At 56.5% G+C, this 69,059-nt stretch overlaps 1 protein-coding gene across 5 annotated transcripts; it reads right to left on the bottom strand.

The window, feature by feature from the left end:
• Positions 1-8,784: 8,784 nt before the first annotated feature.
• On the bottom strand, positions 8,785-62,379 carry FOXP4 (forkhead box P4). 5 transcript variants are annotated; one of them, XM_044387225.3, is made up of 17 exons: positions 61,899-62,379; positions 43,529-43,757; positions 31,564-31,659; positions 25,494-25,616; positions 24,818-24,904; positions 23,094-23,241; positions 22,757-22,970; positions 22,374-22,478; positions 21,511-21,598; positions 20,368-20,451; positions 20,069-20,276; positions 19,911-19,987; positions 18,845-18,946; positions 15,297-15,418; positions 14,301-14,367; positions 13,596-13,765; positions 8,785-10,061 (listed from the first exon to the last, which is right to left on the bottom strand). In XM_044387225.3, the coding sequence occupies exons 2-17, from the start codon at positions 43,739-43,741 to the stop codon at positions 9,926-9,928; spliced, it is 2,040 nt and encodes a 679-aa protein (XP_044243160.2). In that variant the 5' UTR covers positions 43,742-43,757; positions 61,899-62,379; the 3' UTR covers positions 8,785-9,925. The 5 variants fall into 5 exon arrangements, with proteins under 5 accessions (XP_044243160.2, XP_026363261.2, XP_026363263.1 ...); XM_026507476.4 differs by lacking the exon at positions 8,785-10,061 and adding an exon at positions 11,197-13,143; XM_026507478.4 differs by lacking the exon at positions 8,785-10,061 and adding an exon at positions 11,197-13,143 and having other exon boundaries at positions 20,069-20,240.
• Between the last annotated feature and the right edge of the window lie 6,680 nt (positions 62,380-69,059).

Below are 69,059 nucleotides of genomic sequence, written 5' to 3'. Positions count from 1 at the left end.
ACAGGCCTCTCCCCTCCCACGGTGGCAAGAGGTGAACCAGAGTTGTGGCTTTTGGATCATTTGCACGTCTCGACACGTTTTTATCCTATGCTTAATTAGTAGTCCAGAAGGGTATGGAATTTTAGGTTGGAAATAATTTTCTCTTAGAACTTCAAAGGCGACGAACGCTCCATTATTTTCTACAACAGTGTTGTTGAACACCCAGTGCTATTTTGAGTCTTGGTCCTCTAACATAACTTGTTTTTCTCTCTAGAAGTTTGTAGGATCCTCTCTTTGTCTCTGGTGTTCTGACATTCCATGAGGATGTGCTCTGGGGAGGGCACATTTTTATGCACTCTTTGGCTGATTCTGTTTGAAACTCATGTCATTCAATCCTGGGAAATGGTCTCTTCACTTCCCTTTTCAGGGATTTTGTCTCCTCTGGCTTCTCTCTTTCCGGATTTCCTTTTAGTTGGACGTTGGTCTGCCTGAACTGGTCCTCTAATTTCATCTTCTTTTCTGTTTTCCTTTGCTGTGTTTTTTGCTGTAGTTTGGGGAGGATATCTTTAACTTCCAGCTTTCCGGTTTGTTTTCATTTATGTTATATTTTTAATTTCTAACACCTCATTTTGTTCTCCAAATGTTTCCTTTTATATGTTTTCTTTTCTTTTTTTTAACCTTCCTTCCTTCCTCACTCTCTTTTTTCCTTCCTTCCTTTCTTTCTTTTCTTTTCTTTCTTTTCTTTTCAAAAGTAATCTCTGTGCCTGACATCAGGCTCAAACTCATGACCTTGAGATCAAGAGTCGCATGCTCTATGGACAGAGCCAGCCAGGTGCCCCTAGCATGTTTTCTTATTCCACGGATATCATATTTCTCTTTGGATAAATGACTTACAAATTGTTTTCCTCTCTTTGTACAGCAAAGTTCTCCAAGTTGCTTTTGTCCATTTGTTTTGATCTCTCTCTTTTTTTTTTCATATTACTTTCCTCATATGTCTACTGATCCTTCGATTTCTATTAAAGAATAGGACTCTCAAAACTCTGTGCAGGTGGGTGGGCATTTGCTGCCCCCTGGTCTTTAGAAATCCCCGATGTCAGAGTCTTACACTTAATCCCCCTGTGGTGTCCCTCCCTTAACTACATCAGTGTCCCCGAACCCCAAGAACCTCTGTGTTACTGTCTCCAGAATATGCATCTCCCATGGTCTTTGATGGGACTGGGCGGGGAAGGGACCTGCCTGCTCAGGGTGGGGGAGGGGGTCTGGAGGACTAACCATCCCTTAAACTGACTTTCTATGGGTTCACTTTGTTGTTTGCTCGCTTGTTTTATTGTTGTTGTTTTGGTTTTTAATAACAGATTTTAGTTTTTAGAAAAGTTTTAAGTTCACAGCAAAACTGAGGGAAAGTACAGAGAGTACCCATATACCCCCTGATCTCCCCATACACACAACCTCCCCACCATCAACATCCCCACGAGAGCAGTACATTTGTTACAATCAGTGAACCTACGTGGTCATATCATAGTCACCCCAAATCCGTAGTTTACATTAGGGCTCTCTCTTGGTGTACAGTCTGTGGGTTTGGACAAATGTATAAAGATATGTATCTACCTCTATCGTCTCATACAAGCTTGTGTTACAGGATTTTTTTCTCCATTGGTGCCCTTGATTCTTGGTCATGCTGTTTCGAAGAATGAAGAGGTAGACCAGACAGAGGGGTGGGCAGCGAAGCAAGGTGTATGGGGCGATAGCAAAGTGATAGTACCAAGCTCCCAAGGAAGGAGGGGACCTGAGATGGTTACCACCAGAGTTTCTACATCTCGGGGATTTTATGGGCTTGTTGGCCGGCTGTTTTCATCTGATGAACCTTCCCTGCTCCTGTCACCGAATCAGGTTTAAGTCACCTATCTCTCACATGGGAAAGGGTGAAGGGCTCCTTCCAGGGTGGTTTAAAATCCTTTTAAGGGTGGTTTCCTCTTAGGCTGGCGGGGGGGGGGGGGGGCTTGTCCCTGGCTGCCTGTCTTCCAACTCTCCTTCATCAGTAGTTTCATTGCTTTAAAAATCCTCTGAGCTCTGCCTGTTCATCTTGTCTTCCTCCTACCCCCCGGGAGCCACTTACTTGTGTACTGTTTAAAACTTTGCTCCTACCCCTACTTCTAGAAGTAACTGTGCCCACCACGGATCCCTGGGCCTGAGTGGAGAGGCCCATCATGTGGGCTGGGTGCCTCTCAGCTGTCCTTGTCATCACTGGCTCAGCACTCAGCTTCTTCCGCTACCCTCTCTCCGACCTCCAGAACTTGCTGTCCTCTTCCGCCTTGTTCGATATCTTTCTAAAAGTTCACACCTTAAAAAAAAAAAGTTCCTCTACTGTAGTTTAGCAGGGCTTCAGGTGGGCTCAAAGGGAAATGCATGAGCTCCACCTACCATCTTTAATGACAAGTCACTCCCACTGGATTTTCGGCTGTTGCCTCAAATTCAACCCAACCCCGACCAGTCCATCACCTTCTACCTGGAGAAACTGTTTGTCCATCTCTCCTGACTTCTGCCCCTGCTTCTGCGACCCTCTCTTCCCTAAGGGGGAAATCACAGGGCCCCCTTCGCACCTTTGTCTCCTGGCTCCTGTCTGTGGAGCATCTCACCATCTTCCTACTTCCTTTCTGGCGGCCTTCCCCTTTCCTTCCCTCTCTCTTCCTGGCCACCACCGAGATCGGCCTTCTCACACCCAGGCCTGAATGAATGAGCAAAACAAAAGAATCTGCCATGGTCTTGTCACTCTTGGCTCAAACTTATTTTGTCTAGAGTCAAAAGTCCAAATTTCCGAGTTGGGCAGGAAAGTTTCCATAATATGACTCCAGTCTGCCTCTCCGGGCCTAATTCTCCTGCCACTTCTGTGGGGGGTGGTCACTCTGAACACACTGAGCCCCTCCTTTGACTCTCTTCACTCTGGCCTGTGAGCCTCTCAAGACCCAGCTCAAATGGCGGCCTCCGACACACAGCTCCCCATTACCCCAGAGAAGTCATGCACACCCTTTCCGGACTCCCAAACTCCAAAAGAATGTTGTATCTGCTTACATATCGGCCTCTCTGGGTTCTCTGAGGGGAGGGACTCTGTCTGGTCATCTTGAACTTCCAGGGCCTCGCTCGGTGCCTTGTGAGTGGTAGGTGCTCACCAAACGTGCAGCGTCTGAATGACTGGCCGTAGCGAGGCTTCATTATCTGTCTGCGCTGCTGGCCTTCTTGCCACCACGGTAATCACATTTTATAAGATCTCTGTATTTTTATTTTATTATTTTTAAAGATTCCATTTATCCATTTGAGAGAGAGAGAGAGCACAAGCAGGGGGTAGTGGCAGAGGGCGAGGGAGAAGCAGGCTCCCCGCTGAGCAGGGAGCCCGAGGTGGGGCTCCATCCCAGGACCCCAGGATCATGACCTGAACCGAAGGCAGACGCTTAACCCGCTGAGCCACCCGGGTGCCCCAAGAAGGTCTTTTTAATTATTGAACTCCTTCAAAGTGTCGTAAGAAGGGCCTTCTCTGTGTCAGTGTTCTGTCACCCCCTGAGGGCAGGGTCTGTTCCTCGCTATTGCTCTCAGCACCCAGCACTGGGCACTGAGGTGCTCAGTAAAGATTTGTTGCTGGACTGTGTGGGCTCCGGTAACGGGAAGATAAGTGGGCCACTTTGGGGTAACTCTCTGTATGGAGGCAAAGTCAGGAAGCCCAGCTGGGCCTGGGTCAGGCTTGGGGGGGGTGGGCGTGTGACAGCGAGGACCAGAGTAGCTGGTGGGAGAGGGCCTCTGGGAACAACTAACCACAGCCAAGTGTTCTTTGGGAAGCCGAAGCAAGGGGAGGATGAGGAAGGTGTTAGATGGTGAGGGAAGAGAAAGGGGGGTGAGTGGCAGTTGGGGGGTTGGCCAGCGCAATGGGGGGACAGCTGAAGTAGGTGGGAAGACCTCACTCCAATGGCTGCCCAGCCCCAGTCTTTCCTCCCACTCCCCTCCTTCAGTTCATCTGAGGACTTCCACCTTGGAGAGTGTGTGTGAGAGCCACCCTGGTCCTCGGTGTGCCCAGTCTTTCCTTCTGCCCCTGAGTGTCACTGGGGCCGGGACCACCCCAGGCCTGTGCTCCAGGATGGGATAGGATGGGATTCCCGCCCCCTCCTCCTCCCCCCACATAAGTCCCATGACTGTTTCCAGACTCCCCTCTTCCTGAGCAGCTGGGCTGAGTCCTGGGGGAGCTAATGAGTAATGAGGAAGAAGGAGAGTGAGGATCTCCAGGTCTGATGGAGGAGAGAGGGTGACCCTCCTCTGCCCTCTTCCCCACTTAAAAATACTCAGCAATATGCAAAATCATTACGGTTGAGAAAATCAATAAGAAAACCTTTTCTTGGGGTGCCTGGGTGGCTCAGTCGGTTAAGCATCTGTCTTTGGCTCAGGTCACGATCCCGGAGTCCTGGTATTGAGCCCTGCATCGGGCTCCCTGCTCCGTGGGGAGCCTGCTTCTCCCTCTCCCTCTGCCTGCCGCTCTGCCCACCTATGCTCTCTCTGTCAATAAATAGATAAAATCTTTAAAAAAAGAAAAAAAAGAAAAGCTTTTCTTGGTATCCCATGCTGTGTCCCCCTCCCCTCCGCCTCTGGGGGTCCCCTCGCCCCTTGCTGCTAAGCTCATTGAGAGACCACACCTCTGCCTCCATCTCCGCTCCACACACTGACTCCTGAGCTCATCCCTATCCTTGGAAACTGCTGTCTTCGGGTGCCGGAGGCCTCCCGCTGTCGAGTCCCAGGGTGGTGGTGGTGGTGCTGGTGGTAGTGGTGGTAGGGGGTCTCCCGGCCCTGCAGCCCATGGAGCCTGCAGCCCCGTCACTGCCTCGGGACTGCCCTCCCTCCTGGCTCTTCCTCCTCCTTGCCCGCTGACCTCATCTGCTTTCCTTCACAGCTGCGCCTCTTGCCCTAGTGCCAGATGTGAGCCCAGGTGTGCCCCATCACGACGCTCTCTCTCCAGCCCCTCTGCATGGGGGCAGCACGATGTCCTGCCCACCCCGGCAAGCCCCGCTGAACATCTGACCTCTTCCTTGGCCCTATCTTAAGCCCAGAGGGGTTGCGAGGATGGGAGTTCTGTGGCACAAGACCCAAACCTTGGAATCGTTCTTTTTCTTTTTTTGTTTTTATTTTTTAATTTATTTTTTAATTTTATTTATTTATTTGACACAGAGAGAGACAGCCAGCGAGAGGGGGAACACAAGCAGGGGGAGTGGGAGAGGAAGAAGCAGGCTCCCAGCGGAAGAGCCTGATGTGGGGCTCGATCCCAGAACGCCGGGATCACGCCCTGAGCTGAAGGCAGACGCTTAACGACAGAGCCACCCACGTGCCCCTCTTTTTTGTTTTTAAATGAAATCTTCCAGCTGGATAAAAGATACAGGGTACAAGAGGATGAACTCCTGTGTCCCTACCGCTAGCTCAAGAATGAATTATTAGCAGTATACTTGAAGCCCCTTGAGTCCCCCGCCCCCCTGCATTCCCCACCTGCCCCAGAAAGGCAGTGACCTGAGTTTGTGCTCTCTTGGTCCTACAGATTTAAATGTTCACTACACGCAGATGTGCCCTTACAGGATATATGGCCTTATTATGTCTATTTACAAGCATTACATAAACGGCAATTCTCTATATCTTTCCTCCATTTACTTATTTTAAAAAGATTTTTTATTTATTTGACAGAAAGAGAGAGAGAGAACACATGCAGGGGGAGTGAAAGAGGGAGAAGCAGGCTCCCCACTGAGCAGGGAGCCCGATGCGGGACTCAACCCCAGGACCCTGGGATCATGACCTGAGCCGAAGGCAGATGCTTAACCCACTGAGCCACCCAGGCACCCCTTCCACTTGTTTTTTATCCCTCAAATGTATCCTGCAGATACAAGCAGCTCCTATAGATTCCCTTTCTGTGCAGTATAATGTTCCAATGTGAAAATGTGCCATGCTTGGAGCAGACCTTTAGATACACCCAGTGGAGGCCATTCTGGACCTCTCTTCTCTCGCGCAGCCACACATCTTCCTCTCTGCTGTTGCTCAGTGAGCCTCCTGACATCATTCTCCAAAGCACCCTCCCTATCTGGGACTTGGTCACCTGCCTCCTGACAACGCAGGCAGCCACCTGGCTGACCCCCACCGCCCCAGCATTTCACCCAGCTGTTCTCCCCACACCTGCTTTCCCCCCAAACCTGACATCCATCCGTCACTGCCTTGCTCTTAGCAAGTTCCGGGCTCGCTGCCCCACACCCCAGCTTGGACCCTGCGTGCTTGGCCTGTGCCCCCCCCCCCAGCCTGTCTCCCACCTCTCCAGTGTCACCTTCCAGGACCTCGGCCCCTTGGGGTCCCAGCCCTGCTTCCACTTCCTCACTGCCCCACTTGGCAAGCCCTCCTGCTGTCTGCTCTTCCCTTCCAGGCTCCTCATCAGCCTCACCGTCTCCACGAGGCCTGCTCTGAACACCTCCGAGGGCTAAGCGTGTGGTGTTGGCACCACTTGGAGGCCAACCCCGATGTGTTTATCTGAATACAAGACTGTCGGCCTCTGATGGGAACTCCGCAAGGACATGGGCTGTGCCTGGGAGCCTCTCCGGCAGCCTCCGGAGCACGGCCCTTATGGGGTCCCAGGGGGCGCCAGCCTGGTGTCCATGCTTCCTTCCTGCTGTTCCTGACTCTCCCCTTCATCTCCTGCGCGGTCAGGGCTCCTCATCGCCACATTAGAGATAAGGAAACCCACTGCAGTTCCCTTGCCTGAGCCCTCGCGGTGCTGAAGGATGTGAATGCGCTTTGGCAATGACAGTGGCGGGTGGGGCTCCCAGCAGCCCGCCGGCCGGACTCCCTGCTCCTGCCTCTCCCGCCCTGATTCAGCCCTCCGTCTCCTGCCACAGGGACCTTCACGGAGCTCCACTGAGGCTCTTCTACAGGCCTAAAATGTCTCTCTTCTCCGCCAACATTTCCCCTCCCTAGCGCCAGTCTCTCCTCCACAGAGTCCTCCGGGAGCGCTCTGGCCCCCCACACCCGCTCTGGTCGTTGGTCTTGTACACCCAAGACTATATTTCATTAACAGCTATTACGTGTTGTGGGCCTCATATGCGCCACTTTTTAATATATCATTATTCTTCTCCGCAAGCCAGAGAGGGTCATCCCACCCCAGTCTACAGATGAGGAAATGGAAGCCCAGAGACGTCAAGAAATTTCCCAAAGCCCCAGAGCTAGCAAGTAGCAGAGGGAGGACTTGCATCCTCGCTGGGCTGCCTCCCGCAGGGCCCAAGTTTTCTTCCTCGTAGCACCGGGCACTCCGCCCATCTCCATCAGTTTCTCAGCCAGAAAACCAGCTCTCTGTGAGCAGAGACATGTCCTGTAGTTCTCTGGTGTCTGCCCGCCCCTACCCACCCTGTGCTTGGCTCATTCCTAAGCCCAGGCAGTGCCTGCCTGATGTAGACGGTCTGGGCTCCAGGTTCGGGAGCAGGCGGGGCGCTGACCCCTAGTGGGGGTAGAAGCCTCCTAGTCTGGCCAGAAGCTCCAGGGTGCCCATCCCCCACTGCACCCCCCACCTCCCCTTAATTTGGCCCATCATCCCCTGCACTCTGCCCCCCCCCCTCTCCGGCCCCTCCTGGCTAAGACAGAGCGCCTTTCAGGCCAGGCTGCCACCATGACCACCTTCTCGGGAGGGGCTGTTTTTCTGAACTTTTGATCCTGAGGCGGAGGCTGGCTGCCGGCGTGGAGAAGTCGTGGGCCCGCGGGACGGCTCGTCTCTGTGACCACCGTGCGCTCTGTGCGCTCTGTGTGCCTGCCCTGGGTGTCCACGGGCTAACTGCAGGCTTCCAAGACGGAAGAGACCTCTGGGTGTAAACAGAGCCTGAGTAGCGGCAGCACGTGTGCGTGCCCGTGTGCGTCTGCGCACGCGCTCAGGTGTGCGCTCGTGTGTGGTCGGTGTGAATTCCCCACTCAGACAAGGGCCTCTTTGTCTTCGCTGCTCTGATGCTTGGCTGCAGAGAAGGCCCCCGATTGCTTATTTTTATAGGGTATTCCAGCCTTCTCTCTCCAGTTCCCTCTGTCCCACAGTGACTATCCCAAGCCCCGACTTACCTCAGTCTGCCGAGAGGAGGACGGCCACTGGGGAACTCTGAAGCCAGGGCCTAGCCCCTGGCTCTGAGGCGCTCTTACCTCAGTTTCCCCATTGGGACTCTCCAAGAAGGGGTGGGGGGAAAAGCCAAAGTAAAGAATGTGGCTACAATGCTGAGACCGAGCCAATGGGCCTCCCTCTTCCCTCACCGCACCGTAAACCACAGGTTCCTCATTTTTAATGCTTTATCTGTTAACCTCTTCGATTCCTGTGCCTCATTTTCCTCTTCTGTAAAATGGGGATAATGATGGCATCTGACTCAGAGTTGTTGGGAGGAGGACATGAAAGATAAAGTACCTAGAATTGTGTCTGGTACACAAGAAGAGCTCATTACATGTTAGCAATGGTTACCATCGAACATCTTTATTGAGCCCGGCTGCCCCGTGTACTCATCTTCAGAGACCACATCCTTCCAGATCATTCTCTGCGTTTCCCCTGCCTGCTCCCATTTCTGTTCAGGAGACTTCATAGGTCACCGAGTTGGAGAGGGCTAGGAAGCCCCCTGACAGCAGAAGGAACCCTTTTGTGCCCTGGGCCAGAGCGGTTGAAGGGTTGTAGTTCTCCCCCTCCTCCCCACACCCTCCTCCCCACGCCCCACCTCTCCTCCTCCTCACGCCCCACCTCCCCTCCTCCCCACGCCCCACCTCCCCTCCTCCTCTGACCAGCAACTGTGCCCAAAGGAGGAGCCCAAGGTCCGCTTTGTCTAAAGCGCCCTCTGCTGGCCGTTGGCAAAAGACCTTGGGCAGGGGTGACCAGTTAACAGTGGAGGGAAGAACTTTACGAATGTGAGGGGAAGGGGGTCTTCTGTCCGTGCAGAGCCGAGTGCTACCTTCTCATCCCCAAAATATCCGACTTGGAGTAACCCTCTTTTTTGCCAGCCTGAGAACAGGTTCAGCAGAGAGCCTCCCTCTCGCTGTCAGGGCAGAAAGGCTAAGACCAGGGTAAGCCGCCGCCAGCACGAACCACCTGCCCCCTATTGCGGGGAACAGCAGTAGGAAGGAGAGATGAGCAGTAGGCAGTACTTCCCGGCAGCAAAACACGACAGGGGTCTTAGGGGGGGTGGTTCTTATTTAGAAGAAGGTCATGGGAGGGGGCCCCCTCCATTGAAGCTGAGATCAGTAAGAAAATGAGTTATGGAGGGGTGCCTGGGTAGCTCAGGTGGTTGGGTGTCTGCCTTTGGCTCGGGTCATGATCCCAGGATGCTGGGATGGAGTCCCACATTGGGCTCCTTGCTCAGTGGGGAGTCTGCTTCTCCCTCTGCCTGCTGTTCCCCCTGCTTGTGCGCACGCGCACGCGCTCTCTCTCTCTCTCTCTAATAATAAATAAAATCTTTTAAAAAATGAGTTCTGGCGTTGTAAGCGTGGTGCATATGCAAAAGGTGGTAGCTCACAGCAGTCTCCTGTTGCTCACATTACAAGACCCTCTCCTCCGTCAAAGCCTGAGACAGAGCCTCACTCCATGTCCAAGTGCACTGACGAGACATTTGCTTTATCTCTGGGGAAGGAATTAAAAACCAAAACCAAAACTCTAGTTGAAGCAGAGGAAACTGAAGTTAGACTGCTGGAAGGACTGTTGTGAGAGTGAGGCTGGGTGTCATCTCTGGTGCAGGAAGGATGTCCATGGGGCTTGTCTGTAGACCAGAGAACTTCTCCCAGAGTAGAGTAAGGGAGCTGGGAGCTTGGCAGCAGACACCTCTGGATTCTCTGGGGCTTTGGAGGGGCTGGTGGATCTCCCAGGGGAAGTGGTGGCGATGAAATCGTGGGTAATCCACTGCAGGGGAGGCTGCCGTCCACACGTCTGACAGAGCAGCTAGTTCTCCAGAAAGGGCCGGCAGCCTTCACAGAGGGCAGGGAGGGCCAAACCATGGGTGGAGGCTTGGGGGGTACTCAGACTCCAGGCCGAGCTCCTCTGGCCTGACCTCAGAGGCCGGGCCCTCTGAGATGCCCTGAGGAGGAACGGGGAATTCACCCCAGGCTCTCAGCAAGTGTCCGGAAGATTAGGGCGGGTGTGTGTGTGTGTGTGTGTGTGTGTGTGTGTGTCCAGAGGTGAGGCATTGAAATGGGAGAGACGCAGAAGATAACAGATCATGGTGGAAAGCAGCAGGAAAGGACAAGACAGTTCTGAGACAGAAGCCAGTGAAGACTCCCATTTCCAGATCCTGCCCCCTTTCCTATCCCACTTCCCCATCCCACCCCCAAGTTTGGTTTTTGGAAAGTTCCAGCAGTTTGGTGATTTGGGGGAAGGTTTCCAACTGGATTGCTTTCTCCAGACCCACCCTACCTCCCCGCTTTCCCCCCAGGACACACATTCTTTCTGGGGGCCCCCGTCCCAGGATAGAGGTCTGGGGGCCCTGCCCTTGAGGAGGAAGTGTTGGGAAGGTGCTCAAGGTGCTGGAAGAAGGGAACTGGTAGATGAGACTGGTGGGTGCTGGGCACTGGACACTGAGGTGGGCGGGGCTCCCCTGCTTGGGAGGAGCCAAGAATTGCTGTGGGATGCAAGGCTGAGGGAGGTGTCAGGACACTAGACTTCCTCTGTTCCTTCCCTCCCCTAACTGTCCAGGGTGCCCCTGCCCGTGCATTAGAGTAACCCCTTTCCTGACCCTGAGCCCACCAGCAGGACACTGACCCCACACTAGGCGGCAGGCACGCGCCCACTGACAGCCCCATCCCCACACACATGCATTCCCTCCCGCCCCCCCAAGACAGGGTGATAGGCCCAGAAGAGCATCTTCAGGGCCCTGTGGCAGCAACCCTCTCCAGCCCTGAAGGAAATCTCTGGGCTGAACACACCCTTGGAGGAAGGGGCAGGGACGGGCAAGAAGGAATTGTGACTTAGGGAGAAAGCAGAATGACCCAGAGACCTGCTTTGAAAGAAAATACCAGAGAATGTGGATGACAGTGGAAGAAGTGGGCAGGAGGAGTAGAGAGAGGGGGCCCCTCTGGTCCTGGCCCATGCATGCACTCCCAGAAAGCACCCCCACAGAGCCCCCACTGTCCGTGGCGGCCTGCTGCCCTCAGCCCCCCAGAGCAATCTTTCCACTTTCGTGTCCTTCCCCCCTCACCTTGGTGACACACGCAGGGCCCGGTGAATAGAGGACGTTTAATATTTCTGTGCTGGTCAAACAGAACACAGGTGGGGAGTACATAGGGGAGGGGGCGGAGGGCCCCCTCCCTCTCAGGAGGGGTGGCTTGTGAAGGGGTGTATGTGGGGGTGGGGGGGTCTTGGGAAATAGTCCAAGGAGTCTTCTCAGCAAAGGGGCCTGGCCTGGGGTATCGTGAGGATCCAATACACCCAGTCCTTGGCCTAAGTTGGGGTCCCCCATAGGGGGTCTGTGGAGTCTCACTTTTTTTTTTTTCCAGCTCCTTTGCTGGAATCCACACTCCCAGCGTGATGGGGGACTTGGTCCTAGTGAGGGGTCTGGAGAGCCCCCAGGAAGCAGCCCAGGGTTGGGACTAGGGCTCGAGGCCCACCACCGAAGGAGAGGAGAACCCCTTGGGGTGCTGAGGGCAGTGCGCCTCCTTCCCTCACCCTCTTTCTTCCTCCAGGCTGGCCAAGAGCAGAGTGGGGGTGAGCAGGGCCCCTAGCCTCTGCTGAGTCCCAGGGTCCTCGGGGTGGGTGGAGGAAGGGTGGAGAGAGGGTCTGGGCCACCAACAGACACTGTAAACTTTGGTTTAAAACAATAACTTAAGTGGAGGGAGGGCTTCCAGCCTGGGGCCAGGGTCGGAAGGAGGAGCAGGGGTGTGGGAGGCGACAAAGGAAAAAGCCAACAGAAAGTTTTGGTTTTTGCTTCCGGCATAAGAAAGGTCTTTGGTCATTGGTTTAACTGGGGGAGGTGGGGGAGTGGAGAGGGGTCAGGGAGGGGTGCTAAGGGTGAGGCAGGACTGTAAGGGGGGACCTGTAGGCTGGGGCGAACCTGTCGGGGTCACAGCAGCCACCTGCCCCTCAGGCCTGATTTCAGCCTGGCCTTTCCTGTGACCGAGGCAGGACGCTTGCTGGTGGCACGGGCATGACCCCAGCTCCAGCCTCAAGGGCAGCTCGGCTCCCTTCAGTGGCCCCCCTCCTTTAGCCCACCTGGCACAGACCTCTGTGAGAGGGCAGGCACTGGGCCTCTTCCTCTGCTCCCGGGGGGTGGGGGCAGCTGAGAGCACCCAGTGAGGGGGGTAGAGGCCCAGTTCAGCCTGGGTTCTGTCTCGGGTCAAGGGCAGGGGCTGGAGCCAGGCAGCCTGGCTCCCACCGACCCCCACGGAGCATACAACTTGTCCCGCCCCAGCTGTGGCTTTTGAGTGGGCACAGCTGAGGGGGCCTGGTTTCTTCTGGGGATGGTCTGAAACTTCAGCTCCCCCGCCCTAGGCGGGGGCAGGGGCGCGAGTTGGGGGCAGCGGGGAGATTTCTTCACAGTACGGAAAAGAAGGTGGAAGGGAGCACAAATTAGGAAAATGGGGGGCCTCTGGCCAGAAAACACTGCCAGAGCCAGGTGCGAGGGGCCCTGGGTTTGAGAGGGGTGGCTTAGCCCCGCCTGCGGGTCTCCATGGCGCTGAGGGGCCCTGTAAGGGAGAGCTGGTGGGGGAGGAGGGCCCTGCTGCTGCTGGTGGTTGGGGGGAGGTGGTATTCAGATGTAGGGGAGGGTCTGAGGAAGGGTCTGGGCCCTCCGTGTCCTCTGCCGGTCCCAGACCAGGGGTTCTGTGTCCCCTCAGGGGCGGGACCGTCCCTGTCCCCGAGCGTCTGTCAGTCAGGTCACGTTGGGAGTCGCTGGCCCAGCCCCCCCATCTGAGTCCTGGAAGTGCCTTGAGGTTTGGGCGGGGCTGAGGAGTGGGGGTAGGTGGGGCCTGGGTTCCAGAAGGAGGGGTCTCACCCCTGCCTAGCCTGCCCCTAGAGGCCCTTAGGACAGTTCCTCTCCTGGCAGCTCCTCCTCCAGGTCCCTGTCTTCTGGAGGCCCCGCGGTGCTGGGGTTGGGGGGGCCCAGGGGGGGGCCCGGCCGCCTGTCTTCCTCTGCCTCGGCTGGCTCCTCTTTCACCTGCACCTGGTGGCTGTGACAGAAGGGATCGTGTGGGCACCCCAGGGGCCTTCCCCTGTCCCCCAAACATCCAGAATTTGGGGATGCAGTGGGGGGTAGTCCCAGCTCGCCTCCCCAGGACTGCATCATCCCTGAGCCCCTGGGGCCAGCCGTCTGTCTTAGGTCTGATCTCCCCAGGAGCTCTCCTCTGAGGAAGGGGGAGGTTGGGACGGACAGAGGTTGCCTTGGGTAGGGCAGGAGACAGAACAGTGGGAGAGGAGGAAGCAGAAGAGGAAGAAAGCTGCAAGAAAGAGGGGAATAAGAAGGGAGAGGGGAGGGAAGGGTGCCATGAGAAGGGAGAGAGAGACAGAGGTCACTTGTTCTGAGAAGACACATGTATGTGTGTGGGGGGGTGATAAGATGGGGATCCCACCCGCAGGGGCGTTTGGAGGGCACTGGGGTGGGGGCTCCATGCCTCGTGCTCACCTGTACTGGGGCGGGGAGAGGCGAGGGGGGCTGCTGCTGCCATTGCTGGGCAGCGGCTCCACGGGGGCACCCACTTCGTCGTGGCTGAGGGGCAGGAGGCTGCTGGCAGAGCCTGGGTTCAGCATGCCAGGGCTGTTGAGGAGGGGGAAGCTGCTCTCGGCCAGGGCAGCCTGGAGGGCACAGGGTTGGCCCTGTGAGCCGGCTCCACGCAGCCAAGTGCGTCGCTGCCCCCCACCCCCACCCAGCGAGCCTCCAGGAGTCTCTGTGAGGACCCCGCCTGCGGATCTATCTGGGCAGCTCCCCGCCAGGCCTCCCTGACACAGCACACTCCTCCAAGGCCAGATCTTGACCCTGACCTGCTGCCTCCCAGCCTTCCTGGGAGCCTGGGCCTGACCTATCCCTTCCCAGGAGGCAGAGGACCCCCAGACTGACGAGCCAGGTAACGGGCCCCCACTGGTGATGCCAACCTCCCTCCTTGCTCTCTGCTCCGCCTGAAGCCAGCCTTGAAAGTAGAGGTGGGGGCTGAGCCCCGAGCTGGGCTAGGGCAGAGGGGCTGGGGTTTGGGCCACCCATAGTGGTTTTCACCCTCCTGCCTCTCCTCTGACTGACGGGCCCTCGGCAGGGGAGAGCGGGGGAAGGTCAGTGTGTGTGGGCAGGAAAGCAAGGGGCCAGGAGCGAAGGGGGCTCTGGTCAGGGGGCACTCACCTGGTAGCTGGCATTAAGTACTCCGTAACTGAGGCCCGAGACCATGCTTTTCACCAGCGTGGGGCTCCTGGAAGACAGAGAAGGCGCAGGTTGGTCTGTTCATTCACTTACCTCTCCTTCACACCCTGACCCTTACTAGGCCCTGCTCTGTGCCACGGTCCGCTCCATTCCTGATCCTAGGAGGCCGCAGCAGGGTCAGTGCCCTCTGCTGAGTTTTATTCAAGCCTCGTGCTGACAGGGCACGGCGCGGACGCACAGCCCCCATCACAGCTCCCGTGCTGAGGCTTTCAGGGGCTCTGGGGAGGGTACGGCGTCTCAGAGCTGGCAAGGGGGAACAGGGTTCCCTCCCCACGCCCGTTTTTGCATGACGCCACCCCAGCGGGTTTTCTCTGTTGTTTCCGGGGTTCGGCAGGTCCAAGCTAGAGCCCTGACAGTCCCATATCTGTAACGCCCACATGATCTTGCCATCCTGAATTCTGGGACATCTAATCGCCACGCGCTCAGCCGGTCCCCGTGCACTCCATGCCGAAGGCTTTTCTGCATGGGAATTGCAGTGTTCGGGAGCTGGGTCAGGTAAAGCAATGGTTCAAGGCTGTCCCTCTTCCATAAGGATTCATCCCTACCTGCCATTTACAGAGCATCTAAGAGAGGTTAAGGAGCTGGCCCCAGGTCACCCAGCCAGCGAGAAGCAGAGGTGCACTGGAACCCAGGTCTTCTAGCTGGCATCTGCCCATGTCCCAGCTCTGGCCAGGGCAACTTTGGTCTCTGTCTCTTTCTGGTCCCAGGCCCCAGGCTCCTTCCCTCAGTCAAGAACACGGATAGAAGAAGACATAAATGTCCTCTGTCTGCAATCACCTGTCCTTCCAGATCCCGGGCTCCCCTGGGTTCCTCCACCCCTTTCCTCCCCACCCCTGAAGTGGGAAGGACTGGGTACACAGAGGTATCCTGGAGAGAAATGGGGGGGGGGTGCCTCTGCTCAGGGCGGGGCCTACATACCCCGTCATCTTTGGCGGCCTCCGCTTCTGATACTCGCGTTCGTCCACAGTCCACACGGCGCCCTTGACGTTCTCCACGCGCACGAAGCACTTGTGCAGGCTGAGGTTGTGCCGCACAGCATTCTGGGGGTGCAGCGACAGGGCGCATGCTCAGAGGCCGCCTGCTCGGCCCCTTCCCCGCTCTGGCGAGCACACCCAGCAAAGTCCCTGTCCCACTGCGTCCCACCTCCCCAGGCCCAAGGCCATGCAGGCTGCCACGGGGAGGAGTCCCCCGGCCCCTCTCCTGCCCTTGACCCAGGGTCTGCCAGGGTCTTCGTTGCTGACAACCCATTTCATGCCCCACTCCGCTTCTCCCTGCCATGTTTTGGAAAAGCCCGTCTCCCAACTAAACACCAGCCGGTGGAAATCATTTGTTCCCCAGCAGCACCGACCAGACACAGGTAGCTGTTACCTGGGGCCCCTGGTCCCATGAGCCCGCATTCGGGCCCTGGCCCACCAGCAAGCCTGGAACCTGTTATCTCAGGCGGGTGCAGAGTTTCCATGCGGCTTTACAAGTTTTGGAAATAAATCAGGAACCCTCGCTGCAACCTTCTTTAGCCCCTGGGAGTGTGGGAGCCATGGCTTTGAGAAGAGACAGCCTAAGAGCATGAGGCACACAGCAGGCCTCTAATATACACTTGTTGAAATAAACTGGCAGGAAGGAGAGCATGGTTTAGTAGCTGTGAGGCAGGAAGAGGAGAGAAAAGAGGAAAAGTCACCTTGTCGCTCCCACCTCCTCCTGGCAGGGTGACTTCAGGAATTGAGGCCATCTGAATTGTAGGACACTTGGGTGGGGGGGGGTGGCCCCATCCCCCCCAGGGGGCCTAGATGAGGGCCCGAGCCCGCCCACTCCCTCCAGGTCCCTCAGTCCTGTCCCTGTACTTTCCTCTAGCAGCTTCACCCACCTCCCCCCCAGCCATCCCTGTCCCTGTTACCTGTCCTCCGTTAGCCTCCCCCGCCTCACCCCCATCCTTGTCTCCTCTTTACATTTCTAAACGGGGGAAGAAAGCCGGCAGGGCGGGCAGCCCGTGCCCCTGGAGATCCCCTCTCCCTCTCTCCCTTCCAACTCTTGCCACTTGCAACTGGCCCGATTTCATTACCAATTTTAATTTGCCTCTAATTAAATCCTGTGTATTTTTCCGACTCGCTTGCTAATCCACGAGGGAGGCGGGCGGCTGGAGTGGAATCTCTTGGAGCGATAATTACAAAGGGCCTAATCACGCCGGGGCTCCTGCCTCGGAATAAATTTGCCCGCATTACGGGGCTCCGATCCTCCGCTTTGCAAATGAGAATGACCCCAATTTCCGAGGATGGCCTCACCGGGGCTTTTTTCCCTCATTTCGAAGCCTGATTCGTGATGAGAGACTAATTCGTTACGCTGAAACATTAACGGCAATTTAAGGGGTCTGGCGGGGGCTGCGTAAACAAAAGGACGGGCCCACAACATGGGCCCTGGGAGAGGATGGACACAGGGGGAGGGCTGGTGAGGACCATCAGCTTGGCAGATGGCAGCTCTGTCCTCGGATGAATGGCAGCTGGCCGGCCCACGCTGGCTCCTGACCCTTCTGCCCTGGTCCGAAGTGGACAGCATCTCAGGGTGTGGGCCAGAGAGGGTGAAAGAGGGAGGACTGGAGGTGGAGGAGGAGTTGAGGAGAAGAGGGACCTCAAGGAGCAGATAAATGGGTGGATGGTGGAAGGCGAAGAGCTGGGTGTAGACACGGTACGTTTCCCAAGGAACATGAATGAAGCTTGGCTGCAAAAATCTTGAAGGTCAAAGTGGACCTCAAGCTGAGATAGATTCTGCTGTGCCACAGGGAGGGCGGGCACAGGTAGTGCCCGAAGTGGCAGAGGCCCCAGCAGAGTGCCGCTCACTAGGAAGGTAACCTGCTTGTTCACTAGCCTTGCACCGGGACCTACACAAGGTGAGGGGGCGTGGAGGTGGACACCTGGGGGCGAGAGACACACCACTGGGATGACCCTGGCTGGGCGACCGTGAAAAGTGGCATGGAAGGCCAAAGGGGCTTGGCTAAACGGGAAGGGCTTCAAGGTGGTCCTTGAGGGGTTTAAGGAAGTCACCCAAACCAGCTCCTCCTGACCTCAAGAAAGGAGGGTGGGTGGGTGAGGGACACCCTGTCCCCGAGGAGGAAGCTACTGGGGCTCTCTATTTTCATCCCGACAGGTTAACCTGCATTGTGAACAGAAACATTAGATAACAATTGTAATGATCCTTTATGTTTGTGTAGGACTCATCATTTTCTAAAACCCAGTATCCAAACTGGCCTGGAGGTTGGAGACTGGGCAGGGTGGTCCCAAAAAGGCCCTGCAGGCTCACGGAGTGGGCAGGATTGTGGGTGGCAGGAAATGACGTCACTCACAGCCAATCAGAGCAGCTGTCCCAGCCCCGAAGCCTCTCTTCCCAGCTTTGGGAATTGGGCTCGTGGGGATACGGAAGGTCATGAAGCAGTCTCTCCTGCTGCAGTTAGCACATTTCAGGGCAGAGGAGCCTGGGCCCTAGGCAGACCCTACCCAGTTTAGCACTGGTGGGGAGGGGGCCTCAGTGACACTTGTTGAAAGCTGGCTAGGTGGTGGGGAGGTAGTTCGTTTTGTTGCAGTTCCTGAGCTTGCCAGCAGGGGGACTCAAGAGCCAGGGATCCAATTAAGGTTCTGAGCTAAGGACTCCTTCCCTGGTGTCTAACCTTCCCCGCAGGGCGCCAACACTCCCTTCTCCTTCCCTCCACCCCCTTCCAATTTAGATATCACTTTCCACTCTGCTGCACAGACACTAATATTCTCACCCATCAGACAGACAGACGGACACACACACACACACCCTCCCATCTTGGCTATGGGAAAACAAATGGCTGTGCCCCAGTCCACATCTCTGTGTCCCATTTTTTTAAGGTCCCTCCCTTCCTTGCCTCCGGTCCCCTGAGAAAACTCTATGGCTGAAGGTGGTGAAATGACTAATTGGATGGAGACAATTATCTTCCTGCCTCCATGGCAGAGTTGGGGAGAGGGTGGGGGTGCCTGTGGTTGTGTTCCCGGGCACAGTCCACGGGTCTTGTCCAGCTGGTCCCTGTGTCCACGCCTGCACACTGCCCACCCCACCCCGGGCTTCAGAACATGCACCTTTAGCCAAAGTACCCAGACCCGTAGGGTCTCTTGAGAGTGTAACCCAGGCCTCCCTAACAGGCTCGGGCATTACTGACTCCCAGAGGCCCTACTTTGTGGGGCCTATGGGGGAGCACTCCACGGAAGAGGAGGATTTCTTCCCAGAAAGAAGGCAGCACAAGGCTGGAAAGAAGGGGCTACTGAGGGGCAGTTAGAGAACATTCCATAGCCCATGCTGAGGGTAGAGGGGCCCATGATGCAGCCCATGCCCTGCTGGGGCCATTTCTGCAGAACGCCCCTCTGAGGGGACTAAATGTGATGCAGCCTTGGTCTCAAGGGGAGGTGGAGATGTCTGAGGGTGACTGGGGCTCTTGGCCAGGAGGAAGGAGCATGCCTCACCTTCCAGGTGGCAGTGTTTCTCCGGAAATAGGCGAACATCCTGGTGAACCAGTTATAGATCTCATTCAGGGTCAGCTGCCTGTCGGGAGTTTCCAGAATGGCCTGTGGGCCAGAAAGAAACAGAGAGACCCTCAGTCTGGGCCTTGAACGGTCATAGGCCTGTGCTCTCTCCCTTCTGCCTGGCCCCTGCCTCTCACCCCAAGAACAGAAAACACCGACTACAGAGGCTTGTGGACAGGAGGACTGGTGGGTGTTGTCAATGCCCTGAGTGGGGCAGGCTGCTTAGAGCCCAGCCAGAGGCCAAAGGAAACATGAGCCTCGAGGCCCATGCATTTGTGCAAGGAGCACATGATTTCCTTCTGGAGGGAAACTGGCATCAAGGGCCCCCGCCCTGTAATGAAAATGAAGCAGCATTCTCAGAGAGAGAGATCCATGGGGTGGAGGCTGGTTGTAATTTATCCTGATTTTGGCAAAGGGCGCCCTAAGCATGAGATGGGGTATGTGTGCGTATATGAGGACATGTGTGCGGATGTGTGTGCCAGCGTGGGAGGTCAGAGCAAGAGGATGTCTGTGCAAATGTCCATTCAGATGAATATTACATGAGCATTAAGACTGAGGGAGAGAACTGAGGGGTGTGTGTGTGTGTGTGTGTGAGAGAGAGAGAGAGAGAGAGAGAGAGAGAGCTGGCAGGGAGGGGGGGGAAGAGGGAGAGAGAGAGGCAGGCAGGCAGCAAGCAACTGAGAGTGACCGTAAGTCTATCAGAAAAATAGTCTCCCAGAAGCATGTGTACAAGGGAATGAGAGAATGAATGACACAGTGGGTGTGAGTAGCAAAACCCAGGGCGCATGCCCCCAGAGAGACGCCGCAGAAGCAGTGCACGGACTCAGATGGAGCCTGTGCGAGAGGCCACAGCCGGGAAGGCTAGCCTGCATGCCACTGGGAGAGGACAGGTGCGGGAGGGGACGTCTCTCCTCCGGCCCCAGGACACTTGTGGAGGCTGGGACACTGAGGTGGGGGTGCAGCCTGTGTGCCCTCCCCACCCCCTCTGTCTACCTTCCGTGCTCACCTGGCGGATGAGGGAGGCGTAGGTGAAGGGGGGCCTGACGTCGGCGTTCTTGTAGAACTCGTGATTCTGGGCCAGCTCTGGGGGCAAGAGGCAGAGGGTGAGGTACCCGGATGGGGGTCCAGCTTGGGGGGGGAAACGACCCTCCTGGCAGTCCTTACCCGAGGAGATGGGGGAGCAGAACTTGTCACTGCTCCTCCGGCGGGCAGGGCCCCCGCTGTGCAGGGGGGCAGAGCTGAGGCCGGGTGGCCGTAGGGGGGTGACGGGGGCAGCGGCTGAGGTGGGGGGGTGCACAAGACCATCTGGGAACGAGTCTGCTGCAGAGACGGGCACCTTGGAGAATGAGGAGGAGCCGGGGACCGGGTTCAGCTGTGAGCAACGGGGAGGGTGCTGAGACCAGCGCCAAGGGTGGGGGTCCCGGGGGTCCTGGGAGGGCCGCAGGGAGGGGAGAGTCACTCACTGGCTGGCTGAAGGGCTTGGGCTCGGAGGGCCGCATGTGCAGGTGGGCCATCATGGCCTGCAGCCTCTCACTCTCCTTGGCGAGCTGTGGAGAGGCGGGAGGTGGGCAGGAGCTGAGCCCCCAAGGGTCCGGTCCTCTCCCTCCTCCACATCCCACCTCTCCCCCACCAGACACCCAAAAAAACCCCTCTTCCCACCATCCCTCTCCTGCATCTCCAGCATCTGGCTCCCTCTGTCCCCTGCTCCTAAGTGGCCTCGGCTCTGCTCTGCGCCCTTCTACCCTCAAGGCCAGGGCCTGGGGTTGCCAGCTCTGTGAAGCCCTCCTCACTTCCCCTCCAGACCGGGCATCCCAGGCTCGAGCTCAGCGAGCCGCTGAGCTACAGGCCAGGGGCCCCCTTGCTAACAACACATGCTTTTTCTCCCCATCGAAGGCAGAGGCTGTGGCTGAACAACACCCAAGTTCAGTGGCACTTGTGTGTGAGAGGGTCCTCGCCCAATGAATGGAAACACAGGAATGGATGAATGATTCATTCACCCCCATTCATAAATTCAATAGGTCTTTCACAACTACCCTCTCATGGCAGGGCACTCTGCTAGGTGCCAGACGGAAATGGGTACATGTCCACCATTCTGCCTGCTGGACTGTTGTGAGTGCTACGTGTTACAGGGTGTAGCGTCGGGAGCCGACTGCTGCGGTTCTGACCCTGTCTCTGCCACCCGCTAGGGTGAGTGACTGGAAGCAAGTCACTGCACTTCTCTGGGCCTCAGTTTTCCATACCTGTAAAGTGGGGATGAGAATAGTACCTGCCATATACGGTTGTTTAGAGGATTCCTGGAGTTCTACAGGTAAAGTATTTAAGTCAGCACCGAGTGACGCGCTCCATACGGTAGCTGTGCGTATTTTTATTGTTTTTGTACAGATGCTGCTCTTCTGGGCCTCCCAGCAGATACACCCCCACCTTGGTTTGCACCTGAGAATCTAACTGTAATCATCTCACGACCTTGGCACTTAGGAGCAAGAAAGCATAAGACGAGACGTCCTCAACACCCTCTAAAGCCCTCCTGGAAATTCAGTGCTGAGGGTGGGGCAGGGCCCAAAGAGGGATGGCGTTCCCGCACCCCGCCCGCGTCCTCAGAGCCGCACCTGGATCTCCAGCTGCTGGACCACCTGCATCTGCACCCGGCACTGGGCTGTGCTCCGGTCATCCAGGGCGTGCTCTGTGTTGAGGTGTCTTCGGGGTAGGAGGGGGCAGAGAAGACACAGTTGGCCCTGCTTTGCAGGCCTGCGGCCCCCACCCGCCCATCCCGTGCTCCCATCCCGCCCATGGCCTGGAAAGCAGACAGACCTAGAGATACAAAGGGAAAGAGGTGGGAAAAAAAGAAAAAAACAAAAAAAAACAAAAACCGGGGCAACGAAGGAAGCCGCCTTCTCGTCAGCCTCCTTTGATGTCTTTGCTAAAATCCCAGCTACAGAGAGATCTAATTGCAAATGAACTAATTAAGTAAACCTCTGACGAAGCGTGAAAACAATTTGTTTGACCCTGATGCTGCAAGGGTCTGGGAGACAGCGGAGTTAATCAGTCAGTGACAGAGCCTGGCACGGCTGTGGCAGCTGGCCGCCTCCCGCCCTGCCTGTCCACCGGCCTTCCGGCCTGTCACTAGGCCATCAGTCTCCCGGGCTGAGTCTGGGGGAAGCTGGGGAGGGCGGCGGGGGCATCCTCTCCTGCTCCTCACACCCCTACCCTGAGGGGCTCTGACAGCCTGGGGATGGGGCTTAAGGAGGCTGCAGGCCCCTGAAAATACAGATGGGGGAGGTGGGGATCAGGGAGCTGGTGGAAAGAAGCTAGGCTAGGTGCCCCAGGGGTGAGGACAGCAGGACAGCAGGACAGCTGGTGGCTGAAGGCCCAAGGAAGGGCAAGCTAGGTGGCCGGCGGGGGAGGTGAGGGGCCCTGTGGAAAGGCTGCTGGAGGGTGGGGGGACAGAACATGGTGGGGGGGCGACACCTACTTGATAAACTGGCCCAGGTCTTCACACAGGGTCTCACAGCCTGGCCACTTACACTCTCCGTGTCCGTAGAGGGGGTGGGAGCCTGGCGTCTCCTCGTGGGAGGAGCTAGGAGAGCAAGAGGGAGGCAGTGGTCAGGGACCCCGAAGACCCCAACAGCCCTGGGTCCAGCTTGGGCCGGCTCCCCTGCTGGTGATGTTTCTGTCCCTAATACGGGTTTCCCAGAGGCTGAGAACAATTCTGTGAGCCCTGGGAGAGGGGTCAATTTCCGGGTCCCCAAACTCCGCCTCCCCCCCATCCCTCACTGTGGGTGCCACCCCTCGGGGTCCAGGGGTGCCCCCCCCCCGGCAGGTGTACAGTGCCCTCTCCCAGCCTGGGCCCTGCACCTGTCTCTCCGAGGTGTGAGCACAGTGGGCTGTCCGTTGGGCAGGGTGTGGTGGGAGAGGGAGGGTGAGACTTTGGGGGGGGCGGCAAACGAGGTAGCGGTGGTGGCTGAGCCGGTGAGGTCCAGCCCCTCCTGCTTGACGCTGTCCTCGGCGGGCTGCCCAGGGGCACCCTCGCCCTTCCACAGCTGGGGCAGGTCCGTCGGGCACACGGCTGCTGCGGGAGAGAGAGAGGCGGGAGGCTGGCAGGGCCCCAGGAACCCACGGGGCCTCCAACCCGGCCCTGGGAGCGGGGAGGGAGGGGGAGCCGTGGGCCGGGTCCGGGCTGGGGGGCACTCACCTTGCGGGAGGGTCTGCAGGGGCCCCGAGGCTTGGCTGGGCTGCAGGCTGACCAGCCCCTGTCTCTGCAGGCTGAGCAGGTGCTGCTGCTGCAACTGTTGCATTTGCAGGAGCTGCTGCTGGAAGGCCAGCTGCTTGTTCCCCAGGGCCTGGTGGGGGGCCCGAGGGGGCGGGCAGAGAGGGGTGCCATCAGCCTCGGGCACGCCCTCTGGCCCCCACGCTGCGGCCACCCCCTCCCAGGGCCTGTCAGCCCCCGGAGCTGTCGTAGTGGCGTCCGCGGCTGCAGCCTCTCTGCTCCCGGCCCAGCTTCCATAGGGCTGCATGCCTCCTCGCAGTAAACACACGCATGCACGCACGCACGCACACGCGCAAACACACACAGCAGACCCAGACGCTCAGCACGACGCCCTCCCTGCTCCCGCCCCCCTCCTTCCGCTGCCTCAGCTCCCCGCACCGCAGCTGTGCTCGCCTGGAAAGGGGGGGGGGCTCTCATCACAATGATCGATGAGCCTGTCAGACTCCGCGGGCCACTCCCGCCTGGCGGGCACCCTTCCCACATGCCCAGGTGCCCCCCTTCCGCGCTGAGGAGGGGGCCTACCCCCTTCAGCTCCTCTCCTCTCCTGCTTCTTAGATACAGGGAATCAAAGAGTCTGACGGGACTTTAAAAGATCCACATCAGCTGGTCATTGGGACCCAGGCCTGGGGAAGAGTCACATCTCTACTGCTCAGGCACACACTTGCTCACTGGCTCGCTGGAGGTCTGGAGCTCTGCTCTCTCCCTCCCCCTCCTTCCCCCCCACATTCAGTTCTTCACACAGGCACTGACAAGTCAGCCCGTCAGCAAGTCTTTTCTGAGCCCCAGAAGCCAAGCCAGTCCTGGGTGCTCGGGAGGCAGGGACGTCTCTGCCTGCCTGCCTGCCCTGGGGGTGGGGTGGGGGGCTGGCTATTCAATAAAGCCAGCCTACAGATAATGCAGGGAACGCAACAGTGACAAGACCTTGCCGGGGAGGCTGAGGGCGTTGGGAAATGACTGGGCGTCAGCAAGGCAGCGTTCTGGGAAGAGGCAACTCAGGACCTGGCTGTGGTTTGGCCAGCAGGAGGGAGGCACGTGTCTGGGGCACGGAGGCGGAGCCCAGGGGCCTGGTGTGGAAGCTCTGGAGGCCCTGTGGCCCAGGAGAGGCCGGGGATGTAGGCTGGGGTGTTCTCTGGAGGGGAAGGGTAGGATGTGACAAGAAGTGGCAGAGGTTGGGGCACGGCTGAAGGGAGCATGGCAAGTGGTTTGCTGAGGGACTAGAAGGTGGGGGGGGGGCGCTGAGGTGCTAAAGTCACTAAGAGACAAGTGGGCAGGAAAGGGCCTGACAACAAGGCAGCTGGTCACGAAGCTGGTCATGAGCAAGGGCCACTGGATGCCCGTTTTCATTAATCCCACAACACGAGTCAAGGAGACAAGGACACGAGTCAAGGAGACAAGGAGACAAGGAGAAAGGACCGCGTGGGGCTGAGGGCAGCTGGAGAGCTGTGCGCCCTCCCCCCCACCGTTCGCATTCCCCCCTGCCCCATGATTCCCTCCCAGCACTTCCTGATATGTCTCCTGTTCCCGCAAGGCAATTCTCTCCAGGCCGCTGTGGGACGCCCAGCCTCTGGCCAGGGGAGGGCTGGGGCAGCAGTCCTTTGAGGGGCACACCGTCCTTTGAGGGGCACACCGGGCTTACCCAAGCCCCTTACCTCTTTGGGTTGCTGCTTCCCAGCCTGCTGTTGGGTGAGGAGCTGTAAGTGGAGCTGCTCTTGCTGCTTCTTATAGTATTCCTGCAGCTGGGGGGGAGGTGGGGGGGGGCAGGGGTGGGAGTGGGTTACCAACACACAGGGGACCGCGGACCCCAGAGCAACCCCAGCCCTGTTGTTACAGGGCTCCTGGAGGCAGAAGTAGGGAGTCTCACTGGGGTGGTGAAAGGGACACCCTGCAGGGAGATGCCTGCTCTCCTCAGTCTGCTCTGAGGGTCCCCAGCAGGGCCTGGATGGGGAGGGAGTAGAGAAGGGAGAGGGGGCTTCACCCCGCAGCTCCGAGCCCTCCCTGCCTTTCTGTGGGTTTCCTGAAAAGGTCACAAAGAGCTGCCAGGATGTTCCAGTACTTTGCCCTTCCCTGGGGTTCTGGATACAGAGGTGGGGCCGGCAAGAGGGGTAGAATGGGGGTACTTCTGTGGGAGAGGCCTGACCCCTGACCTCTCCCCAGCTGCCCTGGAGGAATGCCGATCAATCCAGCCTGAGCAGTCCCTCCGGTTTCTGCCCCGGCTTTGGCCAGCAGTGATGTTGGCAGTCAACAGGGTGGGAGATGGGAGGTCAGGGCCTCCCCTGCCCCACCGTCCTCTCTCTGACCTCCCAGCTGCCCTGGGGCCAGACTCACCTGCTGCAGCATGAGTGCCTGTTGCTGCTGGAGCAAGGCCTGCAGCTGTGGGGGCGACAGGATCTGCTGCATCTGTTGGGGGGCAAGCATCTGCGGCGACATCATGGCCACCGACACAGGCACCTGTGGGATTGGGCCCCATTAGCCTGCTCCCCTCGCTCCCACCCACAGTATGGCAGGGTGGACTGGAGGGAGACGGCTGGGTTCAAAACCTGGCTCTGCCACCTACTAGCTGTGTGTCTTTGGACAAGTGACTTACCTCCCTGTTCTCCATTTCCTTGTCTCTGAAGGGGAAGTAGCAACAGGGCCTGCTTCTTAGGGCTGTCGTGCAGATTAATGAGCTGATACTTAGAACAGAGCCTGGTACACAGCAGGCGCTCATGAGGGTGGTCACTATCTCCAGAGAGCCAAGAGGAGACCCTAGTGACACTGGTCAATAGGACCCATATCCACGCTCTGCAGGCTTTCTCCCCCAGTCATGGGGATGGGCAACACCTAGCCATTCCCGGTTCCTGCTCCGTCTGTGCCGAGCGCTATCTCCAAGGTGGGCCTGGCCAGAGGGCCGTCCGCAGCCATGGGACAGATTCAAAAAGGGGACCCCATGGCATGAGGACCTGGATTTCAGCTCCGATTGCGTACATGTCACGCACACCGGCCCAGCTGTCTGGAGCGCACACACAGAGGCCAGTGCTGACCCAGTGAGTGCCCACCCACGTATACAGGTGTAGTCAGGTCAACGTGGGCTGGAAAAGAACACTAGGCAGGCAGGCAGGAGGCACGCTGCTACTCCTAGCTCTGGAGTGAATTTGCTGTGTGCCCTCCAGGCAAGTCACTTGCCGTCTCTGGGCTGTCAGTTTCCTCAAACCCTAAAACAGGAGCTGAACTAGAAGAGATGACACCTGCCTTCCGGCAGGAACGTGCAGGAGTCTCAGCGTGGAGAGGCTCTCTATCCCTGGCCCTGGCTCAGGCCTCGGGAGGAGGCTCAGAGAACCTAGCTACCAGCAAAAGGTTCCTGGAAAAGCAGTAACATCATTCTTCTCTCTGCCCCACCTCCCTGAAATCCCCGGGCAGTCCCAGCCAGGGAGGCCCAAGGTGCAACGCTGTCTTGTCCCGCGGTTTTGGCAGGACAGGTGCCCTGATGGGGCTCAGAGCCCGGCTTGTCTAATCTCCCCTCCCACTGCCAAGTCTTAGAAGCGCCCCCCCCTTCCCACACACAGCAGGCCCTCACTGAGTATTTGCTCCCTTGAGCTGAAATACCTCCCCCAGCAGATCAGAGGCCTGTCTGCTAGCCCAGGGGTGGGGAGGGAGGGGTTTGGGCAGCCCAGTCAGGGAGCAGTACCCTGTAGGGACTTGTCCTGGGCAGGATGTGACAGGTTATGTCCTCAGGGGACTTACGGCCCCTGTCACCTCCCCCTTGCCGCGTGGGTAGGGCAGGGGAGGAGGAGCTGGTTCCCTTCCAGATCCCTGGCAGGGGCAGGACTCAGCCTCAAGCCACCAATGAGGGAATCCCCAGGCAGAGGAGTAGCAGGGGCAGTGTTGTAGATCCAGGGACATGGGGGAGCTCCCAGTGCCCCCGATTCTTCTTCCGCCCCACCCCAGTAACTAATGGCTGAGCCCCAGCCCTGGGCTTATCTCCTTTATCCCAGCCATCTCTGTGCCAACAGCCCTGGGCGGGGCATACCCTCGCTCTTTAGCCGTGAACACTGTGTGTGAGTGAAGGCTCCCAGGGGCCTCTAACGAGGAGCCTTAAGTGGCAGGGTTGGGATTCAGGCCCAGGTCTGTGAACTCCATGGCTCCTGGTATTTCCCCATCCACACGGCCTTCCCTACCCCGGAGCAGATCTTGAGGAAGGTTAGGAAGCGTGTTTGGAAACTGAACTATCCAGGGAGCGGAGGGGTCCAGGAGGCTGGAGATCCAAAGGCCAAGCTCCCTTTGTACAGCTGTATCTGGAGGAGACTCTAGAAAGCCAGACCGTAGGGGCCTTCTGGTCCTCCCTCTCAGAGGGGTCTGGGCGAGGGGGCAGACAGTGACACAGACCCCCACACCTCTTGAGGAGTCAGCCTGTGTCCTCTGCTGGGTGCCCCCGAGACTGGGAGGAGGCTTGGCTGTCCTTTCTTTCCTCCTCCCGTGGCGGTGCCCACCAGAGCTCAGAGTCCTGGATTTCTGAGTCAGGTGACCTAGGTTCTTGTCCCTGACTTGGAGGATTCTCTAAATCACCTGCCTCACCTTTTCCACCCAGGCCGCTAGGTGCTAATGATGTGCCTTTAGGCACTTCCCTAAATCCTCACACCAAATGGGGGCGGGGGAGCGGGTCTAATCATCATGACCATTTTACAGATGAGAAAACTGAGACCTAGAGAACTTAAATAACCCGGCCTGTCCCCAAAGGGGGAGTGGGAATAGAGGTAAGTGAAAGTGATTTGTAGGCCATTAAATTCTATACAAATGTAGAGAAAACTACTTTGTAAAACATTCTGCGTTTTCCTCTTCTCCTCCTTTCCCTCTTTCTCCAACACCAGAAGGCACCACATGGCCAGGGTTCCTGAGGACCAGGGCCCACAGCCTGCCCTCCTCATGCTGGGAGGACTGAACTAGAGAAGGACATGGCCCAGGCAGGGAGACAGCCCAGACACGAGGGGATCTTTCCAGCCACTAGGGCTGTGAGTCACGGTGAGTGGCATGCAAGAAAGGATGTGGCATTTCCTTCCTTGGGGCTTTCCTACTTGGACGCAGGGGAGTGGAAGAGATGACCTTGGAAGGCCTCCCTGGCCCCCGCCGTTCCTGCCAATTGGCCCAACAGCCGGCTGGAGAGGCGGCTCCATGCAGCCAGATTACTTTGGGTATACTGGTCTCCCGGGGCCCAAGGGGCCAAGAAAGGTCAGGAGGTGGCTGCTGCATGCTGAGCTCCTGAGCTGGCTAATACCATGCACCCCCCTCCATGCCCCTTAGGGTTCTGAGAACTGAATTGGAGCCCCACTGGTGTCCCCGCTGACCCTTCACTAGGCTGGGATGTGTCAGGATAGGCGCTGTCGGCTTGTCAGCTCAGCAAGGCCCGTGAGTCACTGTCTGGAGAGTGGCCAGGGCAGCCAAATGCTTACCGAAGCCCTGGCAGTGTGAGCCGTGGGCTAACCGCCCACAGCTGCCTCCAGCCCCTCCCTCAGGGACCCTGCCCAGGCCCTTGGGTCCTCCACCCACCATGAGTACAGTGTGCTTGTCCAGGGGCTGAGAGTGGAGAGGCTGAACACCCCACGGATACAATTTGATGCCAGAATCAAGGACCCAAACTCAACGTCTGAAGCCTCTGAAATGGGATCTAGGGTCCTTGGCTCAGTGGGGAGATCAGGCCAGAGCTTTGGTGAAATTCCCTTGCAGATGACCAGAAGGAAGTCCTCAGACTAGTTCTGGCCTGGGGCTGCAGTAAGAAAGAAGTGATGGGGCACCAAGACGAATTTCCAGAAATTCTGGAAGTGTCAGCCTCAGCGGTGCTGAGAAGATGCTATGGAGGTTGGGCAGAGCTAAGGGGCCCGGCCCTAGCCACTGTCCCCTCCGCCCCTCAAAACTCCCGGCTACCTTTGCTGCCTTCTGTAACTGACCTCTCCCCACCTGTGACCCAGGCCTGGGCACAAGCTAGGCCATCTCCAGGCTGCAGCTGGACACTAACATGGTTCTAGAAACTTCTGAAGCTGGCTCCAGGAGAGGGGTGGTGAACAAGGTTGGGAGGTGAGGCAGCCAATCCTGCCTTGCACTGGGGAGCTGCCCTGTCATGTGGGGGCCAACGGGTGCCCATCTATCTTTCTTCATTAACCACTTTACTCACAGAGAAGCGATTTGTAGGACTTGGGCCCCACTCAGGGACAGAAGCTCCACCCTCCTAAGAGACTGTGGACCGAAGGGTGGGGCTGAGAGGCAAGGAAGGTACCCAGGGTTGGAAGAGGAAGAGGGTCAACAGTTGGAGCTCCAGACTCCTGGGGAAGTTCAGACACGGCCCCATGAACGCCGCCTCCCTGAAACCAGAGAAACACCCGCCCAGGGCTCTGCACCTGGGAACACCTGGTGTTCACTACTGTGCAAAGCACACACGATGGCACAGTACAGGCATTCAAGTCTAAATTCTGGAGCTAGCTGTTTGGGGTCAAATCCTGGGTCCGTCCCTTAGTAGCTGTGTGACTCAGGACAAGTGACTTAACCTATCTGGGCCAAGGTCTCCTCATCCGCAAGATGGGGCTAATAATAGCATCTGTAGATCCCATAGGGTTGTGAGGATAAAGGGAGACAATGACACTTGTAAAGCACTTAGTGTCTGCCCCGTGGTAAGCACTGTAAATGCTGTTAGTTTCATTAGTACTGAGCAAGTATTTGATGAATGGATGAATCAGTCAATGATTCGGAGGAGGAGGCAAGGAGAGAGAAGGCCTGAGAAAAGGATCATTTGTTCTGTCTCTCTGACCAAAATTTCTGTCTCTTATTCTGAGCCATCCAGGGCTGCTCTTGTTTTGGGAAAGGGGCTCTCCTAAGGAAGATTCCATAGCCTCCCCTCCCCTCTCAATTATTTCAGATCTCCTACCCCTCATAGCCAGCCATTAAGTCCTTCTTGATGCCTGACCTCAGTCCCTCCAACTACCATCAAGCTCCTTCCCTCCTGCCTTGGGCCAGCAGGACCTCTCTGGCTGGGGGAACGGTCTTGTTCCCCAGCCCACCCCTCCCAGTTCCTAGAAGGGGGTGTGAGGCCAGGCCCAGGGTGAGGACCACTCAGAGCAGTAGCCTGAGGGCCACTTCAGATTCACGGAATATGTGGGGAGTGGGGGGATCCCTAATTCAAAGAGGCCCAGTCCTCACACCACATGGGTACGAGAACCTTCTACATCTTTCCAGTGCCAGAACTTTCTCTTCTTCCCATTATTGACCTTCTGGATTCTGTTCTCACCTCCCCCCCAAACCACTACCCATCTTGGCCCAATTCCTCCCCCTTGAGGGCTGTCTCATTAGGTTCAAGACTCCTAAAAGAGGGCCACTGCTCAGGCCCTGTATCTGTCAGTCACCTTGAACTTCTTCAAACCATTTTCCCAACATAAGCTTGTTTGACTAAGCTTGTTTGATGTAAGACTCAGATACTCCTCAGAGCACTGGAATCCCCGCCCCCCGCCCCACCCCAGGACAAAGCCTAGTTCTGGGTCCTTCTCGGAGCACCCAGCACCTCATCCCTGCAGTCTTTTTCACTTCCCTCCTTCCTTCAGCACCCCACCCCCACAACCTCCAGAGCTTCTCGCTCAGGATCCTGCTCACTCTTCCTCCCCTAGATAAACTTCCTTTCAAAGCCCTGCTTAATCCTCTCCCCAATTCTGAGCCTCCCCTGCTGCTGTGGGGAGGGGTGGGAGAGCGAGGAAGCGAGGCTGCAGGGCCCAGGGGGAGGGGAGCTGGCTGCCCGAATCGTGACCCACCCAACTCAGACCGCAATTCTCCCAAGTTCTTTGTGACACAAAAGGTAAACAGAAGGCCCAGCTTCCCCCCACCCCAACCTCCCACAGATCTCCCCTCCCCCAGCCAGCCAGATGGGCCAGCAAGCTGGGGGAAGGGAAAGGGGGAAAAAAGGGCAGATTGTGCAAAGGAAAACAAAAGAGACAGAGAGACACCAAGAGACAGGAAACTGGGGGAGACAAGAGAGAGTTGGTGGGTGAGAGATGGGGAGGGGGCACGTGGTGACCTCAGCATCTAAGAGAGAGCGGGGAGAGAGGGACAGGCCAAGGGACCCAAGGGGATAGAGAAACAGAAACCTGAAAAGGGACAGGGACCCCCTCAAGGGCAGAGCCAGGGAAGGGAAGCAAGGGGAGGTACCCAGAGAGGGCGTGAGCTGAACGCAGACACAAACTCTGAGTGACACACACAAAAAGGCTGAGCAGAGGAAGGCCTGGGCGATCAGGTGGAGACAAGAGAAAGTGAACTTTCTTCACCCCACCCCTGCACTGACCACATTTGCTTCTGGAAAGCTGCTGCTTTGTGGCACTGGGGACTGGCCAGAGCCATCCTCCAGCTGGCCCTACCTGTCCCTTGGGGCCAAGCCCATCCTCCTCACCTGCACAGCAGAGGCCGACTGCTTGCTGTCACTGTTGCCCGGGGAGCTCAGGCCTGAGGCCTGCTGCAGCAGGAACTGCCTGGCCACCTGGAGAGCCTGCAAGAGAGGGGTCGGTCAGCGCAGGGCCTACCTGCTCCAACAGTGGCCTGAAGGGCCAGGAGGAGGCAGGGGGTGGTCAGGGGGCAGTGCAGGATCCAGGTTTCAGGGGCTGTCTGGGGGCAGTAAAGGGAAGGAGGCCAGGCTGAGGTGGAAGGTCTTGGGGGTGGGTGAGAGGGTCGCAGAGTGCAACTGGCCTTGGCGGTAAGCCTAAAGGTAGGAGTCCCTGAGAGGAGCTACCAGGGTGTGGAATCAGAGCCCATAGGGGCCTCACTCTGGGACTGAGAGGTTTTGTTGGGACTCAACGGGGGCAGCAAATGGAAGGGACAGTGGCCACAAAAGGATCCCAGGGGAAAGCACAGCAGATGGACTCCACGTACTAATACTGGTACTACTTGCTGAGCATCTACTATGTGTCAGGCCCTTTCACACACGAGATCTCACTGAATCCTTCCTGTGAGGCTGTGAGGTAGGGATTATCAGTTCCATTCTACAGCTGAGGAAATGGAGTCTCCAGGAGGTAGAGTAAGCTGCCCAGGATCACACAGCCAGGAGGTGTCAGAGAGAGGATCTGAGTCCAGGAAGCCTTGGCCGGGGGGGCCAGTCTGGAGGCAAAGGGAGAAGCATTCACTTGGGGTCACTGCACCCAGTCGAGGGGGATGAGGGTGGAGTCTCAGGGTCTGAGCACTGTGTGGCTTTCTGAGTCCAGAGATCTGGATGCAGGGTCTTGTGGCATGGGGGAATTCGGTCAAGTCCTCAAGGGCATGTGTGAACTTCCAGCGAGTAACTCCGACCTCACTGTGGTGGTCTGGGCTCAGAGGCCCTGGCGGCTTGGACTGGACTAGGAGTTGGCAGGGTCGTAGGAGTGGGAAGCGTGTGGAGTTTGCAGGGGAACAGCTCTGGCCCATCGCTGAGCCTGGAAGGTGAGCAGTGAGAGGTGTGGTGGGAGAGAGGAGGGTTAGGGCGGGAGGCCCATGAAGTTCTCCGTAAGGACGGCCAAGCCCTCCATCACCCCACTCTGGGTCAGTGTGGAGTTCAGAGGCAGGGGATGTGGGGACCTGTCCTGAATCCACATTCCAGGAGCACAAAACCTGCCCTCTCCCATGTTCCACAAAAATCTCCTTCAGCACCGCAGGCAGTTGCATCCAGGTCTTTGACAGGGTGCTCTGGCATCAGACAGTCCTGGGTCTGAATCTCAGTTGTGCTGCTGAGTACGACCTTGGGCATGTTATGACCTCCCCGTGCTTCAGTCTCTTCTGCAAAACCAGGACACTATCCATCTCTGAAATACCAGGGGGGCGGGAGGACTCGAGCTTGGTACCAAGGTGGCATCGCGAAGTGTCCGTTCCCTTCCCTTCTCGAGAATGTGTGTTCTCTCCCTCAGCTCAGTCAGCCAGTGGCCGGCACAGCCTCCTGCCCAGCGCACCTGTGTAACGAGGTATGCTCCCTGCGGCTCCCTCAGCTCTGTCCACACACACACACACACACACACACACACACACTCATGTTTGTCCTCACCACAAGCGCCAACAAGGCAAAACCTTATGTGACGCACTCGCACACACTCACCAGCTGCAAACATCACGAGTACCCACTGCATGTGTGCACACGCCCTTCGAAGCCCCTTCTTCACTGCCATTGAACAGCCGAGCCGCCCCCGGCCTCGAACCTAGCTTCCCTCAGCACGGTCTCCAAATACTCACTGGTGGACCTGCGGGCACATGGCTCCCAGCAGACCTAGAGCTCACATGAGCGTGCCCCTCACCAGCCCACCCACCCCCAGATCCTAGGCCTTCCTCAACCCCTCTCTTCCCCTGGACAAGTGGCCAGGGGTTTCTTCTCCAAGATTACTTTGAAAAGTAGAAATCTGACCTTTCTCAGTCAAAAGGCTTTGAGAAGCTATGGAAAGGGGGAGGGGGTTGATAGAAGGAAGAGAGTAGCCACGTGGTCATCAGGAAGGAGCCCCTGTCTCTAGGTGCCTGCGTGACCCCCTCCAGGTCTAATGAGTCAGACACATGCTCTTTGTCCTCCAAAGGTGGAGGTGGGGTAAAGGGGTTGGGGGCCAGAGGACGGGGGGCAAGCTGGGGGAAGAGGAAGGCTTGGAGGAGCTGGCCTGCCCAGGTGACCAGAGCGGAAACACAGGGGAGGGGTTTCCAGGGGAAGTAAGGGGAGGGACCTGGGATGCTGGATTCACTCCCCGTGGACTCTCTTACTTTGTGGTCCCCTGGAGCACGAAATTACAACATTTACAGGAAAAAATGACAGGCCTTATAGTCTTAATCTGTGACGGTCCCTTCACTCACCCTCCTGCCCTCCTCCCACTCTGGGTCTTTCCTCCCCTGCAGGCCCAGTGACAGGGAGCCCAGCCAAGGCTGGGTCCTCCTGGGACTGCCCCCACGCACGTCTTCCTTCACGTTACTGAGCGCCTCCTGTGTGCCAGGGGCTGTGCTGGGTGCCGAGACACACACAGAACTGGGCCCACTCATGGCTGGACTCATGGCTGCAGAGCTGTAAGGACAGCCGCCCATCAGAGCTGGAGCGGAGGTGAGCACCGGGCCGCAGAGCCCAAAGAAGGTGGCGGCACTAGCTATTACTGACAGGAGTCCTGAGGGGCGAGGTCCTCAGGTGGACCAGGAGGCTGAAATGTGTTCCTGGCACAGTGACCCCCACTGCACAGAGGAGTGAAATGGCCCAGCAAGTCCAGGGACCTTGAAACCATTCCCGGGCTGGCAGCAGGAGAGGCTGGAGGAGCCCACAGGGGCCCTCAGGTCATCAGGGCCCTGCAGGCACTTCATTCATTCCTTCGTTCGTTCACTTACTCACATGCATGGCCGCCCGCCATGCACAGGTCCTGTGCTTAGAGGCGATGGGGAGGGGATGGTGGACAGCCCAAGGTCATTTTGTGTAGTAATTTGCTTAGAGCTCAGCCCTGACCCAACTTAGAGTGGTTTGGGGACCACTGAAAAATCATGCTGTGGGTGCCCAGGGGTAACGGTGATGGGCAGACCCTGGACCTGGGGTCCAAGCTCCCCTCCCCAGATGGCCTGGACATGACCCTGACCGCTCAGCGTACTCCAGTGTTCCTCCATTCCCCACTCCCTACCACCGTCCACACATCCAGACTCCAGGCTGGGGACAGCACCCTGGGAGCGAAGGGGGTCCCTCTGGCCCAGGATGCCCACATCCAGGGGAGTCACCCAAGGGATCAGGTAGGTCGGGAGACTTCCTGAAGCCCCACCTGGGTCCTATCCCCCACTCCGACACGCCAGGACTCATCTATACCGGCTGTTGGCCCTGGGGCCTGATTACATCACCAGCCTGCCCGCTGCTGAGAGACTTGGGCAGTGGTGGCCCCCACCCCACAGAGCCAGCCCCACTTTCTCTGATGATGCCAACCAGGTCACAGCCCCCTTGAAAACACACATGTTGTCAAAGCATCTGTGAGCCCCCTTCCCAGCCAGCAGCACATTTGTGCAATTCACTCTGGTTTAGGCTGAACAGGGGAGGCAGGCTAGGCGGACAGGGTTCAAGAGCTGGCATTTGTACAGGGCTACTTCTTGTTGAAGCTTCACCCCCTTGAGTGAGGCAGGGCCCGTGACACGGTCTACATCTTCCAGACAAGGAAACTGAGACCCAAGGTCCCACAGCCAGGAAATGGAGTCCGGACACCTCTGACTGCCCAGCCACCCCGACCCACGGCAGGGCCTTCAGAAGCTTGAACATGGTCTCTCTAGGCCTGTGACCCTGGTCTCCCCCGAGGCTGGGTGCTTTCAGCTGTCTAGGTGTGAAGGGGAGCTAAGGCTGGTGCAGGCGGGTAGACAAGACCAAAACAGGAATCGTCAGGAAGCTGGGCTCGATGTCCCTTCCCCGAGGACCAGAGATACCCAAACACAGCCTGGATGGAGAAAGGCATTTAGAATCCCATACGAAGGAGAAGCCATCAAGGAACCCTTAGGAGGGAGGGAGGGAGATGGGGGGCTCGGGGCAGAATGCAAAACCGGGAAGTCATTCGGCCTCTTAAATCCCCTCTCTCCACCCCTTGGACTTAAAACCTCATCTCCAGCTCTGTGCTTTGGAGGATAAGTTCTAGTCTTCCTTCAAAGGGGGCAGTGCTAGGCCGTTCAGTTCATGGACCCTGGTCAGAGATCCAGATCCAAACCCTGGCTCCACCATATACTGAGTGACCCTGGGTAAGTCACTTTACCTCTCTGAGTCTCAGTTTCTTCCTCTGTGAAATAGGATTAACCCTGTCCTTAGTTCCCAGGGCTGCTATGAAGAGTACACGAGGCACGGGGAGTACTTAGCACCGTGCCGGGCACCCGGTGGGTACGGAATGGACACCAACTTGTGTCTTTACTATTAATCTGCCACCTTCCCTGGCAGCTCCTGGTTATTTGTCCAGTGCCGCCTGGCAGGACCGGCTCACCAAACCCTTCCCTAGCCTATACCCCTTCCCCCTCCAGCCCAAGAACTGTCTTGCTAATGAAGGCGAACTCCACCCCCTCCCCCCCCACCACCGCCCATCCATTCAGAAGTCATTAGCAGGATCTCCGCAATTAGGAACAAATGGCTTATAACGGATGGAGAGGAATGAAGCCAGAGCTTGGAGGGCAACAGGGGCTGCTATGAAAAGAAAAACAAGTCTTGGAGCAGGAGGGTCTCTTGTCCGCAGGATGAGACCAAACCCTCATTTCGGTCTCTGAGAATTCAGGGGGGAGGGACCAGCATCCTCTCGATGGAGGCCAGGTGCAGGGCTATTTACTGGTCCTTTCTGGGGGCTGAGGATTGGGAGGGCGGGGACATGGTGCTCAGAGACAAGCTTGCAAGGGCTGAACTTTGAGAATGGAGCTGGAGAACCTCACAGACCTGGCAAGCTGGAAGTGTTGGAGGGTCTCCAGTCTCATGTTTTTTAAATCTCTGGCCATGATCTAATGGTGGGTCATAACAGCAATTTAGTGGGTCAAAAAAAATAGGAACACACACACATATTAAGAAAGCATCAGAGTTATTAGGTGAGCATAAGCATTGTTTCATGAAACTGTGTTCTAGGGCTGCAAGTAAAATGTATCTCTTAGAGCGGATCTTAAGCAAAACGGTTTGTGAAGCGTAGCTGTGGTTCACGTCATAGATGTGGAGATGATACAGAGAGGGACAGTGACACGCCCCAAGTCACACAGTAGCAGAGGCAGAATCTGAATGCCCTGGGCCTGCCATGGGCTCTGGGCAGGGAAGAGGAGCCCTAAGCGGCCGGGCAAGATGGAGGACTCCCTGGCAAATTTAGGTTTCATCTGCATTGTGGGGAGGGGCAGCCAAAATAAAATCCAAGCTTCTTTTGTCTGCATCTAGCTAATGTTGGCAAAACTGAGATAGACATTGTCTTGATGATTAATTTCAACTGGGGCTGGCTAGATTTAGGGGAAGGGACACAAGGAGGGCATATGGGGGGTGGCGGTTAGCCTATCCCAAACCTGAGAAGAGCCCCAGGAAAGCCTATCACCTGTCCACGCACCCTCTCCTTACCCACAGCCAGAGTATGACTCTCTATTCATTTATCAATAATTCAGCGAGGATTTGTGAAGCCCCACTGGGCACTCACACTGTCCTAGCCGCAGGGGACGCCGGGTGTTTGCTTTAACAGGGATCACGTTCTAATGGGACGAGCCAGACGCTAAAACAAAGACAAGCAGGCTAGGAAGAGACGGTGGTCAGCGTGACACGGGGCATTACCTGGAGGATGGCTGGCTGCCTACTTAAGTTGTATGGCCTGGGAAGGCCTGTCTGAGGAGACTGTTAGGATGAGGAGGGAGCTCTTTCAGGGGACAGTAGTCGCGGTGGACGGAAGAGCTGGTGCAAGAGCCCCGAGGTGGGACTAAGCTCGGAGCATATACGAACTTCCAAGGCCAGAGTGGCCAAGCTGTGCCTGGAAGGAAGTCCCAGAAGTGAGCGGGAGCCAGCTCACACAGGGACGAGGGTTTTGATTTCATTCTATGCTTGAGGAAGATTTGCTGGAGGATCTTAAGCAGGCAGTGATAGAATCTCTGAGGGCAGATACCTAACCCGCTGCCAGTAAACAGTAGGTGCCTAATAAGTACTTGTTGCTTTGAATTAAACAGGAAACACTTCTCCATCCACTGCTTGAAATGCAACTCCTCTGAGGCCAGACAGTGGAGGGAAGGGGCCCAGGGAGAAGGGTCAGAGGTCAGTGGCCGCCACCACTAAAGGTACTGACCCGGGGAGATCCAAGTTCTCGACTAGCTAGGCTTTGTCCTCCAGCAGAGACATAAAAAAATGAAATGACACAGAAAAGGGGGGCAAGGAGGATGGGGGAGAGGAGACCATAAAACCCCTGAAGTGATTCTACACCTTTTTCCCTTGAAAAAAAAAAAAAAAAAAAGCTTTTTGGAAAGGCTGTAAATTTTTTTTACACCAACCTCGTAAAAATGACATTGGCGCATTCTCAAATTAGAACCATTAAAATGAAAACCAGCAACGGGCTGATACAGGCAGGCCCACGTGGGTGGGAGACTCAGAGCCTGGGTGCACAGCTGGGTTTCGGGCCCCCTTCCCCACCAACGCCAAGAAGGGCCTCTGGCCTCCAGGAGATGAGAACTGACAAGTGACCCCAGCCGCCCTGAGGGGGTTAAGGCTCTGAGGGGGGAAAGGCGCTCCTCTCTGGCTCCCAGGTTCCCTCCCTGCCCCGCGGGGGTGCGCAGGAGGTGGGGCCAGGGAGCTGGGGGGATCTGGAAGGCACGGAAACAGAGCAGGGAGGTGGCGGCCCTGCCCCGTCACCCCCCTGCTGGCTCGCACTGCCTCCCAGAACCCCACCGCAGCTGTGGGTTCTCTAGAAGCGGGACACCTCCAGTTCCCGGTCCAGAGCCACCCTGGGCCCAGCCACGATCCCTCACACTAGTGCTTCTGCAGGAGGCTCAAGTGTGGGACATAGAGGGGGGCACGCAGGGGCATGCCAGTCCCTTCCCAAGGACTCCCCCTGGGGCTGCTCAGAATAAAGGCACCCCACTGGTGAAGAACTAGCTGACCCACTGAGGGGTGGTCGTCCCCACTTTACTCTTTCACTCTCAGAAGAGGAACATTCAGCCACCCCTCTCCCAAATTCTCCCCTCTGTCCCCAAGCTCCCAATCAGTACGGATAAGAACCTTGGCATAAAAAGAGGGTGGAAGAGGGACAGAGAGGGTGTCAGAATTCCATACCAGAAGGGAAGGCTGGGGGTAGGGTGGGCTGGTTCCCTCCTAGTCCCAGCAAAGCAGGGCCCTGGGGGATCCTTCTCCTTGGGCTTGGGGCCTCTCCTCTGACTTTCCCACCCGCCTTGCCCTAGCGGCCTCCTGGGGAAACTCTTTTTATCGGACTGGGAGGCAGAAAGACAAAACAGGGAGGCCTTTGGCTTAGTAACCCAGGACGGGGACAAGAGGGGGGTGAAGGCCCTCTCCCGCCACAACCCCCACGACCCTGGAGGCTGCCTTCCTCCCCGACCCTCTATTTCCTGGTGGCGTCAAGTTGGCAAGTCATTTCCGTGAGCTATGCTGCAGCTGTTGGTGAGGCAAGGGCTTCACTGACAGGCTCCTGTGTCTCCCCTCTGGGGATGGGGCGGGGGGCAACTCTCCCTCCAGGTCCCCAGCACCTCCTGCGGAGGGCCTCATCCTACTGAAAGAAAAGGGAAGAGACCAGAGAGGAAGAGTAGAGTCTCGGGGCACGAGTCCCAAGGAGAAATGTGTCCCTGACCTGAGGACTCAAGACCACTGTTGACAGTGTGTGTGAGGTGGGGGGGTGTGTGTGTGTGTGCTAATTCACCCCAGAAGCCTCCCTTCCCACACTGTCCCCCTAAGTAGCTTGGGCAGAGGAGGGCCAGATGGGGGAGGAAATAAAAAATGTCTTCCATTCTTCTCTTCCTCTGTGCTCTGACATCCCCCCCATCTCTTAGGAGGGGGTGAGTTAAAAGCCCATTAATGTGCAGAGCCCCCCAACCCCTTTGAATGTCCTCACAGGATGTGAACAGGGTGGGATTTGGCCCCGGTTGTCACAGCAACTGCGGTGGGAGTTCCCAGACGCTAGGCAACCCTCCTGTGACCCTCACTGAACTGTCACCCCCGAAACCTGAGGACAATGGAAGTGCAGGCTCCAGAGGCCCAGGATGCCTTTCAGTGTGACCGCCAGCAGCTCCACCAGCCTCCACCCCACCCGGCCCAGCCCTCCCGGCCCCAAGATCGGCTCTCCTAGGCCAGAGCGGTCAGGCCCCGTCCCCAAGGCCTCTCCGGACCTGCCACCTCCCACACTCATCCCAGCCCTCGCTGCCCCCCATCAGAGCCCAAAGGGTATCTGCATAGTCCCTGGGGGAACACCCCCCCACCCTGTCCTGGGGCGACATTTCATCCAGGTGAAATCAGATTAGGATAAAACGCAAGGCCAACCTTCAAAGAAAAAAGCCATCAGAGGGAAAATGGGAGGAAGGAGACTTTGCTCGGTGAAGGAAGGGGATGGGTGGGCAGCTGGCATGTCTGCTGGGCCCAGGGTATTCTTTAACAGCAGCTGGGGATCATCAACTCCAGTTGGCCGGCAGGGAGCCCCGTGTAAATAAGGGTCAATGCATGTTTGCTGAATGAATGCGTGCTCCAAGGCCTACTGCACCTTGAGCCTTCTTCTCATGGTGGGTTCCCCGTAAAGGGGTGAGACTGGAGACCCAGGGAAAGCCCTCAGGACAGCGTGGAGCCAGTGTGCTCTGCCACTCAGCTTGAGAGTTGGGAGCCAGAAGTGGAGGCCTTGACTGCTGGGGGGGGGGGCAGCCAGCGGGGGACCCTCTCTCTAGTCAGAAGGGGCCTGGCAGCCAAGCCATGTCACCCCCCACCCCCGCCCCCAGCCTCTGTTTGAACAAGCTCCCGGCCTGCTGTTGCATGGAAACGGGTGCCTGCTCTCTGCTCTCTTCCAAAGTGATGCAGCCGCCCTCTTCAGCACTGTTTGTTTCGGCCTCAAGTCCTGTCACTGGCCTGACTTCTGACTTGCCCTGTTTATCTCCCTCCCCTCTGTCAACTCATTAGTCCCAAAGGCCAAGCCTGCATTTCCAGGACTTATCTACCCAGAGTGGAGGGACAGAGACCAGCAGACAGACGGAAAGAGGCAGAGGGGTTTGGAGGCCCAAGGAGGCCCGAGGGGGAGGAATAGGAGCAGTGCACAGCCCGCCCACCTGCCCCCAACCTCCGTCCTCCAGAGTGGCTACTTAGCGCCTGTGGGCTGTATTGCTTTCGTGTGTCTAAGAGCTTTTAGGGCTGGGAATGGAGTGCTCTCGTGCACTCACCAGTGGACATTTATTTAGCACCTACTATGTTTCAGACCTCACTCCCTCCATTTCCCAGGGGACTTTGGGACAAGGGTAGTGGCCAAAAGGAGGCTGTGCTGAGCTCCGGTCCAGGAACCGGGAGACCTGGAGTCTAGCTCCAGCTGTTCCTGTGTCACCAAGCCCAGTCAGTGCCCCCTCATCTGTAGAATGGGAATAATAGCCCCCACCTCCCAGAGCTGGCTGGTGACAAGTGACCTGTGTATGAGAAAGACGCAAAGTACCAAACAAGGTTATTTGTTTGTTTGTCCTCAAAGGACTTCCTGATTGGGGCTGAGGGGAGGCAGGAGGAACCCACTGGGCCAGGCTTTCTTTTCTACAGTTATTCTACCCCCACAAATAGTCAGGAACCTTTGTTGTTGGGGGTACCGGAAAATGTTACCCCTGATGCTTCCCCCAAAGCCTGACTCATAGACTGGGGCTAGAAGGACGGGCCACAGACTTTCCTGTTAATTGAAAAACTTATAATTTTAATTTTGCGGGGTTCTTTCATAGCTTGGAGCCAAGAGAACCTTTTTTAAGTCTCAAATATTTTCCTTGGCCCCAGGCACCAGGCCCGTAGTGAGCCCAAATGGATAAAACAGACCTCCGCCTGCCTCCAAATCTCCACCCCAGTTTATTTGTGAAACAGATATAGGATTTTCCAGGACTTTGGGATATTCCCCAAAACAAATAGGAATAACTAGAATGTGGAATATAGATGGCAAAACATGGCTGTGTGCAATGCAGAGCGAAGAAACCTGATCAGTACAGAAAGTTCTGTCTCTCCCCACCCATCTCCCCAGTTATACAGATATCTGTGTTCACTCTGCAGTTGAAGTAATTGTTTAAAAGACACTTTCCAGTGTCAGTAGATTCCCCCCCCACCCTGTCCCATCCCCCACCACATTCAAAATCTTTCCTAGCCCTGTGTGCACAGAGGTGGGGGAAGGGAAGAGGTGGCTATAAAAAATGGGTGGCCTTGGAGACTTCTGGTGGGGTGCGTCTTATTATTATTTTCACAAAGGGTAGGATTTGGCCTTTTGACCTTCTGTCCCCAGTAGATGTCACAAACTCTGTGCGTCTCTTCCCCAGAGATCCTGCTTATTAGGAAGGCTTGGGAGATGCCAGCAAACTCCCAAGGGCTATCTCCCCAGGGAGAGGTGACAGGTCTCCACAGTCCGTAAGAGGAAGTCATTTCTAAAGTCCACAATTCTGTCAGCATCCACATCGACCACTTGGTGCGTGCAGAGACTTCACGCTCAGATTGCACCTGATCCTAAAAACGCTATACTTTAGGCATCAAGGAGGCCAAGGCTCGGGGAGGCCCCAGGAGGCCAAGGTTGCACTGCTGGTTAAGGGGCTGGCTGGGACTTAACCCGGGTTGGTTCCGTTTCTGTGTTAGTGGTGGCTGCCCAACTCTCAGCAGGGTGCCGGGCTTCGGGACAATGCTGCTCCCAGTCTGACCTCCAGCTCCAGAGTGTGGTGGGAAAGGGCCCCGAGGGGCTATGGATCGGGGGAGGAGCTTCAGGGTGAGCCTGGGAGAGAACAAGAGGGCAAGGTGGGTATACACATCTGTGCACACATGAGGCAGGGTTGGGGGTGTGGGGGGAGGCGTGCAGGATCTGACTGTTCTGCATTCCCAGCACAGCCCCCAAGGGGCAGTGCCACCAGTGAGCTTGGAGGAGAAGTCAAATAAAAGGAGGAGAATCCCAAGGCCAGGGCTGGCTGGGCCGGTTCTCCTGAACTTGTCAAGCATGATTCTCCCTTTTTCCAGGGGTGGGGCTGTGGGGCCAGGGCCTGGGGCCCCTGCTCTCTCATCACCCAACCAGGCTCCCCACCCCAGGGCCTCTCAAACTTCAGCGGCTAGTCTTGAACTCCTGAACTCTGCAGTTTAGGGTGGAATGATGAAGAGGGGGAGAAGGGAAGGAGAAGGCAGACAAGGATTCCCAGCCTGACCCCTAAAAATGGAGGCCTGTTGTGGCCTCCTGCTCTTGGCCTTTTCCTAGCTGCTTTGGACTCTCGTGCCTGGAAACTTAATTTCTTCACAGTCTGGATTAGGGGCCCAGGCGGAGATGGTGGTGGGGAATATTTTACAAATAAAGTGAAGATACCCCTGTGTACACAGCCCCTTCCTCCAAGGAACATGCACCCTAGAGAGGGGTCTCCCTCTCTCAACCCTGTTAACTTAGCCAGTGTGCAGGAGGAGAGCCCAGGCGACCACCCACCTCAGACACACATTCTCAAGCCTACTTCCCGGTGTGTGTGGGGGGGGTGTCTCTCTGCCTTTGTGGGCGTTTCTGAGACTGTTCCAAGCTCAGCGACCTCTGGGCCCTCGTGGCTCCCCCTCCCCACCCGGGCCTTTAGGTGGCCCCTGGAATGGGAGGGCGCAGAGGGCGTCCCTGGAGGCTGGACCTTTTCAAGAGGGTTAAAAGTGAGGCTGTTTGGCAGGAAGCCTGGGACCCACGGCCCCCGGAAGAGAGTGGGAAGAGGCCCCGCGCGCCCCCTCCTGCTCCCGGTTGCTGGGGAGGGGCGCCTGCTCCTACCTGTTGCTGCTGGAAGTGCAGCAGCTCCGCCGGGCTCATCTCGCCGTTGCTGTCCGCGCCCGCGGCCGCGGAGTCCCTGCCCGCGCCGCCTCCGCCAGCGCCCGCCGCCCCGGCCCCGCCGCCGCCGCCATCGGCCTGCCCGGAGATGCTGCCCACGCCGTTCTGACCAGAGGGAGCCGACCTGATTGTCTCCGAGGCGGATTCCACCATCATGTCGCTCTAGCGGGACCTGGGGGTGGGGGAGAGACATGGGGGAGGGGCTGAGGCTCAAGGCTGGACGCATTCTGCCGGGGCAGCAACCCAAGCCCTCCCCCCAAAGCGAACAAAAAGCCCCTCAACCCCCAAACCACACACCACCACCACCACTTAACACCCCCATCCCCGGTCCTAGGGCATCTCCTCCTCCTCAGCTTCCTGGAAGCAGCTCCTGGGACCCTTCTTGGGGTGCGGCCCCCTCCCAATGTCACCCTCTCTCTAGGCTGGGGGAAGGAGCAGGTCCAGACTGAAGCTGAGACTGCCCCACTGCCCTCCTCCCCCACATTTCCTGGACTTCCAGGAGGCCTTGGCAGGGAAGGGGAAGAGGTGTCTTCACCCCTGCCCCTGGGGAGGGTAAGTGGGAAACCCGTGTTGGCCTCTCCCTCCAGGCTAGGTCGTTGGGGAAGCGAGGGTCCCGCTAGAATATCAACCCACTAGGATATCAAAGCGAGAAGGAGCTATTCACTGGGACCAACCATGTTGCTGAGCCCCACCCCCACCAGTAATGACTTCTGTGTGTGTTCCCCATAGATAGAGACTTCCCCCAGGGCAGGGCCTCCTTATAGGGTCTCCTTCCCTAGGACCCAGAAAGGCTCTAATCCACATTTGTTCCACAAATTTGGTTGCCCTTTGCCCAGCACCTACTGGGAGCCACTCAGCGGGGCCTGGAGCTGTGCAGTGAAGGCAGCCAGTGGTCCCACTTCCCTGACCTGCCATTCTAAAGCCCTCAGCTCAGCACCTGGCCAAACGTAGACATTCCATAATGTTTACTATTTCTATAAGTACCATGATTCCTTCTCACGAGGATGGTGAGAGATAATTATCATCCAGATTTTACAGATGGAAAAACTGAGGGTCCAGAGAGTTCAGGGCAAAGAGTCAAGGCCTGAACCCTGTGCCCTCCCTCCGTCCCTCCCCCAGCTGCTTCTCCAGTGGTGGAAACATTCCCAGAAAGAGAGGGTATGTTTGGAACCAGAAGAAGGCCTGCCTGAGTTTCCTTCTACCACTCAAGGAGGTAGGTTCCAGCATCTGCTGGGGGCAGGGAGGGCGCGGGGCAGGGCGCTGAGATGCAAATGGGGGACCTTAGTAAACAGGGCTGCTCTCCAAGTCTGGAGTGTCCCCAGCCCCCTCAGAGGAACATGGATTGCAGTCGAAAGGGACCTGGTTGGTACTGATCTTTGATACGTGTCCTAAACTCCCTAAACCTCAGGGCACCTGGCTGGCTCAGTCAGAAGAGCATGTGACTTTAGATCTCAGGGTAGTGAGTGTGAGCCCCATGTTGGGTGCAGAGATTACTTAAATAAATTAACTTAAAAAAAAAAAACCTCCCTAAAGTTTAGTTTCCTTGTCTGTGGAGTCCTGTGAGGAGTAAATAAAACAGCGCATGTAAAACCACCTTGCGGCACGTAAGCTCCAAGGCATCCCCTTCTCCACCTGCCCTATTTGTAAGGCTGAACACTCTGAGGCTCCCAGAGGCCCACGACTTGGCCCAGATCGCGCAGAGTTCAAGGCGCCTATGGAAGCCAGCCAATATTCATTCTTTCTTCCCTTCTTGATCCCCTTTTGGCCTAGGCGGACCAAGGATCGCAGGGTCTCCCAATAGGGAGGTGGATCAGCAGATCAGAGAGCTGCTGGGAGAGACCAGATTATTTCCCTAGTTCCTTCCCCAAGGTGGCCGCTCCCAGGAGCACTCCCTCCTGCCCAGAAATTCTCTCCCTTCACTCTGGAAGAACTCTTTTCCCTCCCTCTGCTGGGCCACCTGCTGTTTTTGTCCCTGCAGGAAGCAGAGCTGGGAGGAGTGTGAGGGTCTGGGGGTACGTGAGGGGGACAGAGAGGTGTTAAGGGTCCATGGGGAGCCTAGTGGTCACATATGCCACATCACTGCTCCTGTGGCCCCTCTCCATCTGTGACTCTAAGTGTTTTTGTCCTAATGGATTGATCTGTCTGGCCTCCTGCGTGACACTATGCTGCTAGCGTGTCCCACGTTTGTATGTTTCTGTGTGTTTCCAAGGGCTTGTCCCCCCACCGCCCACCCCCCAGCTGCCACTCCCACTTCTGAGTTCTGAGAGGAGGTGGGCCAGGGCGAGGGTGAGGTTGGGGGCGATGGTTCGGAAGAGATTGAGCACTTGGGCCCAGGCCTTAATGGCCGTGTCAGCCTGAGGGCCAGTGGCTGCCAAATGATGGATGGGGTGGGCGCCATCCTCCACCCGTCAGAGCACAGGGCCCCAGCCCCCTCCTCCAAGCCACCCACCCCGATCCCTGCCAGCTGCCTACAGAGCACCTTTCCCCACTCAGGCCTGGGCCCCAGCTACACACAAGGGGGACGGGGAGACAGCAGGGGTCCATTCTGCTCCCTCTCCCCCAACCCTGGCCTTGCTGGGGGTGGAGAGCAGCTGCCTGTCTTGATTCCAAGTCTAGCTTCTCCAAGATCTGAGAACTCCTGGGCCCCAGGGGACAAAGACCAGAGCCTCAGGGGTGTGTGTGTGTGCACAGGAGAAAGGAAAGAGAATCCAGCAGTTACTTCCCTGGGGTAAGGGAGAGTGCCCCCCTTCCAACAGTCACACACACACCATAAAGTTGTAGATCAGACAGCAAGTTTGGAAAAAGGGAGAAGAAAGGAAGGAGGTTGCAAACAGAGGTGTCCCTTTCTTTTCTGTCTTTTTATGGGGGGGTACAGAGCGACACCCAGTGAACAACATAATTGCTGCAATGTGGCGTGTAATAATAGCTATTCAAGGGCCGATCATTCATATTAAACAGGGTGAAGCAAGCCTCTCATTTGCATGCTTGAGATTATATGCATTTGAAAAGTCATTTCCGCAGGGTGTATGAATGGCATTAATTCCCATGTGGCACGCTCTGCCCTCTCCTGGGGCTTTCACCTCCTTCCTTGCTCCCACCCGCCCACCGACATGCACCCAAACCTGCACGTGTTCTCAGGCATCTCCACACCCTCACCTTCTCTGCCCTGGGACACCTGCCCTCTGAGGATGAGAACACCAGCAGCCTCACGCCTCCTGCCCATTTCTCCACTGGATGTTGCAATAGCACTGGGGTGTTCTCTGCCCTGTGGGTGCACAGGCTCTGGGGGCCAGGGCAGTCAGGCCCGGGGTGGGGTGCTGGAGGCAGGCCTTGAAGTGCCTGAGAACCTGGACCCCGGCTAGGAGAGGACAGGGGCCTGGGCTCAGCCACAACCAGCTGTGACTCCTCTGCCTTCCTCCTTCGGGCCTCAGTTTCCCCATCTCTACATGGAGAGGTGGTCCTGGAGGTCTTTATGGACTTGGAAAGCTCCAGGAGTAAAACTCCCTAGTCCAGCATGTGCACATGAGGCCACGGCGTTCTAGTGGCCGGTGGGTCCCTTGCCCAATGTGGACCTGAGCTGCCTCCTCTGGGACTGGGGTGGGGGGGCACCCTCCAAGAGCCCCCCTCCTCCTTTCACTCCTGCCCCTCCCCCCTCTCCAAACACTCCTCCCCCAGTCACCCGTTTCCCCAGCGGAGAGTAGCTGACACCTGCAGAAGAGGAGAGCTTGGGGAAGACCATCTGGTTTCAAGTGCCAGCTGTATGACCTTGGGCAAGTCACTGCCCCTTGTCCAAGTCACTGGGTTGGTCTTCCTTCATACAGCAGGTCAGGAAGGTGCAATAAGGTCTTTCTAGGATTTGCTAAAATTGGGGCCTTCATCCCTCACCCAGCCCAGCCTTACCCAACCCCTCTTCTACCACGTGATGGGGACAGGGGGAAGTGACTGAGGCCGAATTGTTTTAGGTGGACTAGGATTTCTCTCTGGGGCTCTAGTCCCGCCTTTAGGCAGGTCCACAGTCTCCCTTCTCTGAGGGAACCCCTTGGGGAGCCAGGACACCTCAGAGCCTTGGGCCAGGCCCCCAAGCTCCCGCAGACGCCTTCGGAAGAAAGGAAGGAAACTGGGTCAAAGCCACAGCCTCCTCTTCCGCTCTGGGGGAGGCTGCGGGCCGGGCCGCTGGGGGTTCCCACTTCCCCTGAGGCTCCTGGCCCTTCGAAGAACCCTGGCGGGCATGCCACAAGGGATGCCTCCTTGTAACTTTCCTGGTCCGCCTGGTCCCCTCTCAGGCCGGAAGTGACAAGTTCTACCCATCTTGGGGCTAAAAGGAGAACCCAAGGACTAGGGTGCTTTTGGGTGAGAGGAAGAGGGACAGGGAGCCCTACACGCGGAGAAACCTTTGTGCCTTTTCCGCGGGCACATATGGTCTAGGGAGTATTAATTACCGTAGCTTTTTAATTAACAATCGCTTAATCTGAGCCATAACATTTGCCACGACACCCTGCGCCTCGCCGTGAACCTGCGCCGCCCGCCCTGCCAACTCATCAATTAATTTTTATTGACGTTTTCTTCCCCAAACAGGCACAATACCAGGGTTTTCCAATTAACACCTCCACGATCTCTAATTAGTGCAATTAACAGACTGATGGATGCCCGGAGTTTACCCGCGAGGGAGGGAGGGGGGAAGGGGCGGGGCAGCCCCCAGTGCACACGTGCATGCGCAGCAGCTGGACAGCTGCTGCACCCCGGCTCTAACCAGAGCAAGGCCCGTGGGGGCGTGACCAGTTTGAGATGAAACAAGTAGTCACAGTTTCCAGCCCTCCGCAAACCCACAATCTAGTCGGGGAGAGAGCGGAGAGCCTGAGCCTGGAAGTTGGGAACCGTGGCATGGAGCCCCAGGTCTATCACCAACTTGCTGGGAGACTTGAGCCAATTCGTTACCCCCACTTCTCCTCTGTATAATGGGGGAAACTAGACTAGATGTGACACCATCGATTTACAATGTATACCCCTGTCGACTTCCAAGAAAGATCAGGAAACCCACTGCAAAAAAAGGCAGATGAAACTTCTTAAAATATATCACGGGGTAGTAGGAAGGGAGAAGAAAATGGACCGAAATCTTAAGCCAGAGGATCGCAAACCTGAAAGTGTCAGAATGCCCGTGGGAGGGCTTGTCAGAACACAAGACTGCTGGGCCCCAGGCCCAGAGTTTCTGGTTCAGTAGGTCTGGAGAACGCCTGAGAATCTTCATTTCTAAGAAGTTCCCAAGTGGTGTTGGTGCTGCTTGTCCAAGACTACAGGTGCCCCCAGTGATGACCACTGACTTTAGTTTACGAGCTGCCTGTTGGCCAAAATGAGATGACCCATCTCCAAGGCCATTTATTTATTTAACATGGATGCGGTGCCTGATCAAGAAAAACACTGACAGGGAGGTGGGGGCAGCGCCCAGCTGGCTCAGCTGGTAGAGCACGCAACTCTTGATCTTGGGGTGGTGAGTTTGAGCCCCACGATGGGCATAGCGCTTACTTAAAAAAAAAAAAAAAGAAAAAAGAAAAAAGACAAACCCTGAGGATCTATCTTGCAGGACACCGGAATTTAGTCCCTGCCCTCTGCCGTTTCCAACTTTTGAACAAACCAGTGCAGTAGTGCCCTAAATGCTTTGAGGGTAATTTATAATAATGGGGGTGTCCTATTCCCTACCCCACCCCTTTTCACTGGGTAAATCTGGCATTTGTCTTTTTGAAAATTTAGCCACTAGAATTTTGGCCATGAACTAAGTCCTTCTTCTCTCTCTTCCAGTGGAGGGCCAAAAGCGTACAGCACCAGCAATGCCCCTTCATCCATTCACTGGTTCCCCAGATACTTAAGCATCTGGAGTGTGCCAGGCTCTGTGTCTGCAGACCTGAGCAGAAGAGGGCACAGGCCCTGCTCTGCTGGAGCTCATGGTTCCCATGAGGAGAGGCAGATGATAAATAAGGACACAAATAGAGAAGCTCACATAAAGTAGGTTCTATCAAATGTAAGTACAGGGAAGAAACAGGGGACTCTAACTTAAAGGGGGGCAGGGGGGTGGGAGTGCAGGGAAGGCCTTCTTTTCGAGGAAATGGCATTGATGCTCAGAAATGTAAGGTGAGTAGGGGTTGGCCAGGTGACATATACACTGAATGTGGGGGAAACAGCATAGGCAAGGGCCCTTATATTACAAGAGAGGTCGCCGGTTTCAGACTTTTCCAGAGCTAAGTCTTTGAAATGGACACATTGCTACATTCCGTAAAAAGACATGGGTACCACATAGAACACAGCATGAATATGCCTTGTATTTCCTATTTTCTTTCCCTATCTTTCTAGCTGTCCTGCTATCAGATCTTACTAGTGTCAGGCATATAAAGCAGAGGGCTTTTCAGAGCAATCAGCACTGACATTATAAGTAACTGAAAAATGCTTCCCAATCTGTCATCCAAAGGCCTGGGGCTCCCCCTCCCTCATTCAGCTCAGGCCCCGAAGGCCTACTGGCTCAGGCTGCCAGAAGAGGTGAGGGTTCAGGCAGCAGCCACTTCCGGCCTTGGCCCTCTCTAGCCAGCTACTCATTTGCCATCCTACCTGCTGACCATTTTCTGGTCTCTTACTATCTTTGTATGGAGAGCACTGAGCAGTGAGGTCACCAGTCTGAGCCTCGGTTTCCTTATTTGTCAATTTGTCATATGGGGCTAATGCCAGTAAGCCTTCCCGTCAGGGTTGCCATGATACCAAATGAAATACATGGCATGAAGAAGCCATTCAGAGAAGGGAAGTTACTACAATTACGGGGGCCCAGAAAGTCCTGAGACAACTCAACTCTGGGCTAGGGTTTATGATCCTATCCCCTTATCACGGCCCTTGGTTCAGCATTTCAGGAAAGTGAGGCAGGGCCCATGGGGTAGAATGTCTCTGTAGCTCCAAAATGGGTCCCCAAACCAGAGCAGGGTGATGTGAGTCACGTCGCTATCTGGCTTTCTGATTAGGCCAACAGTGTCTTTCCCCAGGGAGATGGGGCTCTCCTGAGTTCCAGAAAAAGCTTAATCCCTCTCCAAGCCCATGGTGCCCCGTACTTTCTGTGGGTCAGAGGCTCACACCCTAGGCTTGCCTCTGTACTCCAAGATTCTCCCTAAATGACACACTAGCAGCCACATGCCCCAACGTTAGGGACCATTCAAGACCTCTCAGCACAAAACTTCAGGGCCAGAGGAATTTAGGGCAAGTGGCAGAGTGAGGACCTGCCTCTCTAAAGGTGGCAACAAGGGCACCCAGGTGGCTCAGTCGGTTAAGTGTCTGCCTTCAGTTCAGGGGATGATCTCAGGGTCCTGAGGTCAAACCCTGCAAGGGGCTCCCTGCTCAGCAAGGAGCCTGCTTCTCCCTCTGCCCCCCACCCCCGCTCCTGCTCTCTCACATGCACATGCGCACGCTCGCTCTCAAATAAATAACATCTTTAAAAAATAAATAAATAAAAGGTGGCAACAAGCCTCTGACTTGGAAGGTGAACCACCATCTTGTGCTGCTTCAAGCTCTCTCCCAAGTTTCAGATAACTTTATTTTTTAATCTGAAAAGTAACAGACACCTTGGTAGAACATTTTGAAAAGGAAAAAATACATATATAAAGAAAAAAACTAGTAGCCGTAATCGTGCCACCCAGAGAGCTAGCCTTTTGGGATCCACCCCTTCCAATCAGTTCATTTTCACTCTCTTTGGCATATAAACATTTAAAAAGTGAAATTGGGGTCATAATCTGTACATGGTTTGAATTTTCCTATTTTTCCACTCACCACTTACTATCATAACCATTTCCACATGACATCAAATATTTTAAGCAACAGTTTTTAGTGGTCACATAGTTGCTCAAACGGGCTGCCTGTTCCGGAATTTATTTAGCCATCCCCTAGAGCTGGACATCCAGACTATTACCTTTTTTTTTTTTTTTTTTAACTAGGACGCTGCAATAAACACCTTTATGAAATGGAATACTCGACCTTTCTAACTATTTGCTTAAGATACATGTTTACGTGGAACTGTGTATTTTTAAGGCTGTTAATTCATTTATTCCCTAACTGACATCCATAAAATTTGTACCAATTTTATCCTCCCTTTGGCAATGCACCCATATCCTGGAGGGCTCACAAGCCCCTCACCTTTTTAGCATTTTCCCCCCAGTCTCCTCAGGTCTGTTTCTAGAAGATTCTCAGATCCTGCATAAGGCATTCAAAAAGCACTACAGACCCTGTCAAGACTGTATGAGTTTACAGGGTACACAGCTGGCTGGTGGCCCTCGGCCTACAACTAATACTGAACACAGTGGGTACTGGGGTCTGGGCATATGGAGGGAACAAAACACAGCCCTTGCTTTTGGGAGGCTTACATGTTGGTGGAAGGGAGAAAGAGACACCCAGGCAAACAGCATTAAGGAAAATACCCAATACCTAGGCTCCACCCTGCATCAAATAAATTGGACTGGGGGGGGGGCACCTGGGTAGCTCAGTCCTTAAGCGCCTGCCTTCAACTCAGGGTGTGATCCCAGGGTCCTGGGATCGAGCCCCGCATCAGGCTCCTACGCTGGGAGCCTGCTTCTTCCTCTCCCACTCCCCCTGCTTGTGTTCCCTCTCTTGCTGGCTGTCTCTCTCTCTCTCTGTCAAACAAACAAATAAATAAATATATAAATAATCTTTTTAAAAAATAAAATAAATTGGACTCTGGGGAGTAGGACCCGGGCATGGATAATTTTAAAATCTTGTCCAAGTATTCTAAACTTCAATTGCAGGGGGCGGCTGGGTGGCTCAGGAGGTTAAGTGTCTGCCTTTGGGGCTCCCTTCTCAGCGGGGAGTCTGCTTCTCGAGCTCTCTCTCTGCCCTTCCCCCTGTTCGTGCTTTCTTTCTCTCTCTCTCTCTCAAATAAATTGAAAAACCAAAATCTGAATTCAATTGCAGCCAGGGTTGAGAAGCTCTGCTCTGTACGATGCACAGCTTTACAAATGTTCCGTGAAATTGACACTGGGGCTGGCTCTGGGTGCCTAGAGGGAATGGGGATACTCTGGGAAGGCTCTTCCGGTGGGAGGTGACTTCTAAGCTGAGTCACGAGGAAGTGAAGCCTGGGCCCACAATTTGTGACTATATTTTATTTTAATAACAACCATTCCACTCACAGAGTCCTTGGAAGCCCTTTCCCATACCCTGTCCCCTCCCCTCTCTGCATGCAACCTGGCATCCATTTGACAGATGAAGAAGGAACCACACTTTGAAGATGCCTACTGACTCGACAAGGTCACCTGGCTGCTAGGAGGCTGAGGGGAACTGAAACCCTACAGCTCTTCTGACTCCCAAATCAGTGCTCTTCTCCTGAATCCCACCTCCGAGGTGGCAAGGCCAGGAGGGCGGTCACTCTGCAATCTCACTGGAATCCGAACCTTTCTTCCCCACTGCACCCCGCCACAGTGTACTTTCCACCGGCTCCAGCCCTGAAATGCTCCCCCCAGGCCCTAGCAAGGTGGCCTCCCTCAATACTCCTTCCTAGAACCAAACCAAGAGGAAGAATTAACAATAAAAAAAAAAGAAAGAAAGAAAGAAAAAAGAAAAAGAACCAAAGATCCCACTCCATCTCATTAAGAAAGTAAACATAAGAGCCATCTAAGTGTCTAATTAAGCTTCTAATTAGTCCCTGCTTGTTACTAATGCAAATTAGATTACTCCGCTTAACTACAGCATGTCCACAACACCCTTGTTAATTGCGGCCTTTTGAAATTAAATTACTCCCTAATTAGCATATCAAAGCCATTGATTCGGAGCTGGGAAAGATGAGGGCAAGAGAAGCCGAATGCCAAGTTTGGTTAATCAGAGATGGCTAATTAAATAGTGACGTCTTATGTGTGTGGGGGGGGTCCCGCTGGTTAAGGGGTGGGGGCGACTCATCCAGGGCCTGAGTGGCCATCTGGAGCCTGGTTCTGGTAGTGCCCTTGGCACCAGGGGGCTCCCGTGAGCAAAGGAGGGGCTCCAACCAGCCTGGGACAGACCACTGGGTCTGGCCCTTCCTGGGGCCCTGACTGCTTCCCGCGCAACCAGCCCCTGCCCTGCCCTGGGCCCTCTCTATGTCTCCCCTGATGATGTCCAGGTGTGACATTTACGGAGCTCTTGGGAACCAACTCAAGGGGCATCCAGAGCACATCCACACCCCAGTGCGCAAGATTTAGCATCCTCCCCCCTCTTCCCTGTTCCAAAATGAGTTCCAGAAAGGGGACTTATGTCCAGTTCTTCTCTCGTCGCCACCTGAGGTTTCATTCTTGGGAAAAAGTCTCTCCCCTCCCTCACAAAAAGTAAGTAAGTTTGGGGGACAGGTAAGAAGGTGATGATGACTTTCACAGAGGGGCTCACCTGGGCAGGAAATGGGCTGGTTTTAGCTTAGAACAGGCTCCTGGAGACATAAGACCCTATAATTCCCTCCATGGTCAGAAATAGGAAAATGATCCCCCACCACCAGTTTTGAACAATTGTGTGGGAATTCAGCTGGGGTCAGGGTGCCCTTAAAGGTCTTCTCTGAGCTCTAGTAAAGACCTTGCAAAGTCTCTCAGACCACCCCCCTTCCCCCAGCTCTTCCTTGAAGAATACCGAGGACAGGTGAAATCTCCAAGACCCAATTACTACCTAAAATGCCCTCAGGGGCTAGGCCGGATCACCTAGGAGGCCAGGTGAGAAGTGCAGGGCAGTGGATCCCAGTCTGTCCTCACTACATGCAGAAATGCAGGCTGTGTTGATGGGCTTTGGGTTTTTCAAAAGAAGCCAAAGTAGGGGTATTTGTGCACCCTTGTAATAAGCTTTGTGTGGGTCAACAAAACTCCTAAGGGGTGAAGTTGGTCAATTTGTGACCTCAGCCCTTATGGCCAGCATTCCAGAGAAGCAGGTTCCAGTGAGCTGTGTGACCCCGGGGCAAGTTACCTCTCCAGGCCTGGGTCCCTCACCCAACAATTGAGAGTACTACAGATCACCGCCTGGAGACTCTCTCAGGGCTGTTGTGAGGACCAGGACAAGGGAAGGTATGTGAAATGGCAAGGCATGTCTCCTCAGTCAGGGTCTGGTGACCACTTAGTTGTGCCCTGCACCTGCCACAACCCCCTCCCAGATTGGGATGTCTTCTAGAACCTTCCTCCTTCATCTTTCATTTACCTTCTTGTTCCTGCAGATGCCTGACTTAGCTCTTGGGCAGCTACCATGCCTCTGTGACCTCTGCCCCTTCATTGCCTCAGCCCTGGCAGGGGCAACAGCTCCTAAATGCCTCTTCTAAAGAAAGAGGAAACTTTCACAAGGACAAAATCCCGAAGGCTGACAGGCCCCTAGCCTGGCCCTCCAGTGTCCCCTCCTCCAACTAGGGTGTGTGTGTCTCATGGGGGAGGCTCCCTGCAGTCTGTCCCTAGCTCTCCCTCCTGCAGGCCTCCTCCCCAAGTTTCTCACCAGCCGCCCCTGGAGTACACAGGGTCAGGGTCAGGGCCAAATTCCCCAAGGGTGAGGTTCTGTTGATCTACGGAGGGATGGAACAGGGCCCAGGAGAGAGGAACCCCTGCCCATCCCCCTCCTCGGCTCAGAAAGGGTGAATCCCAGGCAGTCCATGGGTACCCATCCAAGCCAAACCTGGCAAAAGGGTTCACAGCGGTGGTTTTATTTTAGAAACTAAGTGGAATTAAACGCAAGGCAGAAACAGAGAAATGGGGAGGGGGTGAGGCTGTCCTGATGTGAGGGGGGAGGGCAGAACGGCGGCGCACAAGGGCCAAGCCGCCGCCCGCCTCGCTGAGCTCTCTCTCCCAACGAGATTCAATTAATTGATAACAAGAGGCATCAAATTAATTTCTGGAGGATGTGAGATTCTGATGAAGGGAAATCTCGTCGATGGAGATCGGGCAGGAGGGGGCGGACAGTACCCCCTTTTAATCAGGCTCCGCCGCCTAATTGGGAAGGAGGAGCCTTGCCTGGGCCTCCGGGCGCCTGCCCCGCACTCCACAGCGCCCCTTTCGGGAAGGAGCGGCGGAGGCCGGAGGCTCGGGCAGCGGTGAACAAAGGGGGAGTGCGCTGAGACCTTCCGGTTCTCTTCTCCCCTGATGCCCAACCTGCAGCTTCGGCCAGGGGAGGTCCGGGAGAAGAGACTGTGGGCGTTCCCAAGTCTATTGTGCAGTTAGGAAAACCGAGGCCCAGCGAGAAATTGGCCATGCCTAAGGTCTTACAGGGAATTAGGACGTTGGTAGCAGTGTGCATACTGGTGACCCTTGTCAGTGAATCCAGACCTTGTTTAGCACCCAGACCTGCTAAGTCATCCCCAAGTGAGAGGACTGCAGCACGCAAGGAGTCGGCGGCCCTCCCGCTGGCTAAAAGAGCAGGAACCCCCTCTTCCAACATTCCCTAGACCCCCAGGTACTGGGCGAAGTGGGTCCTGAGCCCCAGGCTCTTTCTCGGTGCTCTGGTCCCGGTGCTGCGACTGGAGGCTCAGAGATTAAGGAGCTTCCTGCAACTTGCCCTGATGCGCTTGCAGAGGCTCGGGGGAAATGCTGGCAAAGCCAGCAACCCAGAGCAAGTACGCTGAGCTGGGAGGGAAGACCAGTAGCTCTGGCTCTCCGGGGGAAATCCTGGAGGCTTCCTGAAGGAGGGGTTCTCCTAAGTGGACCAACTCTGCATCCTGAACAAGATCTGACCTTCCAAGCACCTCCTGCTCTGATCCAGGGACGCGGAAGCCTTGAGAAGGTAGGGAGCTTCCCCACACTCAGCGCCTTGCTCCCTAAACGCTTACAGCTGCAGCCACTCCCTGGGTCTCCCGCAAATCCTGCCATTCAATCGCTCCCCAAAATTCTCCCCAGCTGCGCACGCCCTTCCGTGCAGGGTGCCGATGCACATCTGGCCGGGGAACCCCTGAAGGAAAGGAGGAAGTACATCGCTACCCTTTTCTGGACCAATTTCTTTCAGCCTGGGTCTCCTGGAAGTGCGGGCTCCAGAGCTGCAGAACCCAATCCAAGGGAGCTCCTCGGGTTGAGGAACCCAGAATGGGAGCCCACGCGTCCCAGCCAGCCCCCAGTTTCCCTTCACACAGCACAGACCTCCTGAGGGCTCTCCCAGGCCAGCAGAAGCATCCTGTCGCCCCCCGGGCAGCATCAGGACCAGAGCCCTGCTTCCAGTCCCCAGTCCCTATCTGAAAGATCAGCCCTGGGGTGCTTGCTCCATTTCTGATTTTCCAAGTTGCAATCAAGTCACCTCTTATTAAACCTCTTCTCCTCAACCCTCATGTTCGCCACTGCACACAGTAAGCGCTCCACAATGTTTGTGGAATGGAGAGCAATCCTCCTCCTGGTCTCCGTTCCCTGAGTCACCCTGCCCTTAAATCGCCATCCTTTGTCCCTCCTTTGCTGCCTCCGAGAATTCTAGGTAACTTCCACCTGCTGACCCTGACTACTTTGAACAAATGCCAAAGGGTCGCTATTCCATACAGTCCACTCTGTGTGAGGAAACACACCATCTTGTCCCCCTCCCCGCCCCATTTGCATGGCAACCCAGGTCAGATTCCATCAGAATCAGCTTGGGGTGGGACAGAAGCCGTTTACCTCCGTCCAGTACCACCAATGAGCCCGGGGCGCTCAGGTCCCAGGTCTGGAGGCTCCAGTTGGGCAGAGGATTGCGACCCGTGAGGTTGGCAGAGCTACTGGGATTCTGGGCACAGGCTGCATGGTTCTGGCCAGGGTGCGGAGAAGGTGCGGGGCTGCACTGGGGCGAGGGACAGCCTGGCAAAGACCGGGAAAGGAGGCGGCCTAGGACGGGGATCAAGGGAAGGAAGGATATCCATCAGGCCCAGGCCTGGATGGCCCCCTCAAGGCACAGGGCACTTTGACTCATGCTCTTTCTGTGCTGGGAGCTCTTGCTTTCTAGCTCAGGCGGGCGTACCCAGAGTCCAGGCTCCGCGAGGGGTGCACCAAGCGTCATCTCACCAGACCACTGCATGGGCAGCCATAAGGCTTGGAGTCAAGGGCTCCTGCCATGATCCCAGCAGGGCGGGACTGGGTGAAGAAGGGATACATTCCCATGGAGACTCCAGGAAGGCAATGCTGAAAAAGCCAAGAGCTTTAGGCTAAAGTCAAGTATTTTTTTTGCTTCTTTGAGACGATCCATCCACAGGGAGGTCTCGAATTGATCTAAGACTGGTGACCAAACTTGTCTTCTGTAAGACTGTGTAGGTTAGGGTTCCAAACCCCAGAAATCTCCCTTTTTTGGAGATGGAGCCAGCCATTTTCCTCCTCTATACTCCAGGGCATTTTTATTTGTCTCCATGAGCACCTTAAAAGGGTGGGGGGTGGGGTAACATGACTGCATTGTTCTAGGGTCAAGTTCAGGTGGGAAATGCCAGGTCCTGAATCTAGACCCTCCCTTAAAGGGAAGGCAGGGGGACAAAACACAGCCTTCTCACCAGAGGGCAGAGGGGCAGCCCAGGCCTGAGTTTGTAAAGGAGAGAGGGTGGAATTGACAGGCCCTCCCTTCCCCAGTGCAGAGGCTCAAGCCCTACTGGTTGTACTGGGAGTTAGGAGCCCCACATTTTAGCTCTAGCTCTACCACTGACTAGCTGTGTAACCTCAGACAAGTTGCTGCTTCTCTCTGGGCTTCGTTTTCCCAGCTCGTGAAATGGAGGTTAAAACTCAAGCATTTCCAGTATTCAGTCCAATGTGTGTCCTGGCAATGCTGGGAATCTAATAATAAAAACCACTCCTTGGTCAGCCCTGCCATGTGCCAGGTGCCATGCTAAATACTTTACATTCAACTCCCAAACGGACTCTCTAAGGTGGGTATTATTGACCCACTTTACACAAAGGAAAACTGAGGTTCCAAGAGCTTAATTAAGTCCCCCAGAGTCCCATCACTGGCTGGCAGGTTCCAAAGCCTTTTCCACTCTGACCCATGTTCTGCCCTGGGTAGGCCCGAGTTCCTTGCCCCGGGCTCCAGAGTTCTGGAACCAAGTCCAGGGAAACCATTTTGGCCGGTGGAATCCTGTCAAAAGTAGCATGTGCCTGGCCTTGGTTCTCGGGAAGCTGGGAGGGTTGTAAGATCATGAAGGGACATGGTGTGGAGCTCCTTGGGTAGAAGAAATTCTCATTTTGCACAGTTTGGGCTATTAGGAAAGTCAAGTCATTGTGCTGGGGGATAGACGTGGAGGGGCTTGCATTTCAGCTGGAAAAACAGGCAAACCACCAAGACGGTGGCACAGTGAAGGGTTACGATGTCGGGAAAGAGGGTGCGGCGGGTCAGGTGGGGGGGGTCTCCTTGAGGAGATGAGCCTTCCTTCCCTTTGCAGCTCACACCTCTCCTCTGAAACAGACACCCTGCTCCCACTCCTGTCTCTGATGTGACCCCTAGTCTGTCTCTCCCACCCGGGCAATAGGATCAGAGAACAGACCCCAGCCTTCTTGCTTGGGCTCTCTAGTGCCCAGCCTGGGACTTGCCCAGACAGAGGAGGGGCTCAGCAAACACTTGGGGGAATTACTGGATCAAAGGACCCCCCCCCAAGTCCCCCTGCTTTCTTCCCCCTAAGGAAGAGGTGTGTTTGGAGTAGGAGCCCAGTAGGATATGCACACTGCTGGCAAGAAGGGACCTACCTGCCAGCAGCCAGAAAGGAAGTTTCTGGCCAAAGGCAGAGGAAAGGGGGTGAGGGTATCAGTGTCTAGGTGTGAGAAGGGCACCTACACAGACAGGGACAAGGGCAGGTCGTGTTGCAAGTTGGGCCTAACCTGCCCTACCCCTGGCATTCCCCAGCATTGGTGTCAGGCCTTTCTCTCCCCAGGGCTCAGGGGTTCCCCAACTCCATAACTCCTGGGAAACCTGCCCAGGACTGGGAGAAGGATAGAAACCCCACCCAGACACCCAACGGCTTAGTGCCAAGAGAGAAGGTTCCCATGGTCACCCTTAACTCAGTGCTAAGGCTGGGACCACGGTAAGGTAGTGGGCCGAGGGTCTGGGAGAAGAGATTCCCATCTTATTGGGGTCCTGGGTATGTTGGGGGACAGGGCCCCCACAGCACCACCTCCTCCCCCATGCTACCTTGCCTGGCTGACAAGAATGGGAGCCAACACCAGATAGGGAGTCCCCACCCCCGGCACATCCCTGCTTTTGAGAGGCTCAGATCAAAAGCAGCCAGAGCAAGCAAGTCATCCAGGTGCCTACAGCAGTCCTGGGGCCCTCCCTCCAGCCTGCCAGGTGACAAAGAACCCCAGAACCCAGGCAAGACAAAGTTTCTCAAGTTTAAAACAAAACAGAACAAGCCTGCAGACTTCCCGTTCCCAAAACAATGTTCTGCCGGTTAGTGTGGGGATCGTCTGGGGCAGGGGCTCTGTGAAGCGAATGTCTCTCTTTTGGGCAGCTGAGACGCTGCCATCCCTGCTCTTCCGGCCCCTGCGACCACCCGCTGACTCACCAGGAGAGTCAGGGGCTTGAGATGCCCAGCGCCGGAAGCGTTCAGTCCCCGTTCAGTATCTGGGTTCAAATTCTCGGTGCTCCAGTCTGGGTTACCCACTGCGCTCTCCAGTGGGGCTGGGGCTGGTCAGACCCTCCCGCCGCTGCAGGCCGTATAGACGGTCCCCTGGCTCGCTCTTTCTGCGTGGGAGATGGTGGCACCCTGGCCAGTCTCTGGCTCCAACCCCTGCTGCCCTTCAAGCTTTGCTCGGGGCCCTCAATCCCAGACCCAACACAATTTGCCCTGGGACACTCCAGGCGGTGCTTTAAAACGGGGGAGGAAGATGCTGAAGTTCAAGGAAAAACCCGTGTTGGCCAAAATGCTCCTGGGCTTTCTCAGGAACTGCAGGGCTGACAGCTTCAGACTTGGGTTTGTGCTTTCATCCCCCCACCTGAACCCCTGCTCCAGGCTCTGCGGCCAATCTGCAGGGAGACCCGGTGCTGGGGTGCGAGACACACGGTGATCTCCAGACGCCTTAAAACCCAGGCGCCGAGGGCGCGAGGAAATCCGCCAGGCGGGGGTTGGCAGGAGAAGCCGGAGTGCAAAGGGATGGGCGCTCTATAGGCTCAGGGTCTCCGCGTTCCCATATCATCTTCACCCAACCTAGAGGGTCCGGGAGGCACGCGGCCCTGTTCACGAGGTCGCCCCAGTTGTAGGAAGGCATCCGCAGCCGTTAGGGCCTCTGTCTCAGAATCCGCGTCCCGCGAAATCACACGGTCCTTTGCCGGGGAGACCGGGAGCCCGGGTCGCGCAGGGCGCCCCGCATTCTAGCGCCACAGGCTTTGCCCGGGCTCAGCCCCAAGTTAGTTTGGCGTTGACGCGGAGCGCGAGGCGGGAGCGCCGCCGGGGTGACTGCCGGTCACAGAGGTGTCGTGGGGGGGCTCTCCGGAGGAGACCCTGGGGTCGTCAGTCTGAGGGGGAATCCTGCTTGGTCACTCGGGCACCCTCTTCCCTGGGGGCCTCGGAATCCTGCTGCCGCCTTCTTTCCCCCCAACATGGGGAGGCGGGTGGGGGTGGCTCTCCCTAAATGTGGTGAATAAAGGTATCCGCCGGGTCCGTCCCCCGCCCTCCAGCACAGGCGCTCAAAATCACAGGGGCCGTTTCCAGACGCTCTCAAGTCCCCAAGAAGTTTTCCGCTCTATCTCCGAGCTGGCCGAGCGATGGGGGAACGGGGCTCACTGGTCCCGGAACCTCCAAGATGCGAGCCCAACAAAACAAGTCCCCTTCTCACCCGAGGCGACGCGGCGGGTGCGACCGCGGTCCCCCCCCCCATCTGCCTCCGGCACGTCTCGGGGAATCCTGGACAGACTGGGGTTGGGTTGGGGGAGCTCGCGCCACCACTTCCCTCCCCAGCTCAGGAAAGTCCGGGCCGGGAAGTACTCTTTGTTTGACTCGGGCGGGGGGCGGGGGGGTCGCGCCCCCTTACACCCCACTCCCAGACGCCAGGCCGGGAGGGGGCGGGGCCCAGATTCTGGGGGAAGGGCGGGCCTCAGTAGCCTTTCCAGCCCCCCCGCCTCCGACCTCCGGCTGCCCCCACCTCCCGCCGCCCCGCCGCAGCCCCCACCTGTTCCCAAGGCGGCTCTGGGCCGCGGGGGCCCAGGCCGGGGGCGGGGTGTGGTGGCGGCGCGGGGTCAGGGCGCCGCAGCCGGCCCCGGCTGGAACAAAGTGCGCCGGCCTGGGCCCGGCTCTTCCCGGCGCCCGGCGCGTCTCCGGCGGGCAGTTTGCAAACACAAAGTGAGCCAGTGAGCGGGCGAGAGAGTGCGCGAGCTAGGGAGTTGGTCTGGTCGCCGGCCCAGCCCCCACCCGCGTCCCCGGGCTCGGCCCGCCACCTACCTGTCCCGCCCGGCCGCTCCTTGCGGGCTCCGGCCCGTCAGCCCGCGCGGGGCATGGGGCTCGCTCGAGTCGCAGCCCGGGCCCGCCGCCGCCCGCTGGGGCTGCCCCTCCGCGCCGCCCGGCGCCGCGCAGCTCCCGAGCGTCCTCCCTCCGCGCCGCGCCGCGCCGGCCGCCGCGCGCCCTAGCCCCGCCGGGGCATCGCACTTTGTGGGCAGCTCGGCTCGCTCCGGCGGTGCTCCTCCTTCCCGGTCCTCCCGCGACGCTTGTTAGCTCGTTCGGGCTCCGGGGCTCCGGGACCCCGGCGTCCCCGCCCCCGGCCCAGCCCTGGTTCCGGCCCGGGCTCCTCCCCGACGCGCCGCCGCCGCCTGCGCCGCGCCCTCCTCGCGGGCTGGGGGCTCCGTCCCGGCCGCCGGTCGCGCTGTCCGGTCCGCAGGGGCGGCAGGCTCCGGACTCCGAGGGGCTGCGACTGAGCCCGGGCTGCGAGTGGCTGCGAGCGGGCGGCGCGCGGGCGGGGCGAGAGGGGGCGGGGGACGCGGGGTGGAGGGGGAAGGAGGGAGCGCGCGGAGAGCCGGGGAGGAGGGAGCGAGCAGGCGGTGGAGGGAGGGGAGACCAACTTCTAGCGCTACCATAATTCGCCTAAAGCAGGTGCAGCCGCTTTCACCAGGCCAGGCCGCCGCTGCGAGCGAGAGAAAACCACGTGGGCCGAACTTTAGGGGAAGGAAAGTGGGGACTTGGGGAGAAGACACGGGGCTTAGGACCTGAGAAAGGCGGGAGGTGGAGAGACCCCAGGGATTCTCCCTGCCCTCGCGAATCCTGTGGCGCGCTTTGCAAACCCCAGCTTTTCCCTGGAGTCTGGAGGTACGGCGGAGCCCTGCTCCCACACGGTTTATTGGTTCCCGGCGGGCTGCGCTCGGCGCGGGGAGTGGCCGGGGGCCCTGATCCCGGAGCCGGTGTCCGGCCCGAGAGTTTCCTTGCCTCCCTCCTGCTCCCCACTGCGCGGGGGCTGGGGGTGAGCTTTCTGAACCGGGGGGTGGGGGAGGTGGGGAGGCTCCTTCTGGGCATTGTGTAAGCTCACCCCCGGCGCGCGCTGACTCCCTTACCGGAAGGGGAATTTCCCAGAAAGTGCTCTGCGAACCGGTGAAGAAGGGGCCCAAAGCCGGATACACGCGGACAAAGCGAAGTGCAAAGTCGAGGCAATTATCCGGACAAATTAGATTGCAAACAAAACTCAGTGTCTTTGCCTGGGGCCTGGGAGGGATACTGGTGGTGGCAGTGGCGTGGGTAGGGTTGGGGCGGGGGCGGGGGTGGGGGAGTCCGGATGGGGAAAGGCCCGAGTTCCAAGGCGGAGGGGTATGCTGGTAGCAGATGCCCGACTCAGACAGCCGTGCAAATCTGAATAAAACCTACACTCCCAAAACGTCTCCTGTCTCTGTGTGTTGCGGGTGGGGAGAGGTGAAGGACGCCCCAGAGATCTTCAAGGAGTGCCCATGACTTAGGGAGGGCCCTGCTGTGGGAGGAGGGCAGGAAGGCGGTGGCTCCTGAAGGCTTTCCTGGCCCGGATCACCTGAGGCAGGTGGAGACGGGGCAGACACATTGATGCCCCCGTGGAGTGTGAGCTGGGGGTGCTTGGGGTGAGTCAGTCCTGTCGCCTGGGGAGAGAAGGATCTCTTGGAAAAGAAGGTCTTTCCAGCTGGGCTTGGAAGAAAAGGAACCTAGAAGAGGAGGCTCCTTTCTGGGTTGCACTTCATCAATTATTATAACCCTTTTCTGCCGGTACAAATAGTCAGAAGTAGTTGTGAGGTTAGTGATACCCTGTCCAGGTCCAAATCCTATGTTTTTGCGCTACTGGGTGGGTGTGACAGGCAGAGTTAGGTGCTGCTGGGACCCTTGGGGTTTGCAGGTGGGAAACTGTAGGAAGGAGGATTCTAAGTGTCATTTGTGTCCTTCCCAGGGCAGTAATAGCAGTGGCGATAAGGAATAACAACAGCTAATGTTCAAGTCCATGGGCAGGCCAGACAGAGGCCTTATTTCATCTTCACAATAACCCCATGAGGTGGATAGTACCATTATCTCCATTTTACAGAAGAGAAAGCTGAGGCACGGGAAGATTAAGCCACTTGCCCAGGCTTACAGAGTGGTAAGTGGTGAAGCAGGATTCCGACCAGAGCCACTTCAGTGAGGACGGGGAAAGAACCTCATGGAGGCTTCTAACGCAGCCCTGCATGTGGCTTCCCTGAGGAGGGGCGCAGTCCAGGAGAAAGGAGGCCCTTGGTAATGTGATCCAGTTCAGCTTCCTTGGAGAGGCAGCTCTGGTGGGAGTCGGGGTGTGTGGACAGGTCTGGGCCTGGAGTTGGCCGGTCCTTGGGTAAGCCCAGCTGGGTGGTGGCCATGCCCCCTCAGGCCTCCTGCCCACCCTTCCTGCAGAGGCTCAGGGTGGGGTGACAACTGGGGGCTTTCAGTACAAAAGAAGGGATTTTTGCAGAGGGGAGGTGGAACGGGCTTGTCCACCTCTTCTCAGCCCCGCTGAGTCCTTCCCCATCACCTTCCTGCAGCAGCCCTCCACATCTCCCATGCCACCTCCCATGTGGGCTCCGTTGCCCAAAGGGGGTTCCCTGGGAAATCCTTTGGTTTTCATTTCAGGTTTCCGGTCATCTCCAGGCCAGCTCGGTTTCCAGCACCCTGTGAGTCAGAGTGGGGGGCACAAGAGCGGCAAAAGACCCTGTCTTAGCCTCACCTAAAGGGCATTTTGGTGAAGAGAACAAGGCCTCACCAAAGAAAGGTACAGAACAAACACCCCGAAATCAACGCAGCCAGTCCAAAGCTCTTCCTTCTGGTACAAGAGCTCTATGAGAAGGTTTAAGAGTAGCCCCTGGCTCCCGAGGTGGTGTGACCCAGAATAGGCAGGAGGGTCCCCTTTCTATCGTTATTCCTTCAAAGGGGCCAGGGCTGGGGCGTTGACCATGCCAGAATGAGGGCCATGGCCTAGCCTTGCTAGGAGGACGTAGTCAAAAGCACAGGGGCTGGCGTGAGGCGGCCTTGGGTCGAACTTCAGCATCTGTCATTTACCAGCAGTGTGACCTGGGCAAGTTACATGACGTCTGAGCCTTACTTTGTGGACTGACTTTGCTCATCCACAGCACTGGGAGAATGGCCTCTTAGGTGGTTGGCAGGGAAAAGCATGGGCAGATCGTCTAGCTTTCCAGAAATGCTCCCTTTCCTTTTTGTAAGCCCTGGTCTCCTCGCCTACAAATGAGGAAGACTGACCTCACAAAAATGCAAACATACACAGTGGCGGTTGATGCCTTATGAAGTGCTTGCTTCTCCAGCTGCTTGACTCACGTGCCTTTGCGCTTTATCGGCCCAGACATGGTGGCTCTTCTCATTTTATAAGTGGGGAACCTGAGGCTCAGAGAGGTCAGGCAACTTGCCCCAGGTTGCACAGCTGGGAGGTGGCGCAGCAAGGATGTGCTCCCAGGTCTTCCTGCTCCGAAGCAGAGGCCCCTCCCCAGGGGCAGCTGCCTCCCTGTGGTGGGGATGCAGTGGGCTAGTGGGTGAGCTTAGTCCTCCTTCCAGGCCTGACACAGGGGAGGGGGGTGTGCCCGAAAACATTAGTCTCCTTAATCCCACAGTCCCAACACATCTAGGCCCAGATGGTTTATGTTTCCATTCATCTGCCTATTGGAGTCTTACTTTTTTTTTTCCCTCAAAACCTTTTTTTTTTTTAGCCTTATTAAGGAATAAAACTTTCCAGCATAACACAGCAGCTCCAGTCCTAAAATGCATACACCTATGTGTTCACCAAAAGACGTACACTAGAATGTTCTCCGCGGCACCATGCACAACAGCCATCAGCAGTGCAAGGAGTGCACAAATCATGGTATTCTCACACACAGGCTAGTACTTGGCAATGAGAACGAACCAACCACTGCCTGCCCAGCAACATGGAGAAATCTCACACACAGAATGTTAAGCATAAACACACAGCACAAGGGAAAGCACCCAATGAGATTCCGTGTCTCTGAAATTCAAAAACTCATTCCAACATTGAAACTCAGGAGACAGGGGGCATGACTGGGAGAGGGTATGCGGCGGGGGGCTCCTGGGGGGTCTGGCCATGTTCTGAGTTTTTTAATTTGGGAGGTGGTTGCAAGGGTGTGTCCCTTTGTGAAAATTAATTGAGCTGCTGTACACTTTGGATTTGTGTGCCTTTCCTCATGTTTAAAACTAAAAAGCATCAACAGTGTTACTGATATATATAGTCGAGGGCCTCTCTGCATCCCTTTCACTTTCTCCAACCCTCCCTTGCCAGACGTAGTCAGTTTCTTGCAGAGGGTAGGTAGCCCTCCCAAGTAAGGTTTATGTTAATCGTTCAGTGTTGCTTGGGTATCTTGAAATTTTAAATAGACGGTATCTTTCTGCTCCTTGCTTTTACTTTTTGTTCTTGGTGTTTATTTCATGCTGGGGAGATTAACTAAGGTCTGCTACATGTAACTCTAGGTCGGTCATTGAAAAGGCTGGTGGAGAGCATGCTACTGTATCCGGGTGCCCTGGTCTCTTTGCCCAGCCTCCCGGTGATGGACAGCTGGGTTGTTTCTGAACTTTGGCCATTGTGGTCACACTGCAGTGGGCTTCCTTCTGTGTGCACCTCCCCTCCCCTTCCCACCCCAGGCCTCTCTTTCTGTCTCCTCCTTTGCCTCCTGCTCAATCAAGTTGTCCCCCTTTCCCCCTGTGGTTCCTCCACTCTGGAATCTTCTCCCCTCCCCATTTCCCAGCTGCTCCTCCCCACCCTGCTTCCCAGTCTTTCCGACTCAGAAAGACCTGGGGTCTGTGCTGAGTGGAGGTGGGGGAGGGATGGAAGGGGGCAGCCTTTTCCTTGACCACAAAGGCCCCTGTTCCCCAAGACAAATGATGATTTAAACAAAGAAATATTTCATTAAGGGTTGATATCTTAATGAACTGTGCCAGGAACCCTCAAGACACTTTGGATGCCCCCTTTTAAGGGAGCCTCCTAGCCCTGGGGGAAGCTTATCAGCTTACCATATTGCCCTGAGTAGAGGACCATGCACTGTGGGGAGCTGTCCCAGGGGGCTGTGGGATGGAAGGCACTCAGGACTGGGGGTGGGGCCCAGTTGCCCTTCTTGGTTTCAGGCTGACTGGGTACCTGTGCCCTGGGAGATACTTGCAGGGTCCCCTGAAGTCACTTTTAGGGACTCAGAGACTCAGGCCTGGTCCATGGTGTGGTGGACATGGGACTCTGGGCTAATTGGTGGAAAATCAGTCCTTAAGGATCAGGAAATGAACAATAATTTGACAAGCAATGGGCAGTTTTCCATCAATTAGAACACAGTGTCTTTGGGTCAAGTGAGAGTTCTCTGTGGAGGAATTTCCATGAAGGGAGATCCAGGACACACCCAAGGATGGGGGTGGGGGTGGAGAGCACACCCAGTGCCCTTCCCCCTCCCCTTTGCAGGGCACCCAGCCTTCCGTGGAAGACATGGAAGATGAGGTATGCCTGGGGACAAGGAAAAGCCAAGGAGCAGGCACAGAGGAAAGAACTCCTTCGTCCTTCATCCTTAGGGAGCTACCCCATGATTTCCTTCCTTGTGAAGATGCTGGGATTTTAATCCCAATTCTGGTACTTTCTAGTCTCAACTCCCAAAGCAAGGAGCTTGCTGTATTTCTTCCGCTGCAGGACCCAGAGAGAAAGGAGGGTCTGGAAGAGAGGTGGGGAGAAAGAGAAGTCAAACGGGGGCTTCTCCTCCGTATCCGCACAGGGTAGATCAGAGCTGGGCTGTTAGTCCTTGATTACCCACGGGCCTGCTGATGCGTCCTTCCCTCTCCTCTTCCGAGCTCCTGTGGATGTTACAGTGTGTTGTTGGCTAACTTTTATTTAATAAGCACCTAGAAACATTGAACACATTCTGTCGTGGGTTAACCGTTTAACCATTTATGCCTCATTTCTCCAGCTACATAACACACTGAGGTCGGTGGCTGACAATTGTAGTCATTTTGGAATTTCCTGTTGCACCCGGCCCAGTGTGTTTTGCATAGTAGGTGCACAGTAAATGCTGCTTGGTTGGATTTTTATTATGATTCGATACTTTAGAACAGAGTTAAAAAAAAAAAGCCTGACACACCTCAGAGCAAGTTGGTGCCCTGACGCTCTCAGCTGGGGGTTGTAGGACCTGGGCAGGAGTAGAAAATGGAGCTAGGTGGCACTCTCACTTCCTGGGGGCCCTCCCCTCCTCCCAGAGGGCTGTGCTCCCGTTCTCCTCAGTCCTCCCAGCTCCCTTCCTCCTGGTCCCTGAGGAGGCCTTCTGAACTCTGTGCTGAGCAAGGGAAACATTCCTTCCCTGGGCAACTTCGAAGGCCTATGGTCTGGGGTCTCAGCCGCTGGCACTGGAAGATGAGAAGGGATGTGGAGGAGGAAAGTCAAAGCCAAGGTAGCCTCACACTGGAAATAGCTACCATCTTTGGAACATCTTATACCAGGCGCTTCTGACCTGTATCTCTGATCCCCACAGTGGTCCTAACACGGTTTCTTTCTTTCCCTTTTTTTTTTAAGAGAAGGCAGCGTCCCAAATGGCAGAGGCAGTGGATATAGTGTGGGCATAAGGGGAGACGATAAAAGAGAATTTTTATATGTTCATTATTGTGTGGGGTGTCAGGCTGGGCCCATGGAGTGGACGTCCCACATTTTCCTGTGGCTTTCATACTCTGTGCCTAATCACATTCCATGCCAGGCCTGGGCTCCAGGGCCCACCTCTTTCCTGGTTCTTTTGCACACCATCTTCTTTCTGGCCTTCTCTTCTCCAGTCCCTCGTTCTTTTGATCCCTGGCCTTCCAGTCCACAAGACCTCCCTCGTGGTTGTTAGGCAGCAGGAAGCCTCCGGAGCCAGGCATCAGAAGGCTGGAGGGAGGCTGGATCTCAATTAGCGATGAGTCAAGTGGGCATCAAGCACCGCGTTAGGCATTCTTCATGTGTGACCTCATTTCGTCTCCTAACAGATGATGCAACGGATGCTGTTGGTGCCCTGTGCCTGTACCCTCCCCCTGACCACTTACGCTCCCAAGGCTTCTAATGGCCATCACCCACCTGCCCTTGCCTGAGAGGACTCCCTCTGGGCATGGAAGCCCACTTTACCCCTGTGTGGGAGGCCA

The sequence above is a fragment of the Ursus arctos genome, unplaced genomic scaffold, assembly GCF_023065955.2.
Source record: "Ursus arctos isolate Adak ecotype North America unplaced genomic scaffold, UrsArc2.0 scaffold_29, whole genome shotgun sequence".
NCBI classification, from domain to species: domain Eukaryota; kingdom Metazoa; phylum Chordata; class Mammalia; order Carnivora; family Ursidae; genus Ursus; species Ursus arctos.
The sequence above is the reverse complement of the archived record's forward strand: the minus strand, read 5'-3'. Positions and strand labels throughout refer to the sequence as shown.

Coding starts and splice junctions, on each gene's coding strand:
- FOXP4 (XM_026507476.4), bottom strand. CDS start 43,741: ATGATGGTGGAATCCGCCTCGGAGACAATCAGGTCGGCTCCCTCTGGT. Junction 24,905..25,493: donor AGGCACTCATGCTGCAGCAG/GTGAGTCTGGCC, acceptor CCTCCCCCCCAG/CTGCAGGAATACTATAAGAA. Junction 20,452..21,510: donor TCCAGCAGCTGGAGATCCAG/GTGCGGCTCTGA, acceptor GCCTCTCCACAG/CTCGCCAAGGAGAGTGAGAG.